At 25.8% G+C, this 72,089-nt stretch overlaps 2 protein-coding genes and 1 long non-coding RNA gene across 6 annotated transcripts in view; 2 read left to right on the forward strand and 1 right to left on the reverse strand.

Moving 5' to 3' along the window:
* Positions 1–4,004, forward strand: part of LOC111675818 (UDP-glucosyltransferase 2-like) — a 4,788-nt gene extending 784 nt beyond the window's left edge. The window contains exons 3-5 of the mRNA XM_023436659.2: positions 1–94; positions 2,814–3,667; positions 3,791–4,004. The exon at positions 1–94 is cut by the window's left edge and continues 221 nt beyond it. Coding sequence (XP_023292427.2) covers positions 1–94; positions 2,814–3,667; positions 3,791–3,953 — 1,111 coding nt within the window. The 3' untranslated portion in view covers positions 3,954–4,004. The remainder of the gene's footprint in view (positions 95–2,813; positions 3,668–3,790) is intronic.
* A 5,888-nt stretch (positions 4,005–9,892) lies between these two features.
* LOC111675765 (DNA-binding protein D-ETS-4) lies at positions 9,893–58,916 on the reverse strand. 4 transcript variants are annotated; one of them, XM_046948760.1, is made up of 6 exons: positions 58,739–58,916; positions 54,491–55,362; positions 17,266–18,310; positions 16,390–16,550; positions 13,032–13,191; positions 9,893–12,967 (listed from the first exon to the last, which is right to left on the reverse strand). In XM_046948760.1, the coding sequence occupies exons 2-6, from the start codon at positions 54,638–54,640 to the stop codon at positions 12,441–12,443; spliced, it is 2,043 nt and encodes a 680-aa protein (XP_046804716.1). In that variant the 5' UTR covers positions 54,641–55,362; positions 58,739–58,916; the 3' UTR covers positions 9,893–12,440. The 4 variants fall into 4 exon arrangements, with proteins under 4 accessions (XP_046804716.1, XP_046804717.1, XP_046804718.1 ...); XM_046948761.1 differs by having other exon boundaries at positions 58,728–58,916; XM_046948762.1 differs by lacking the exon at positions 58,739–58,916 and adding an exon at positions 57,829–58,341.
* On the forward strand, positions 20,540–22,824 carry LOC124419413. The gene is made up of 4 exons (XR_006940566.1): positions 20,540–20,786; positions 20,843–20,948; positions 22,055–22,317; positions 22,375–22,824. It is a non-coding gene; the product is annotated as an uncharacterized LOC124419413 (long non-coding RNA).
* Positions 58,917–72,089: the final 13,173 nt, after the last annotated feature.

Consider the following 72,089-nt stretch of genomic DNA (forward strand, 5'->3'; position numbering starts at 1 on the left):
GCCTCATGTCTTTACAGCATTAACACAAACAATGGATCTCTGGCAACGAGTACAAAATTATGTAACACATATATTGGCCGATTTGTTACACATGGTATGTATGTAAATATGTATATTTACCCATGTATGCTTTATAGGTACATATAAGTAGGTATATACGAACGTTTGCGTGTAAGTTTAGAAGTCTCTATACAATCTTATATACTTATGTTCTTTGATCAACAAAAGCTTGTATGACGTAATGTAAACTCTAATATATAATATAATCATATTGACATGGTCTTTAAATAGGCAGTACTTAAAGTGGACATATATATAGAATTATAGTGACATTGAAATAAGTCAACTACGTTACTTTTAAAAAGAAAATATCGAAATTCATATTGCAGTTTTTTAAAATCAGGAAAAGTGAGTATGAATTTTAGTTTAGAAGATTATCAAAACAATGATAAACCAAGAATACGAATTTAGTCTAAGCAGAGGAGTTATTAAGACGGAACATAGTGAACCGGTTTTTGAAATCGAAATATAATTTTTGATGGTCACAAATTTTAAAGTTCATATATTTTAATATTATCTCAGCAAACAGAGTGACCAATCATCAACTATTACAGCTTTTTGCTTAATATTAATTTTTCTTAGTAAATTTTGAAAAATCACATGAGTTTACAAACTAATATAAACATATATTTTTGGAAACGGCTATGCCTGGTAATTATTTAACATTTTTTTATTTGTTTTTCTATACGTCGAAATTTTGAGATAAAGTGGTTTTTATTAAGCATCCTTCTTCAGTAGTGATAGAAAAATATTTGAAAATGAGAATTAATTTTTGGGAACCTAACTCGGAAAAAATTAAATAATTCTTTATTTTTGGCCGATTTTTAGTATATTTTTAATATATATTTTTTAATTAAAAAAGATTCTAAAATATTATTGACTTACGAATACAATTTTATTCCTCATAGTTTATTTCTTGCATTTCCATTTATACTTTTTCCGAACAACTCTTGTAAGTGATAAAAATATCATCTATATATTTACCAAGATTTAAGATTATTGCAACGTAATTTTTAATATTTTTGTGACAGGAGTTGTGAAGATGATCAGTAAAATTTTTTCTATAAAAAAATATTTAAATATATAATTTATTTTCCTAATTTAACGCTTGTTTAGAATTTTCTTTCTGAATAATTTAAAACATTTATTTCCTAGATTTTTTTAAATATTTATTCTGGACTTAGACGTCTAAAATAAAGGTTTAGTATCATGAAAAAATCGTTGTAGTTAATCAATCTGGTAGTTAATCAATTGTAACTCCTAGGGAATAAAGTAGAAACAAATCATACACTGAAGTGTAGTCCAAACTTTGAAAATTTTGACATCCACATACACATTAAAAAAACGACAAAAGAGTAATAACGGGTGTGCCAAATCCTATACTAAAATTTATATATCTGGAAAACTTGAATATGAATTTTTAGACGAATGTTCCTGTATTATAAATCATTAAAAACAAATCCTCTCACAAATACAATTTAACGCAAACATTGCTGTAGTGTGACATTTATCTTTAAATACATCATAATTTGATTAGTTGTCAATTTTTTGCTGCACTAATGTTGTAAATACCCATTTTGTGAATATGACCACAAGTGTTTCACTTTTTGAAATTGTTCAACCATAATGGAGCTTAAGTCTACGATTACAAGTAGTAACTTTGTATATGTATATGTATGTATGTACCTCGTACTTGTACTTATGTATGTACAATGTAGTTTGTGGTAAACGATTTAGGATTACAAAATATTTTGAGTATTTTCGTGTGTGTATTTGTGGCTTTTAAGAAGCTATACGTATTATGCTATTGGGTAAATGTAAGTTAGTTACTTTCATTATTGGGTGTGATTGAACAGTTCTACCACTTCCACATTCTAAATAAGTACTGCCTACTACTTCTTAATAGTACAGAAGAATATAGAATCAGTAACCTTGTTGTATGTTTTGAAATGAACATTGATATACAATGAATATATTGGAAAATATGCCTATAATATGTGTATGTAGGTGTATGTGTTTTATGTGCAAGAAAACATTAAACTGAAAATAAAAAAATTGATAATTCTGTGTGTATTAGAAAATATTCAGGAAAAATCATATTCACTTTTGATAATTTCAAAAAATTAAAGATACCCCTTAGTTAATATATTTCAGTACTTCATTCACTCAATTGTTATAGATATGTGGTTGCTGCAAGGAATTATAGATGTTAATGTATGCTATTGGTAAAATATATGTCTGTAGGTTTTTAAAATTGTAATATGTAGCTTATGTATGTTATCAGTCATTAAGATAGAACAATGAAAAATTGACAAATATTTTGGATAATAAATTACATGATATATAAAAAAATTATTTGATATAAAAAATATTACTTAAATATAATCAATTTGTTATTGTTAGTGAATCGAAGAGATTTTAATTTTTAAAATAAGATCGAGCCCTATTAGATTAGGCTATAGACTATACTAAAGACTAGATTTTAAACTAAACTATACTGTAGACTAGAGTATAGATTAGACTATAGATAGACTAAACTATAGACTAGACTTTAGATTAGACTAATGACTAGAATATAGACTATGTTATAGGCTAGAATAGACTGGTCTACGAACTAGACTATAGGTTTGTAGTACGAAATATATCCACTAGATTTTGTCACTCTCTCGGCGTTTTTACTCCATAAATAATAAAAAATTTTAACATTACATATGTATATATGTGTATCTACTAAACAGTTTTTCATTTTCTAGTATTACACAAATCAAGTACATGATGTACTTATAGCACACTTTGGCTCCAGTGTGCCACATCCATTTACAATCGCACATAATGTGTCATTTATTTTACAAAACGGTCATGCCATTGTCACAAATCCACGACCACTTTATCCGAATGTAGCCGAAATAGCATGTATGCATTGTCGGCCAGCCGTTAAATTGTCACATGAACTGGAAGAGTTTTTTGAAGCAGCACCAGCGGGTGTAATATTTTTTTCAATGGGTTCATCAGTGAAACCGGCAAATATGCCCGAAAAATTTCGTAATTTGTTACTAAAAGTATTTGCACGACTGTCACAATATCACATTGTATGGAAATGGGATGAACATTCATCAACAAAAACACGAACAATAGAATCACCAACAATATTGTCAATGAGAAATACAACAAAATCAACACATATTATAACCGATATACCAAAAAACGTATATTTGAGTGGCTGGTTGCCACAACAGGACATATTAGGCCAACGGAAGCTGAAAGCTTTCATTACACATGGCGGTTTGTTAAGCATGTATGAGGCCATTTATCATGGAGTACCAATGGTTATGTTACCAGTATTTTGTGATCACGATGTAAATGCTGCCAAAGCTGAACAAGATGGTTATGCGATACGTTTATCGCTTGAAATCATAACCGCAGATAAACTATATCATGCGATATTAGCAATTATAAACAATGATAAATATAAAAGAGAAATTAACGAAAAAAGACAATTACTGTTGGATCAAATGAACACACCACTAGATACGGCTGTATTTTGGACGGAATATGTGTTAAGGCATCAGGATACAACGCACTTGCTGTCACCAGTACGGAATATGAGGTAAGACATATTTAATTTAATATTACAAATCAGTTTATGTTTAATAATTATATTAGTATTCTTAAAGTTTGCATATTATTTTTCTCCTATAATTGTGTGGGTTTTATTTATGGTTTCTTTCAGTTTCTTCATATACCATTCCCTGGATGTTATTTCATGTTTTTTACTGCTAGTACTTGGCATATTCATAATTTTGAAAAAAATCTTGCATTATGCTTTTGCTACTACTGCTAATACTCAGACAGTTTCTGAAAGACTAAAAAGGAAATTCATTAAACAATGTTGATTTATGTGTACATTAAACTCTTATAAGTTGTATTTACAGTTTAAGTGTAAATTGCGCACAATTTCTAGAAATATACATATATGAACTTATTATTATGAAAATATATATTTCTATATACAATTAATATTATATATTGAAATAATAAGTAATGTTTTAATTAATTTTATTATTTTGCAATGTAATCAATTGCAGTATAATAAATTATACATTTGTAGATTGAAGTAAAAAAGTATTTAATATTAAAATAATATAATAAGGGGTTTCATTTAAACGCTTAAGTTTTCTATGTAAGTGGGCAAGTTTATTAAAATTATTTTCAATTACAGAACGTATTTATAAAATGCACAATGAGACTGTTAAAGCTTTCCAGTCTAAATGGTCGCTTAAACTTATAAGTGTTGTGCCAATTAATTCTCATTAAATTCAAATGTGGAAATGGAAACATACACGAATTGCACAGTTTGCGAGGCTTTTGAATTTTTTAATGAAAACCCTTAATAAATCATATACAACTAAATATAAAATAAAAACAAGTATATAACATAATTTTCATAAAATTAAATGACTTATTTAGGAACAATGGTGTTAACTTAATTTAATTTTTTTATATAGAAATGAATTAAAGAATTATAATTTTGTTTGTTATATGAAGAAAAATATTGTAAAAAAATATTATTTGTAAAAAACATCCAGTTTTGTATTATTCGATTAACCGAAAAATTTTGAATTATCCAATTATTAACCGGCTAACTTAAAACCTCAAATAATTATTTGCCGAATAAACCAAATAAGGCAAAAACCTGAATAGTTGAATACCCTAATATGTAATCTTGATTACTTACCGGGGAGATAATGATTTACTTCAGAACTTCATTAAATAAAAAGATTCGAATTAACCGAATAAGGCAAAAACCTTAATAATTGAATACCCTAATATGTAATCTTCATTACTTACCGAGGAAGTAATGATTTACTGGGAAGTAATGATTTTGCTAGAATATGTTTGAACTTCATTAAAAAAAGCGCATTTCTTGCTGATTTTTAAAAGATTTTTTTTTCGTACTTTTTGCCACATAGTTTAGAGCTGTTTAGAGTTATTTTAGTTAAAATTTAATTAATATGAACAATTTTTCCTTATTGTCAAACTTTAGTGAATTTAATACGCGAAAACGAATCTAATTTTTTCTTATATTTTATTTTAAATTCCAATAATCAAATCGAGTAAAAGAATATTTGGTTGCTTTTCATATGACTGTCAGAAGTTTATATAACTTGTCAAAAGTGTTCAACAAAATAAGATGCTGCAATGTCTTCATAACATTTATGAAAATGTCACAGAGATAAAGAATATTTTAGTTTTTATATTTATATGTATGTTTACACGTATAAGAATTTATAATATTTTCATGAATATATACAAACTTACAGTCATGTGCATAATAAAAGTTAAACAAATAAAAAAATGGTCAACTGATCAATAACTGATTGAAGTCTACGATGAAAGAAAAAAAAAAAACATATATTTTTCTCAAACATTACATTTCAATATTCTCAACAAATTTTCTACACAATCAAATATACATACATATATCTATAAATTTACCATACTCTGTGTGTTTACAAATAAACATTTATCTGATGTTATAAATAAAATAAAACAATAACGGATACAAAAGTTAAAAGAAAGACAATTTTTGTTTATAAATGTCACAATGAAATGCTGCATCTTTATGGCAGTTACAGAACATAAAGTAAATAATATATAAATAAATCAAATGCATCAAATATATATACATATATTTACATATGATGAAAAATCTATTCAGTTAAAGCTTGTTTAAAATACGTACTTTAAGAACAAAACTATTAAAAATTAAAGCATAAATATATACATACATATATACAAGTTAAGTCCACATCCTTTTAACCGCCATATTGTTAAAGTCATTCGCAATATATGTGGAAAATAGTTTGTGTATACTTGTATATTCAGTAGGGTTATGACTAATAGTAATTAAAAATTCTATCAGCACGTAAATGACAATACTAAATTAAAAATAAAACGCGTTAGCAAATCATATTGCCATATGCGAATACAAAAATAAATGTCTGTCCGTCTGTGTTTTAAAATCAATTTTTGCAAGCTCCAGTTATCTTCCAAATTCAAATCTCGGATAATTTTATTATAAATGATTTAAGGAATTTTTATATTTTAAACTAGTCGGCATAAACTCATAGTACCCTTCGCTTCAACTACTTTCGAATACTTTTTATGGATAAAAAAGTATATTTGCAAAAAAAATCAAAATATGATACCCTAATGTACATAGTATCAATGTGAATTTGTACTGATAACAACAATTCAATCAAAATGACAATACAATTCATTCAAATAGACATACCAATTTACACTAAGAAAAAAATATTTTTTTCAATTTTAGTTTACTAAAATAACTAACGGAAATTTTACTATTAAATACTCATATATACTTTCAAAATAAATCTATATTAAAAAAAATATTTAGATAATACAAATTTTTGATAGTGTAAATTTACACATCCAATAATTTTATGAACATCTAGCTGTATTCGAATATCGAAAAATGTCTGACGCTCTCTAATTCTGTGGATTTCGGTATACAAAATTCATATAGAAAACAATCTTTCAAAATTTACATAGGTTCGCTAAATCGAATATAACATTCTTGCTTGTGTTGTTCATATTTGTATTCGGTTACTCCTAATGTAAGTATGTATATGTATATTTCAGTATTGATGACGGTAGTGTATTGTAAAATTTTATGTTGTGAATCAATCCAATTTTTTATGTGAGACAATAAATTTTCGTCTTTATTCACTCAATAAACTATTGCAGCAGCAATAACATCCACTGCAACAACACCAGCAGTAAAAAATGTGAATGTCTTTGTTCACACAACTTGTAAGACTTTGGTTAGGATAAAAGGTTATTTCGTATCTCAGATATTTATATTTCGTTTGTCATCGATGTTACTCAATGATTAAAGCGCACTAAACGATTTCCGTATTTTTATTATATAAAAAGTACATAGAGCTTTTAAAGAATGCTTAAAATTATAGAAATGTATAACACGTTGGCAAAATACGAGAAGATTATGTGCAGAAATTTGTTATTTTATAAAATAATTTTGATAATTAATATACTCTTCAAACTAATGTTAACTTCTCACTTATTTTCTTTTACGAACAATAGTGTCATTGGAAGCAGATACATATCATGCTCGCTTATAAATTAGTACTTAAATAAGTCATTACAAATAGGAAACTAAACAGTTTTATAATTTTATGCACATAATACGAATTTAAATCTTGTGTTTGTATTCACAACATCACAATTAATTTTGTTGTAGTAAGCATCAACTCATGCTAAAAAGCTCTTTTATAAATACAATATTTCTTGCCAGTTTTATATGAACTAGCACAGTAAGTATAAATATAAAAGTGAATATATTGCGGTGAATCCTTTTAACCAAAAGCAACCATTCAATCATATGTTTGTCTTTTAGTACATAAAAATTCTACAATATCACTATCAAATAATAAAATGACAGCAAAAACATCATCAAAATCAACAACATCATAATCGTCTTTAGAAGTATGTAAGTAATAGAGTGTGTGTTTTTAAGTTTTGTTAAAGGGAAGACCATATTTTCGTTAAATTATACGATTTCTTTCAAATCTTATGTCTTTTAAGAACTTGAATAATTTTCACACAAAAATTAATTTTTTGCTTTTCTTAAAGATACATAGTTTTATTCTAACCTTAATTTTGATTTTTTTTTCATTTTAAACTTAACAAAATCCAATAGTTTTTTAACAGGTTATTACCTGGTTATCTTAACAAATATATGTTTATTTTTTGTAATGTTGTTCATGCAATAGTGTTTGCTTTCTTTTTTATAATAAAAATTATTTTTATTTTTAAATGCATGTACCTGTCATTCATATAAGAAGTTTTTCATCATTTCCTTTTTGTAGTTGGAAAAATAAAAAGAGATTGAAATGAAATACAATAAAATAAAGTGCTGTTCATTTTATTTGAAGTATGAGTATTCTTGTAAAGGTACATAAAATTATATTGTAAAAATATTCGATATAATCAGCAAAACTCTATTTTAGTAAAAATGGCATAACTTAAAAGTTGTTTCGAGAGATATGGCTTTCAATGATTAATATAATTTTGTTATTTTTAATATAACTTTTATAAATAAATTTTTACGTTTACAAAAACAACAAGTCGACCTCACACTGTAAAAAATATTTGAAATTGTTTGATTTATGTTTTATAGCCTTAAGTTCAAACTCATTTAGTTTAAACACATTTATTTTATTATATATTTTAACAATATGAACTTATTTGACTATATGAGTATGCAATGAATCATATACAGACATAAGTATGTATGTATGTCTGAGATTGTATTATAGATATAAATGTCATTTGTGCCGCAGATGGAATTACTTTCTTTAGAAAAGAATCAATCAATATGTGCAAATGTATGCATTTCTTACTAAAAATTGTTCAATGTACATTTTCAAATACATAAGTATATAATCATGTATATACTTATAAATATATATACATAAAGGTATATATCCAAATGACACTGATAAAATGAAAACTACGTCTTGTACGTATGAATAAAAATTCCTACATTTAAAATAATTGTTTTTTGGATTTAATGTTATAAGAAATATATGATGAGATAAAATTAAGATTAAAATTAAAATATTTTATCGAAAAAAATGTAAATAAATTTTGTTTTTGTCTACATAATCTAAGTTACACAAAGCTCTTAAAGGATGTGGTTTAGCTTTCTTTTGAGTCAAAAAAAAAAAAAAACAACAAAAATGTAAATTTTTAAAAAATACCCCTATTAAGTCTGGCAACTCTTGACAGATAGATCCAAAATAGAAAAATAGACTTTTTCGTGTAATAAAGGAATGACAGATTTTCTCTATTTTAATAACTGTAGCGTGATATAATAATTACATTTATACCCTACATCACTGTAGTAAGGAAAAAATTATGCGTTTGGTCCTACACCCACCTTTAAGTATGCTAATCGGCTCAGAATCACTTTCTGAGTGGTTTTACCTATGTCCATCCGTCCGTTTATCTGTCCGCGTGTCGATGTAAACCTTGTGCGCATGCTACAGTTTGCAATTTCCCAAATAATTTAATGAAGTTTGGCACACACTGTTCTTTTGGTTCAAGAAAATGGATAAAATCTCCTAGTCCCCATCCAACCGTAGTCCTAGAATAGGGCATTTATGCTCATAATTACGTTAAATGTTCTATTACGTAAAAAATTGGGAAAACATAGTTTTTTAGAATTTTAAATTACACTACCGACTTTTTTTTATCATCAGACCTCTTTTGACACTTGCCCCCATAAAAACTAACCTTCAGAAATTGACTAGAAGGTTAAAATTCACTTATAAACACTAATAATGTGAATTCATTCTACATAAAAAACTTTGAAGTAGACATAAATTTCTATACCAACATTTATAAGGAGAGGCCCATATTTACCCCTACATCCCTCTCAGCCCTTTTTTTTTGTAAAAATATTCCGTAAAAACAAATTTAATGATTAATTTTTTTAAAATAATTGAAATTGAAAAAATAATTGAATTGAAATTGATACTTGTTTTGTTTTGAATTTATTTTTTTGTCGCATAGATGGGAAAGTAATGAACAATTTTGTTGAAAAATTAAAGAAAAAAATCTTAAGTTTGATTAACAAAATTGAAAAAAGTTTGAAACTGCTGCCTGAAGGGTTTCCCATTTATGATTATACCCCAAATACGGTTTACGCTATCTGTTTGCGTGTAGGACTAATATTTTTGATGTTATAAACATCAGCGCAAATGCACAATAAGTAAAACCAATTAAGAATGTATAGTCGGGCACGGCCGATCACTTGATATCTTTAATGTTCTTTTTTGCCTTAATTCCTAAATATTTATAATTTTTAAAAGTTTATTGACAAATACAATTTTAGTTTGATATACTTGAGTTGAATTAAATAATGCTGAAAAACTGCACTTTTGTTCAGTTATTGTCCAAAATTAAATTTTATTAAATATTGTTGTTATTACATTTTCGTTTTCGAATTTAATTTAATTAATAAATAATCAAATGAATAAATAAATAAATTAATAAATAAATATTTTATTCATTTTAATAAATAAACTTAAACTGTAAAGAAAAATTAGCACTCGCCTTTAATGATTCGGTTGAAAAAATTTCACCGAAAAAAAGGCTGCACATAAAAAAACACAATGAGTATGTCAAGTATTAAGGATCTGGTGATCAATAAATTAATTAAAGCTAAAATAAATAATATAAGCAAAATAAATGAAAACATTTAAATAAATATTTTTAAAACTAAAACTCAATAAATATGAAATAAATAAATTAATTAAATATAAAAATATTTAGGCACAAAGCAATGGTTTCATTATATTGCAAAAACTTTTTTAATAATTATACATTTTACTTATGACTTTTATAAGTTGGAAACAAAAATATTTAAAAAATATAATAAATAAAGCAATTATAAGTAATTATACTATGTATGTATAAAAACTTTTATAAAATTAAGTGGCAAATTGTTTTATAAATGCACTTATATAGTTTTACAATTATATAAATTTAATAAATAAATAAATAATTTAATAGTTTAAATAAATATGCATTAGAAAAAAATAAATACGTTTTAAAAGTAATAAATAAACATTTGAGCTTTTTTCATGTTAGCTTTTTTGATCATTACAAGCTGAAAGTAAATAAATAAATTTATAAATCCCCAATTGTTTAACATAGATTTGTTTAAATAAATAACCAACCACCTTTGTTTTGTAATAAATAAATAATTATAATAAATAATTTAATAAATAAATTAATTAATTAATATTTCAATAAATATTGTTGCTATATAAATAAATATTAATTATTAAAATATTGTTTTCATGGCAGAATTTTAAATCGCACAGAATATATTCTGTAAAAATATATATAAATCGTTTAATAAATAGTTTATTTTAGTTTCTTTTAACACTTTTTATGTTTCTTTCGTTAAATAAATAATTAATTTAATTTGTTCATAGAACTTTTACTTTTTTAATATTATAAAAAATATGTTTGTTTTAAAACGGTCATATATCATAGATATATTTCATTAATAGTTTTTTATTAATTCAACATTTGTTTATTTAAATATTGTTTTGTTTCTTTTTAATTTTGCATATTATATGGAAACACATGTTAACCTGTTTGTGCTATAAAAGGATTTTGCTTAATATTGTTATTTTAAGTTCGTAAATCATAAGATAAAAATGTGATATATATTTGTCAATAATTAATTACAATAAAAAAACAATTATAGTTTTTATTATAAGTGATTTTTAACAATTAAATGATAATAATTGTTCATTCAATGAACAATTATTCACAAATGAAAAATTCTTCACCAAGATTTATAAACAAAACAAAAAATACGACAACAATTTTTTTGAAAACTCAATCAATGATCTTAGTTTACAGGAACTAGTTTTTCTCTCCTTAAAAAAAAAAACGTTTTCAAAAAAATGACTTCTTATTAAAATTGATAACATAATAATTTATCAAAAATTTTGAAAATATTAAAATTATTTTATACAGATTATTAAATTTACAAATTTTGTACTTTTCATAGTATTAAGAATTTTGTCCTGGAAAAAATCGTTATATTGATAAATTCTTATGATTTATAAAACCTTTTTCTATAAAAATTTAGACATTGTATCTTAGAACACAATTATAGCACAAATGAATATACAAATTTGATCTATTCTAGTACTAGTACAAAATTTTTGTTTTGTTCAAAATTTAAAATATATTTCTTTAACTCTTTCATTAATTGGAATTGCTTTTAATTTTGACTAGTACCATAGTAGAACTTTAACCCCCATATTCATAAACCAATTTTTATTTTATAAACGATTTCGTATGGAAATTTTGATTTATAAACTTTTTATAAAATAAAATGCTGTTTATGAATAAGGGGGTAAGTTTATAAATAATATACAATCTTTAACCCTTTAAATAATTGATTTTCAATAAATAAATAGCAATAAATAAATAAATAAAACTTAATGCTAATATTCGCACATTTGTCAAACTTTTGGATTAAATATTAATAAATAAATAAATATTTGTATAAATTATTAAATAAATAATTAAACACTAAAAAATATATTTTTCACAAAATTATTTTAAAATAAATTTCAATAAATAAATAGTTATTAAGAAAAAAATAGTTTAATAAATTATATAGATTAAAGAAATAAATAAATAAATTAAATAAGTTAAATTAAATAAATAATTTCTTTTTGTTTTTAAAAAACGTTATTGTTAAATCATTTCATAAGCCCCTGTTTAATATTTCATACAATTTCAGCTCACATATGATATGGTTGACAGAATTGATATACCAATCTTTGTGATCTTTCTGTCTTTTTCATAATGCCCTTCTTGTAGTATTGACGTATGGAACGTGATAGTTTATCATAATTCATGGCTGGACGATTTTTGCGTTTACCCCACAATTTGGCAACTCTCACTGAATCCTCTATTTTAAAAATGCCTTTGCTGCGATCAATCCAACGTATAGCTGTGCCATTAATATGGGGTGCCGCTAAAAGTTCTTTCAGAAATTGCCATAAATGTATGTGAGATCCACCATTGCGGGTGCCAGCACGTTTAACTGGCGTTATGGTATTGATTTCATTAGTAGTATTGTTGGTATTATTATTGTTGTTGTCGCTGATATTATTATTTGTGTTATTGCTACTGTTGTTATTTATACCATTGGAATTTGTATTGATCACCTCTTCGTTAGTATTAAAGTGGCCGTTGATTTGTTGGTGTGCGTTCGTCAGAGAGTTGTTAGTGGTAGTATTGTTGTTGGTAAGAAAATCATCTTCATCTGTAATTAGTTTTTTTATTGTTTCATTTAATAATTTAAATTTGTTATAAAAGTTTATAATTACCTTCGGTATCTTCTTCCATGCTGTTATTGTATGCAAGCAATATATTGCTTGTCCACATATTATGTGTTTGTTGCATTTGATTTATAGTTGTACTTTTTGGATATTCAGGTGAACATGTTAGTTTCCATAATTCCAATTGAGCATGCAAAGTACTACCACCCTGTAATAGACAAAGGAATTAAGTGTTAAAATTTGTTTGTGCAATAATCCGAAAATTATAAATATAGTGGTGTTATTATTAAACTACCTTAAACAATTGTATTTCCAATTCACAGTAGACTGTTTTACCTTGTATGTAATATTTTTTTTATATGTTTGATTTAGAAGCGATAACAAAATAATAATGAAAGAACCAATACAACGTTATGACGCCAATTGTGAATTTTTTGTAACACATCGTAATATTCGTGTTATATTTATATATATGTATATATATATATTATATATATATATATATATATATATATATATATATATATATATATATATATATAATATATATATATATATATATATTATATAATATATATATATATATATATATAATATATATATATATATATATATATATATATATATATATATATATATATATATATATATATATAATATATATATATATATACAAAGTATGTATATTTTGAGTATTTAAGAAATTACATTACGAATTAGGGATAAATGTCCGTCTGTTTGTTAAAATCACAATAGGGACAATACGGGATAAGCTAAGCAGTTGAAACTTTGCATAAGTATTCTCTATTCTATCATTTAGTTTCATGCATATAAGGCAGCGAAACGCACTGAGCTCTCAAATGAGCTCTCTTGTACTCTTTTTTTTACACGTACGTTTGCTCACATATATATAAAAACCAACAAAATCGGTCAGACAACAATTTTGTACTTTCATTTTATATAAAATTTGTAAAAATGGCCCAAAACTTTTTTTTTTTTTTTCAAAAAATTAAAAAGGACTCTCTTTACATCGTTTCATTAAATACTGATTACCTATAATTAAAACATAATAAATTCTTTTGTTTCTCAAAACTGCTTGAATTGCTACATATATATATATTTTCATATGAAAAAAAAAAAACAAGAAAAACTTCCTCCTACACAATAAAATTCTCATAGAATAGCTAGCTCATCACAAGACACTAGAAAATTAAAACAATGAAACTATTTTAACTTGATAAAACATTAAGCAAAAAAAGAATAATCAGGTTTTAAAATTCATTAAGTCATTAAAATAAAGTAAACTTAAATAAGTTGAAACTAAAAATAATAATAATAAAAAATGCAAACAAACAAAATCATAAATTTAAAAATGATCATAAACTGTAAAAAATGCAATGCTCTGATATACAATTTTGTGTATTTTCATACAAGTACAAGTGGATTTCTGGTCTGACACAAGTTATTTTTAGTCTCGGTTACTGTTTTTTATTATAGATGTAAAACTATCATCATAATGATGATGATCATCATCATCATTATTAATGTATAGTTGAATGATCATTATTACAATTTGATCATAATGACGACTCACTTTCACCTTGCAATGTCGTTGCTGGTCGTTGCCTTACATTATATTCAATTACAATAACAAATTTATTAATATTTTTGTTGTTGTTTTGTTTGTACTTTGTTTTGTTATACTTTTGTTGTTGTTTCTAATAAGTCTAGTCTAGCCATTGGTACTTAAAGGTTTCTTTACCTGTATGTAAAAATGTTTTAAAAGTGGCCAAACAGTAACCTTCTACTTGTTTGTACTTTTTGTAATGCGTCATGCAATTTAAACACAATCACTTGCACTTTACAATAACAGATACATTCAGTTTGTAGTTTTTTGGTTTTATTGTTGTTGTTTTTTAATTTTTTTGGTTTCTTTGTTTATTGAATGAGTTTTATAGTGCTGCACTGTTGGTAGTGTTTGTGAGAATAGTGGTAAATATTTATTTAAAAACATGACAAAAGACAGTTTAAATTAACATTTAATTTTAAAAAATATCGAAAATTAAATAAAATGATTTCTAAGTTTTTTTGTGTATTTTAGGTACACGTAAGGGTAAAATTAGAAGGTATTTGCCTTCTAAAACAATAAGGGAATTATCATAACTAATAATCCTTTATACACTTTTATAAAATTTGAATATTAACATATTAATACATATTGACTATGTTTAAATATATGTCGATGTTTCAATATTTTTAATATAAGTATATACATACGTATAGGCTTTGTATATTTATTTAATTTAAAACCATAGTGCAATTCTAACTACCGTTTCTTCAAGTCGTTCATATATATTTATATGTGATATGTGTAGTATTCGTGTCTTTGCTGTCGCTTACATACAGCAGTTTCACTAAACAACCTTCACACATTCTTTTCTTTACCTTCAGCCATGACCACGGTTACTAAATTTTTGTGTTTTTTTTCTCTTTTTATTTTTGTTATAATTTTATTTTCACATTTACTTTTCTTACTTTTTCCCCAAAAATAAAAAGAAAAAAAACTACGAACATGCTCCAATAAGATGAGTTTGAAATGATGTGCTTGTTTCTTAAGTCTTTTGAATATGAGAGTAAATGAGTGAATATAAGGTTTGTGTCTTCAGTCATTCAGATAAAAATATTGAGTGAGAGTTATTTTTATAATTTTGATATTTTGTTTAGTTTGTTTTGATTTTGATATTTGTGTAAGAATAAATATTACTCATTTTACTCTGGCTGCTCTCTTTTTTCGTTTTAGTAGATATTTAAAATGAAAGCTTTTATTTACTTTCATTTTTAATACTCTTCATTTAGTTGTTTCTTTTATAATATAACATTTATTTTTAAAACATTTATAACTGTTTTAGTTATTAAATGCAGCTTTTAAGTATATTTGTGATTTTATAAAATTTTGCTTGTTTAACGACTTGAATATTTACTCATATTATTTGTAAATGACGTCAACATCAAGATGTCGTAACTTGTTATTTAAACTTTTAATATTGTTTTGGTTTTGTTATCTTTATCTCTTTTACTCTTTCTTAATATTTTGTGATCTTTTTGGGTAAATTGTCTAACATAGAGAAAAAAACGAATTTCTTTCTTGCCCTCCCATTCTAAGCCCGCGCAGCTGACATAAGCTAATGAAAAAACATGTGTAAAACGAAACAAAAACAATATCTTACATTGTTTCTAAAAGCTTAGATTGGTAACCATTAAAAGCTGGTACGACCTTGTCTTATTTAAAATTCACATTTAATTTAATCAATTTGAATCGTTTAGCATATTAAAAAGCCACAAACATACTAGTATTATGTTTCTTTAAGCATAAAAAATTAAATAATAGATTCTTGGTATTACTTACCTCTGGTATTCTTTTGACAAATTCATTTTCAGTTAGTTGCAATAACTCAGCACCATTTTCAAGAAATTTATTTTCAATATCATCAATTATTGGTAATTCGAATTGTTGTAGGGTGGATCGTAACCATGCGTGTACTTGATTTGCTGACCAAGCCGAGGGATCTAAAAAATAAATATTAAATTAAATCTAATTTAAAAATTGTATACAATGTTTTTGTTGAGTCATTTGACCATTGGAAAAACTAGTTTATAGTTAAAGGTTAAATTGGTTCATTTGTGATTATGGTTATTATGGTGAAAAAAATTATAATTGATTTTTTGTATGTTTAAAAAATTGCTGAACTATGAATCATTATTGATAATATTTTAGACATGCTACTGGTTAAGAGGTATTTAAATAAGTTATAATTATAATTTTTAAACAATCCTATAGCTTTTTGTTTTTTTTTATTTTTTTAACGATATAATAATATAATAATTTCCAGTTGATATTGGTTTAACAATTTGCAAAAAAAAAAAAGATTTTTGCAGAAAGCCTTTCCATGAGAACTAGGAATTGTCAAAATTTATTTGAATGATTTGTTTTTAATAACTAATTATAAATATTTAATATACTAGCTTTATGTATCCAGCATTTGAGTGAATTCCTAAAGCTCCAACATAAAATTGAGCAATAATAATCTATGAAAAAACAAAATTCGCTCTTTATTAATTGAATTAATGGTTCTACATGAAATTTCATAAAATTTTCTAATATGACTAAGATCCTCATAAAATGTTTGTCTCCAATGCATATCAAAATGTAAGAAAATTTCATAAATGTAGAACTATTTAATATACAATAAGTATTGGTACGTTTAATTTGAATTTCACTTACCCTGTGATATTTGCAATTTAGCACAAGTATCATCAGCATCACGTTTCGCTTGTTCTAATGCTAATGAAATAACTGGTTCGATATTATCACGAACCTCTTCTAGGCCACCAATAAACGACTCCAGAGCCAAAGGTTTCAGATTGTGTCTTTTTTGGAAAGTAGTATCTTCCAAATATTCACGCAATAATTGATGATCGGCCGATGATACTGCTGCCACGGTGGCACTACACTGTGATTTGTTCAAATCATTAAACGTTTCAACATCGGAATCGAAAGGTTCTGATTTGAAATCGAAACCACTGCTACAGCTGCTATAGCTAGACTGTGGTGTGGGTGTATCACAGTTGGATTCGGGTGGTGAAGGTGGCAATATGTGTAATTGCTCTTGCTTAATCGTTTGAGCGTCAATGGAGGGACACGGTGAGGAGGCAATATTATATAGAGAATTGCGAGATGAACTCAAAGATTCAAAACAGGCCGAGGAGGGCGATGATGAGTATTGGGTCTGGGAAAAATTGTATTCTGATTGAGCAGGGCTAGATTGCGGCGACGGATAGATTTGTACTGGGTAAGCGGGTGGTGGTGGTACAAGTTGATTTTGTTTCGTATTTAAAGGAAAATAGCTTTGATAAATTTGCTCTTGTTTAATTGTGTTGAGAGAAGGACACGAGGACCAGGTTTGTTCGATTTTTATATCGGGTACAGCAAGTGAGTTGGCTTTATCTTGTTGTATATGTTGTTGATTTGTTGTCGTTGTATCGAAATTGTAAACTGTTGTTGGTATATTATCTATAAGATTCGTTTGTGTTATATTTGTCGTTATTGTTGTTGTTTGTGTACTGTTATTATTATTATGATTGTAATCCTGAGGTAGTAGTGATAGATCAAAATTATCTGTATACGTTGCATATGGATCGTTTATAGTTCCACTAGCACTTGTTGTTGTGACTGCAAATTGTGTCGATTGATGTGTTTGTGAAAATTCGTATGAAATTTCTGGTATTTGAGGGGGTAAAGTTACCAAACAGTCACCTGTTTGAGGCATCTGAAATTGGGAGAAACAAACAAAATTATTATTAATTAAAATTCAAGATATAGATTGTTTAAATATAAAATTATTTTTTTTTTTATTTTAAAGTTCATTGATCTATTTGGTTTGAAAAAATTAACAAAAATATCATGTGGTACCAGTAACAAACAAATTTTGAACTTGTTTAACATATAGTAAGTAAGATCTATTGATAAGTAAACAAATTGAGAATAAAATCAAAAATAAATTATAATATTAATTTACAAAACAAATCCTAGTCATTTCTGTTATATTTACATATATCAAGTTTAGACATGATTTTATAATACTTGGACCATAAATTAGTTTTCTCTTTGATTTTCATTCTTTTTATGCAATGATTTTCTAATATCAAGGCATCTTTGTGGATAAATAAAAATTTATATTGTGGGATCTATTTAAAATGTTACCATTAGATTGTAGTCAAATCATTAAGGTATGAATATGCCTAAGTTATATGTATGTACATATGTATAATTTGTTTTAATAAATTTTTTAAATAAATGTTTTTAGTTTTATTAATTCGAATAAATATTTCCAATTAGTGTTTAAAATTTTTAAAATACTTAGTGTTTAAAAATTTTATTTAAGTGTTTTTTTTTCAATAAAATTTATACTATAACATATTTCTATTAAAACACATTCCATGTTTAAAGATAAGAAAGGTCTTAATCGTGCCATTTAGTAAAATTATTTTTTAGTCTGTGTACCGTTTTGAAATTAATGTGTTTTGTCGGGTCGACTTATAATTCTTAACTAATCGAGGCGTTTGAAATTTTTTGTGTGTTTGCTTTGAGATGAATATTTATTGTTCTTATCACTAATGGAAACTATTTATTTTTTTATGTTAAATAATTGTCTTGCCTTTATTTTTATTTGTAAAATAATGTATATATGTTTCGATTTTTTTCACTATTTGAAATTTGAAACACACAATATGGTTGAAAAAATATTTTAATATTTGAAAGCAAATATTTTATGAAAATATTTTTATTTAAATAATTTGTTTTTGAATTTAATTTCAGTTATATCTTGTATAGTTATTTTAAAAACATAAGAAACTCACAACAGGCGCGATAGTGGCCTATGTGCGTTTTTTCGGATTTGAAGAAACCTATTCTAAAAAAAAGAAAAATAAATAAATACAATAACTTATATATGACAATAAAGCTGCATGTTACTGATGTTTACATTGAGTATCGTTATCTAAATGCAAATAATCGTGCATGTCTCCCTTACATATATACCAATTTTGCTGATTTATATAAAGCATGTTTGACGGAATTAATGAATGTTTGGACTCAGAGAATATATGGTGTCTTTATGAAATTGTTTTCAATAGACAGACGGACATTTTGCTATTTATATATGTTTATATGAAATTACAACAAGAATGAAAAACCCATCACAAGTGTAAAAAACTTGCACTTCTTTATTATAAATATATAATTGTGTTAAAAAAACTCTTTATTAATCTAATTTAATGGCATTAAAAAACAAAACTAACTTAAACTTACCAACTTTAAACAAAACAAAAATACTGATTTAGTTAATTCGAAATATTTTATAGATTCATATAATAAAAATCATCAATTGTTTAGTGAGATCATTATGTGTGTAATACAAACAACTTTTTTTTTAATATAAATATAAACAAAAACAATATTAAAATTCACACCTTTTTATAATTGCTTTTGAAGATGTAAAGATTTAAAAAATTTTAAACACTTAAAATTATTGAGATTTTACGCTTGTATGTAGCTTAATTATTATTACTTTTTTCATTCAATTAAAATATATACAAAAATATACATATGTATGTTTTAAACATACAAAACTAAAGATAGACACAAAAATACACAAACTGAATATAGACGAACGAATAAAGCGCGAATTACATTTTTTAATCAAAACTTAAAACGTTCTTAACGATGTTAACAAGCCGTTATGCCGGTAAAAAGCCAACTAAATATAAAAAAATATTTGCTAACATTTATCAAGCTTTTACTACCAATCTAATAACCATACCGCCAAACACCCAGACAAATAACCAGTCTACAACTAAAACCTTTCCAACGAGCTTGTAGTTGAAACAATAAAAAAAACGCAAAAAACCCTAATAAAAATACAATAAACAAAATAAATTAATGACGTTTTTGAAAAAAGTAACTAACATGACGTTATAGTTCTATAGTCATTTAATTCTAACTGAGAATAAGAAGAAAAAACCCAAAAGCAAATTGATCGTGGAGAATTCATTGTTATTGTGTTTTACCTATTTCTCCCAAATCCCCTTTAGTGTCGATGGACAAAATCTGCTCTAGAGATGAGAAAAAATACAACAACGCGGGAAAGCTTTTATATTTTAAAGTTTTTGAAATGTTTTATTGTTTGAATTGCGATTTTGCAAAAAGGTTTATTACATTTTAGTGGCGCATGCTTATACATATATGTTTGTATCTATATGTTGTGTGTTTGTAAAAATGTGTGAATTTGTTGTAATTGCAGTGATTGACTGGTTTTTGTAAATTACGTTAAATGACAACTCAGATGCTTGGTAATACCATAAAATTAATGACGATTTACAATGGAGTACTCTACTAATTATTGTAAGGTATTGTGGAATTTTTAAATCATTATTTTAATATTAATTAGAAAAATGTTGATCCAAGAAGTATTTTTGTATGTGAGATATTGTTTTGTAATCTTTAAAAATGCAAAAATGTTGATCAAAGAAGTATTTTTGAATTTATGATCCTTAATGGTTTTTTAATTTTTCAAAATACTTCTAATTTATTTGTAAATATAACAACAGGAGTTTATACATCTATTTAATTAATGATTCTCAATTCCTTACCAGCAATTGAAAATCCTGACCTCAGTATAATTTTATTTTAAACTGAGGTATAAAATTTGTATTGTATCGCGTTGCCTTAGAAAAATGTGTATCTTTTCGGATTCGTTAGATAATGTAATTAATATGTATTTTTAAAAGTAACCGAATTTTTAATGCGTTTTCGTGCAACTCAAAAAAAAAAATCCAAATGGATCTTTTTGGAAAACAATTTTTATTTTGAAATATTCTTTCCACTTTATGTACAGATTTAAAGATATTGTTAGGATTCATTAGCTAATGTAACCGAATTTTTAACACGTTTTCGGGCAATTCAAAAAAAAACTCCACATAGGAATTTTTAGAAAACAATTTTTATATTAAATTATTCTTTCCACTTTATGTACAGATTTTAAGATATCTTTCGAAATTTGGGTTTAGAGACTTTAAGGGGTATATTTGACCAATTATAATACCATGCAGCAAATGTTAGCATTACATTCATAACATTGGCGATATTTATCTTTGCAAAATTAGCGGACAAATTGACAAAAATGAAAAATTTAAGGCAATAATATAAAAACAGGTATACAGCATCTTCTAAACAATCTAAATAAAGATCTAAAAGTTACGGTCCTAATGAGGTATTGGAAGTCAGAGGACATAAGTATCAAATCTTTGCATATATCTCTATGATTGTTCGTCGTACGACTTATGCTGTTATTACAACTTTTGTAAAGAATACAATTTCCTATATTATTCATTTTTTTGGCAGTGCTACTTAAAAATATCAATTAGATTAAAATTAATAAATATATTGTAATTACTATTCTTGCATAAATTATCACAAAATACTAATTTTATTCTTATTAAATCATTTATCTTAGAATTTCAACTTATTTGCACAGCACCTGTCTATGCAAAATTTCAAATATGTTTAGAAGTTGCACTTAAACTTTCAATTTTGAATTTTATTTGGTGGAATTAATCTACCAAATACGAAGACTGAAAATCGGAATGCGAAATACAGCCTACTTTATGTTTACAAGTACTTTAAATAAAAAGTTTCATAAAAATATTAACGGAAGGATGGATGAGATTGAATCGACCCATAAAAAGATTTTAGGTTGAAGAGTGCACCAAAAAGCAGGTGATAATCCATTAAACAAGGCATTATAAGAATTGGTTTAAGAAAATTTTATTTTAGCGGATTTATGATTTAAATCAATATAATTTGAAACACATGGCACTTTTTGTTGGAGCAATGAATATATGGAAATCGCTAAAACCCAAACCACTTAAGATATCGATAAATGATTTTGTACACATAAGAATAACCAATAGAGTTAGAAATTGCAACAATTAAAAAAATCGCAAATCCACATAGTATTAAAATACAAAACAGGTACGATTTATTTTTAGGAACATATAAGCATTTGTTGTAAGATAGTAATAATAGAAGATATCATCATAATAATATAAGATATCCCGTTAATTTAACACTTAGAGTAAGTAGAATTCCTACTTATCCTTTATGTTTGGCTGCTAATAAGCCAGTTCGCCACACTTACTCTACACCACCGCTTAGATGTGGTACAAATATTATTTTCTTTACAGTTTGTCTAAAAATATATATTTGTTTGTCTAAAAATATAGATTTTACCTACAAGTTAAGTCATTTTCTGGTATATTGCTGATCTTAAAATGTATTAAAAAAGTCTGTAGTTACCCTGTAATTCGAATTTAACATATAAAATCTCACATTTTGAATAAATTTAAAATTCCAAATAATGACCTCACAACAGTTTGCAGTAGTATTATTAAAAAGCGCATTAAGTACCCTCTTGCTTATCATGCCCTACTCTAAACTAACTCGTTTTATATTTGATTTTAATATAAATATATTTTAATATAAATTAAAACTTATTAATCTCTCTATATTAAAACTAAAAAACTCTCTTTAAATAAAAACATTGCTACAAACGTTTTTTGTCATTTTTTTTTTACAAAAAAGTACTTTTTATAAATGAATTTTATTAAAAAGGGTTTTTTCCCTCGTGTTCATTGTTTTACTCATATATAGTTAGTTGCCTATAATTTATACTTGTTTTATAATTAATTGTTTTATTTATAAATATTAGTAGGTATTTTTTACTATAATTGTCTATTAATAGTTTACTACTGATATGTGTATTTTTTGATGAAAATTTAAAAAAATTCTCATTTTCATTCACATTTCATGTCAAGTCATTGGTTTTTCCACAATTTAGAAAATACTTATACGTCAGTAATTAATTTTGTAATAATTTGTGCATTTTTTTAATATAATAATTTTTATTATTTATATATTTTCAATTTAGTTTTATTGACTTGATTATTGTTGTTAGGAGTGACTGAATGCAGAATGTTCTGTTCATAAAATAATTTAGTTGAATTTAAGTGCAGTTTTTTTTGTAATTAACTAAAAGCTATGTGGTTTACATTGTACACTGAGAGAAATAAATAAAAAATTTTGGTTGAATGTAAAAATAATTGTATTAATTAGAAAAAAAATAAATTTATATAAAATATATTTTTTTTACAAATTAAAGAGGCCACATAAATAAAGATTTTTTTCTACGCTAAAAAGTATTAAATTATTAATTCTTAAACTACCCATCAAAGACTTGGTAATGACTTGCATTTGTAGCCACTTACCTATTAAAATACAATTCTGATGTACTTTAATAAGGTATTATATATATGTATTATATGTAATATAATAGATCTTCCTATTGGATCTATTGCTTTATGATGCATTTTTATGTAATATATAATTAGTTAATATTTAAGATTTTTAACAAATTTTTATATTTGTACTTTCGTTTGAACTTTATCGCGTTTTAGAAACCGTAAAATATTTATTTCAAAATTTCATCAGTAAAATCTACAAACTTTACAAAAGTCTGATTTTAAATTCTCCATTAAATAAAATTAAATTAAATATTTTTGCGATTGACAATTCAGAAAACTATTCCATGATAAGATGTGCCATAAATAATTGTACCACATTTTATGGTATCATATGGCCGTCTATGAGCGATGTTATTAACTTACTTGTTTTTATTTTCTACTTTATTTGAATAAGCTATAAAAATATTTTAATTGATAACTCATCAATTAAAATATTTTAAGTGTACTGATATTATAAATTAAAAAAAAAAATTAAACTACTTACACTAATGATATGCTGCCAAAGTGTGGCTAATTTTTTAAATGCAATTTTATTGTTTTCTAATGCGATTTTTATGTATACAGTTAATTTAAAATTTTTATTTAAATATTTTATAGGCTATAAATTATTTTATCATGTCTTTAATAACATAATTTTAATGTTCATCGTAGTAACTGTAAAAAATTATGTTTTAAAATGGTACTAAATATATAAAAGGACAGAATGTTTTAACTTGATTTATACATACAAAGGTAATATAATGCTGTTTCGATAAAGGTTAAATATATTTTTGAAGACGATTCAAGATTTAATTTAAATCAATTCATAACTCTTTTTTGTGTATAATATATTTTTTTTTAAATGGAGACAAAAAACCCTTATATTAACCCGTATATTAAATAAAACTATAAATCAAAATGACGTTAAAAGTACTTTATATCTTTTAAATATAGAATAATTTGAAATTCTAAAACATGTTTTAATATAATTAATGTATTTTTCAATACCTCGTTAAAAAAAACTCTAATTATAATATATTCTATGGAGAGATCGAGCGAAAAAATACTTCCTAGTTTGTATTTTCAAAAGAAAACTCATAAGATTTTCTTAGAAATTCAACCAAGTTGTTGGACAATCAATACTACAACTAATTAGGATATTGTTTATACCAAGTTAACAGCAGCATCGTTTATCGTTATTTATATGAGCTTTTCCCATACATGCTACATAGCTAACCAAAATAATAAAGGAAAAATTATTCCATTTATTTTGTCTGGTTATAAAAATAGAATGAATAACATGTCAAGTGCAATGCTTATTTTCGTATTCATACATTTCATTATACTTAATACAGGTTTTAGTAAAGTAAAATTAAATATATTTATAGAATAGAGTTTTTTGTTTTATTGTCTAACGATCATAAATGATTTAATCAAGACAAACATAAGTGTAACGAATTACCGATACATTGTTGTACCTACAATCAAAAATGATATTGATTTTGTTATTTCGTTGGTAACACATTAAAATATTGGTAATAGATCCGGAAAAGTATATATATTCTGAGTTGTTCTTACATTCGATGTAGCCTTGTCCGTCCGTCAGTTCTCGAACTGTTAAAACAGATATGAAATTCGACATAAATAAAGTCCAATTTAGAAAATTACTTAAACGCTCCTTACGGGAGTAAAAATACGATTATAGTAAAGAAATATAACATAATCAAGTTTCTTATGATCCAAAACTTTTCTACAAAGATTTATGTGGATCAGTCCATAATTTATCATATCCCCATATAGCAATGAAATTCGATACAAGTTTCACACGATTCAAAATCTTTCTACTTCAGAAATTACTTTAACGATTATTACTGGCTTTAAAATACGAGTATAACATTAAAATTTCACATAAATCTGAGTTTACGCGAGCCAAAACCTCTCTACCAAATTTTGTATGGATCGGTTCATAATTGACCCTACCTCCATACAAAGTCTCGTTCAAAGAATTACTTTATCGCTTATTACTGGCTTAAAAATACGAGTATAGCGAAATCTTAACCAAATTGTATGTAGATCTGACCATAATTGACGTTACCCGCATATATGTTTCCCTTAAGAAAATTATTTAAACTATATTTGCTAGATTAGAAATACATGTACGGAAAAGGGTTTTGCTTATTCGAGTTTTTCTTATTAAAAAAACTAATATAGCGATGAAATTCGACATAACAAATTCTATACAAAACAAAATCTATGTACAAATTGGATGAGTTCGATTAATATAAGGTCCTCTTTAAAAATTACTCTAACACCCATGACTGAATTAAAAATACGAGTAGAGCTATGAAATTCGAAACGAATATATATTATACGAACCAAAACTTTCGACAATGGGTCCATAAATAATTTATCAACATATTTCACGGTTTAAAAATTGAACAACAAATTATAATTTTAAAAATAAATATTTTGTTAATTCAAAAGAGCTCGGTCAATAATTGACTTAAGATACATAATATATTTCAAATATCCCTTCATGGCATAATGTTTGATAGTGGGTGTATGAGATTCGGCATAGCCGAATATAACACTCTTACTAACATGAAATATATAATATTAATAAACCGTTGATATTCATCAATGGTTTATTCAAAACCTACACAAATAAGTATAATCTGCAAACAAAATGACAAAAAATGTACATCTATATAAGAAAAGAAAGTCATTACTAAAGTACTTCTAAGTAATGTTTGTGCAAATTATTAAAAGATTTTTGCTGCAATGATTAGGCATTGCAAATATTTTATAAATACAATTATTATTTATCAGAAGCATGAAAGGGATATTTAACATCCAAAAAAATAGAGTATTCTGTATTCGGTCTATTTTTTAATTTTTTTTCATTAAAATTGTTAATATTAATTTTATTTTGCAATTCATACATATTTAATGGTAATAACATATAAAAACAACAAAAATATACATAAAAATTCCAGCATGCCCATTTAGCCGTCTGCTATATTTTACAAGCAACCGCAGACAGACAGACAGACAGACAGACAGACAAAAAACAGGTTCAAATTATTTAAGGATTGTTATTACATATATACATATGTACATGTACATATTTATAAAAAGACTAAATAAATTGTGTGTTTTTAATGATTTCTTAACTAATTCAAAAATAATAAAACAAAAATAACAACAAAAGCTAAAAGTGACATATTGCTGTCGTGATTCAATTGGTTTTTACCCAACAATTGTATCGTTATAGATTTTTGTTAGAATTTTTTTCTGCATTTATTTCTATTGTATAAATGTCTAAGATAAAACAAAAAAAAAAAAACAAATGCAACAACAACGAAATGAAATTTAATATGTTCTCTTAATGATCAAGGAAGCTTATGGAATTTCCATAGTGATCTAATTTATCAAATACTTCTGTCATGATTTTTTTCTTCATATAAATATTGCAAAAATAAATATTAAACTTATTTTGGGTTTTTAGAGTTTTAACTTTGTTGTTGCCGTTGTAGAGTAGCTGTAAATTTAACACCTTTTTTATAGCCGGAACGATTGGCTAGTTGGTAGGTTGGAAATTTGTAAACATTTTTAGATCACTTTAATGAAAATAAATTTATGATTTTATTGCATTTAAAAATACTTCAGTTTAGTTTGTGAAATAACGGGTTTTTAATAAAAAAAGTTTTACTGTTGTTGAAAATATATAAAATTTTCCTAGAGGTAATGTATGCCTCCTAATTAAGTATTTAATAATAATTTTAATTATTTCCTGTATTGAAACCCTTACACCATTTTAGTGGTGAGGGTATATTGGGTTCGAGCTAATGTTTGTAACGCACAATAATATTGGACCTATACCCACCTTAAAGTATTCCAATCGGCTCAGAATCATTTGCTGAGTCGATTTAGCTATGTCCGTCCATGTAAACCTTGTAATCGAATTACAGGTCGCAATTTTGGAGATAATTCAATGAAATTTTGCACATGATCGTCTATGATACCCTAGACGAAAATGGTTTAAATCGGTTCATTATTTCACGTAGCCCCCATTCAACTTAACCCGCCAAACAGAGCTTTTAAGTTCATAATTATGTTTATTATACTCATATCTCATATCGACAAAAAGCTTCAAAAACCAAGTTCTATACTAGACTTGATAACCCTCACGAATTCTATAATAATAGGTCCTCATATGACCCTAGCCCCTATGAAAAGGCCCCATCAAAATTTCACGATTTTATTCAACAATAAACGGCTTAAGTATGTGTATCAGTTAAATGCTTTATTATGGCAACTAAAACGCATTATATTTTTGTAAAAGGTGTAAGGAATTACATGTTTTTCTTTGAATTATAACCATAATACTTGTTTATTATTGTATTGTTACAAGTCTGCACCTAGAAAAAGATTCATATAAATATATGCAGGACACAGTATTAAATAGTAAATCTATTGTTATAATTAAATATCATATTTGGCTTAATTGATAGCATTGTTTTCAGTTTTAATTTAGTTGTTAGTAGATTTTATTGTTATGCATTTATCAAAGAAATGCCAGTTAAATTGAAAATTACTTAATCCAAGTTCTTCAAGAATATTTGAATGGCAAATGTTATATATGTTGGGTTTCCTTTTTCAAAATTTCCATGATATTTTTATTGCTTCTTACTAAGTTTCACAATTTAGATTTATGTCAAAATACAGAGTGTGATTAGTATCTTAAAATATTGAGAGATTTATTAACAACAAACTATTTTTTTTTTAAGACACATATAAAAAATTATATATTGCTTAATTTTAGAATTTTAATCACTTTTATATCCCCAATCAATAAAGATTGTGGCTTATATTGCACATAAGGTTTGTTTGGTATTAAATACTTATGTTTAATAATCGATTTAAAAGTTCATAAAAGAAGAATTTCTGAAATTTAACTTGTAATTTTTGTATTTCTAGTTATATTCACTACAGAGGTATAGCGTAGAAATATGTTATATTCCATGCGAAAACAAATATATTTAATTTGTAAAGTAGAGTGTTATTAATCGATTTTATTAAAAATTATTGGTATAAAATATAGAATTATTGATATCTCCCTGAACAAAATTCATAACGATCCTAGCTGCTCATAAATAATACCTAATTGAGAAAACTCTAATACTGTACAATAAAAATTTAAACAAATACAGATATCCTATAAAATAGATATACATGTATGAAGTTAAGCATTTCAGTATATCATGTAAAGCTTTCCATTAAATACATTTTCCTTTAATTTATTATATTAAAATTAAGTTAAGTTCATAAAAACTTTATAGCATTTTAGACAATCTAACGTAAGAAAGCCATTAAAATAAACTAAACCTTAACTATATCGTACTTTATCTTGATCTATATGTCATTAACTTTTTATTCTTTCATTTGTGTTTGGTTGGTTTGTTTGTTTCTATTTTGTGAACTTCTCTTTAATCACGTGATTAAAATATCTACTAAAAATAATTAGAAATAAAAAATTAAAGTTTATTTTATGTTAGTTTTTGTTTTTTCATTGACATCTTAACGCATACGAAAGAAATCCAAACTCTATTATACAAACAACACTTAACGTATGAAAAACAAAACAAATAAACAATTAAAAATTATCATAAATCGCATACAAATGCAAACGTTGAAAACGAAGAAGATTGGTATGGACTTTTATTTAAATCATAAATGCATAGTGGTTGATCTAGAGTAGGAAGTGGGTTCGATAAGTTTGTTATGCAATGAAACTAAGAGTTCTAAAGTAGTTGTTGCCAAAAGACAATTGAATAAAAACACAAATATGGAAAAAGAACACATTTTGTATTGAATAAAAACAAAATATTTGTATAATTTTTCATTAAAATATTGCCAAGAGAAATATAAGAAATTAACATCTGGTCTTTAATACTTTCTTTGTATCAATAATTTAGTGATTTCATCTTTATAATAATTTTAAAATATTTTTTTTTGAGTTAGTTCTTTAAATGACTTTTTGAATCAACCTCGCAATGCAGTACAATCAAATATTTCTAATTCTAAACACACATCGTTAAAAGCATGCGTGCCTTGCCTTTTTTCACGCTGCAAATTTTATTTTTATTTTATTCTACCAATATTGTTCATTTACATAAAATTTACTGCATAATAGATTTTGTCTTGCCCCTTTTTTTAAGCCCTACAATGGTTGATGGTTTGCATATAATAACGATATAAATATTGGTTCTACTTATGAATTTATGCCTAGAAGTTCGGCGATTAGAACTAAGTATTCAACATCTTACTTAGAGTTACTTCTATTAAACGTACATCTTGGTGTATTGCTATCCAGAGGTAAATAGGTGTTACTCACACCTCTAGTCTGTCGGGACTTTAAATTGTTTATAATCTAATGTCCATCCAATCATTGGCCTTTCCTTGAAATTATTTAACAGTGAGAGCCTCAGAAAATATCGTACTTCTATTGCAAGAAATAGCTCAAGTATTTTAGAAAAGTGCTTGTACACAGACCGAAAGAACCTTGTACAAAAATTGTCAACTACGTGTAAGAAACATAAAGGGCGGTGATGAGTCGTCAAAATAGCTCACCCACCCTTAAATAAGGCCGTCTAGGCAGTTCGACATTTTGTCCTAAAAGGAAGTTAATTGTCAGTCCATAGATTAAACATATTTAGTCAGAATGCTTGTCTAAACGAGGCAAGTTTTCGCATATTTTTTGTCTATCTCTATGCTATTTGAATTGATATTAGGGTATTATTTAGTCGTTGAAATCATACTATACTTAATTCTTTGTATTATTGTATTCTACATGGTTCGCTTTAATTCTTTTAGTCATAAATTTAATGCAGATTCAAAAGCGTATTTTTTATGCAGGTAAGTTTTATATTTGTCATTACTCATCATATTTAATTAAAAGCTAATTTTATGATCACATGAATTAAAAAAAGCAATCATTAAAGATAAGTATCTCTGTGTTAAAAATAGTGGTAAATCCACTATGTTTGTAGCATATATTTTAAAGTAAAATTTGTATAATAAGAAACAGAACTTTGTTTTAATAAATGCCCTAATCCATTTTATTTTTATATTGTTAAATTTTTTAATAAATTTAATGAATAACTAATTTAAGTATATTATTCTCAAAATGATTTAAATTTACACCATTTCATATTTTATAAATTAAAAAATAAGACATAAGCTTTTGTATTGCACCATTCTCTTAATTAAAATAAATTGTCAAAGTTTAATTAATAACAAAATTATTGTTTGCATTATACAAGCGACGTATGGAGTATAAATTGAATTGTGTTAATTATTTTTTTCATCATATATTATTTTGAACAATCTTGAGTTTTAATATCGATAAATTTTATTTGTAATAGTTAAGTATTTGATGATTTTTTATCGAAACACTATATTCGAATAGTCTTAACGCAATATAAATATGAAGAGAGTTAGCAATTTTTAATACATTTTAGGAATTCATTAAAGATCAACTTACTTTCTGAAAAAGAATCGAATATGGACCTAGTCTAACAAACTTTAGTTGGGGTATGTAGATAATCCCGAAGAAAAGATTTTTTAAGATTCTTCTTGGAAGAAATGATTACATAAAGTAAATAATTACATTGTCAATTAAAATTCAATAAAATTAAATAATAAACTATTACTAATAAAATTTATATAATGTAATTTTAATTTATGTTTTTATACTTGTTATTGTGATTTATGTTTTAGTAATTTCAATTACATATAATTATAAGACAAAAGACAATTAAGACAAGTTCTTAGATTACAATTACAAGTAAGATTACTTAGATTAATATTACAAGTAACAAGTAATTGTACTCTAAAATTACATAATTTATAACATATTAAAATTTTTATCGAAATAGATGTAAAATTCTTGTTTGTCTTTTGGTTTGGTTCTATTAAGATTTTTGTACTCTGCACCACTATTGTAGAAAGAGTAATATGCGTTTGTAATGATTTTTGTAACACCCAAAAATATTAGTCCTTCTGTCCCTTCGTGGTCTATGTAAAGCTAATGATGGTCCGAAATCGGCCAATATAAGCATCGACTTTGGATTAAAGCTAATATCTATAACAAATTTGATCTAAATTACTTCAAAGTTTATATAAACAAACTAACAGAATGATAGAAACTCAGATGGAAAGACGGACAGACAGAACGACTTAATCGATGCCGAGCGTTCCAATAATATTGCGTAGGGTATAATTTCTGACAATAACATCAATAAAACTGAAACCATATGAAACAAAATGTTATTTTATTATTTGTAGTAAACAAATCTTTTATTATTTCTGGTAAAAATGAAAAAAAAAAAACAATTACTTAAAAGAAACTAATTCTTTGATACATATTTAAAAACATGCCTATATTAAAAGTAAACAGAATATTTCTAACTATTTACATTCAAGTGATGGTGGAATGTGTAAATAGTATCTCATGGTTTTTCCAAGAACTTGTCACGATTCATTTCATCGTCTTTTTGCTTAGCGTGGCCATAATTAAGAAGCATGACTTGTACTGACTGTTGACTGTTTTGTATTGTCTTGAGTTGACTAGTTTGTTATTTTGTATCTCTCCTAGTCAATGATGATGGATTTCAATGTATAGAATATTTTATTGTTGTTGTCATTAAAATAAGCAAATCCAAAATAAATGAACAAAAAATAACCAACAACCTACGCATTAATAATGTTCTTTGCATAAACATTGTATAACTACGTACGCGTATGTAGTAGTATGTAAGAAAACAAATATTTGAGTGTATTTGAATTAGAATAATAATAAAAAATCTGTAAAAAAATATGTACACAATTCTTTTAAGTTGTATATGTAGAAAAAATATATATTTGACTAATGTTATTACAACATTAATACTATACGAGTTACAGTGGGATCGAAAGACATTTTATAGTTGTTATAATATTCGTTTTGAGTTTTTTTTACCACACTTGTATATATTATAGTAAATTACTATAGAAACCTAATTACTTGATTCTAGAAGCAAATTCACAATGAAACCTTGTTCAAATTTCAATAACTTTTCAAAAGTTAAGTATGTATACATATCATCATTATCAGTTGGAATGACTTTCCGTTATACATGTAACATGTCTGAATTTGTAGTGGTAACAAAACCTAATTTATAATAGAAAATAATCGGAATACAACTATAATTACCTTAAATTATTTCTGGTTACAATGGAATAAAGTTTAATTAAATTATTTATAAAAATATATTTTTATAATATTATTATTAATTACCCTAAAAATTTAATAATTTACAAACTTTGCCATCATTTTAAATGTAGGGTTAGTTTCAAAAAAGAACATTAAATACAAATATCAAGTAAGATACAAATTAAAAAGATTAATAAAAAATTAACCAGATATTTAATTATACATATCAAAATGTTATTATTATAATTCTTTTATTTCATTATTATTGTTACCATTTGATGATTGTCGTGCCTGTAGCCGTTTTTATGTGATTTTTTCATTAACTGAGTTAATTTTTTTAACGCGATTATTGTGGATTATGTCTAAATCGTGTTTCTGTGGTTATGAATTCTAAAAATACTTAAGTATTTGACAGTCAACATATATCTTTGTACATATATATTTATGTTTAAATATAAAAATAGACACTTTTAATCTATGTTCAATCACGTTATGTTTTATTTAAATGTTTATGCACACCTGCAGGGTTAAGTAATCGCATGTTTGCCCTCTTAAGTCTGATTTTGTTGTTCTAGCTTGGTCTGGTAGTGCCCGATATGTTTCAATTTCTGTTGCAATTGTTCTAGTAGTACGTGCACTAACTCTATATAGATTTTAATTTTTATTTTGTAAATTTATTTAGCGAAAAGTTTCATTTATTGTTTTATTATATTGTTGTAGTTGTTTCAGTTTGGTTCATTAATTTATATTATAAATAATATAAGTTTTTTTTTTGCAGTTGCCGTTGCAGGTATTGTTGTCTTTTATTTAATTTTTAATTTATTATAAAAATTAATTTTTTTATTTTAAAGTTTTTTTTTTTTGCATTTAAGTGCGCATTATTTTCTGTCTTGCTAGTGTTCATAATAATTTTACGTGAGTTTAGCAATATAAGCAAAAGTTACTTATGCCATTGCTATATGTAGTTGTAGCTTTAGCAGTTACTAATATTGCTGGTTTGTTTGTTTAAATGCATGTTAATGCATATATTTATTTTATGCAGCAACAGTAACAAGTAACAACAACAGCAGTAGCTAAGACAACAACAACTGTTTCACTCAAGGTTGACCAGGTAGGAGTGCAAATTCTTTTAAATATTATTATTCTTTACAATTTACTCCAGCCATATATTAAGTGCATGCATAAATTGCATATAAACTTTTTTGTTTAATATAAATATTATAATAAATAGTTTTAATATACCAAATCAAAAAAAAAGAACAGAGAAAAGCTTTTTGCTAAAACCTTGTTCTTAATTTCAAATAGTTTTAAGTTCATCGAGAAGCTAATTGATTTTACATAAAGTAAACAATGATAGAAAGGAAAATGAGGAGATTACGAGCATAACGTTAAAAAGATGAAAATGTTTATTTAAAAATTAAAATAGTTAAAATATGATAAAATAGCTAAATTGCGCAAATTTTAAAATTGTCTAAGATACACCATATGGAAAGATGTGTTTGTCCTGATGTTTATATCGCGTATAAATATTGTTTTTATAACACATTTAAGCATACCAATTGGATCAGAAAATTTATATAAATAAACAATTTGATTTTTATAAAAGAAGGCTCGTATATGATCTTAGCATAACATAAAATTTCTTTCAGAAAGCCAGTTTTTTTTTTCGATAAATTGTTTCAATATATTGGAAATAATGCAAAAATTACTTAAGATATACGCGTAGTAAGTGTTGGGTTTTATTGGGTCGACATACTATAATACGCTGTTCTGTTTTAATATCCTACACCACTATAGTCTTAAAAATATTAATTCTTGATTCACCTTAATGTATACTAGAAAGTGATTTTGAGCCGAAAGTGGTATACTTTGTGAGTACAGGTGGTACATACTTTTTTGATGGAATTTGGTACATACTTTTCATAACTTGACTCAAGCACTCCGCTTTTTCCCCTACCCCCGAAAAGGACTTTTTTGTTGTATCTCTCCATAAATCGACAAAACGTATTTTTATACAAGTCTAAAGATTTGTAATGATCGGGATTCATTTTACGAAAGCTACCATACAAAGTATCCTTCAGAAAAGGACTTGAAGATCAAAATTCATATATACATTTTAATACCACGAGTAAATTCTGCAGTCATTGATCTATGTATAATTGTCTCTTTGACTGTTATAATAAATTTTCAAATGACCATCGATATTTTTGGTATACAAATATTTAGTAATGAAAAAATTATGAAAGTTGTTTTTTATACCCTACACCACTATAGTGGGGAATCATTTTTTTGCCACAGGGAAGCCTATTAAAAATTGTAGAAATCGGTCCATTACCTAGACCCCACACAACCGTACCTCCCGTTTTGGGATTTTTATATCATAATTTTATATAAGTATAAATGATTCTGCAGATTTTCGTAATAATTCGCTCTTATGGGACCCCCCATACAAACCCCCATTCAAAAAATGTCTTAAACGTCTAAAATTGACTTGTTACCATTTGTATCGCATTGAAATTCAACAAAAGAAACTGTTATTTAAAATTACACCCTTTTCTCAAATTTAATGAGGGTCGGTCCATGTTTGACCTATATTCTATATATAGCCTCATTTATAAAATTTTGTTTTTTATCAATAAATTGCATAACTACTTTGGAATTAAGGTAAAATTCAACATAAAAGTTTCTTTATGAAATATAAAAATATATAAAAATATACTAATGGTGTAGGGTATTATATGGCCGACCATGCCAGACTATACTTTCCTAATTGTTTTTTTCTTTTTTTTAAGACAAGGAATTTCATTTTAATCCCAAATATTTTTCAACAATGACTAAACTTTTAGTTTATAATAATTAATTTAATGGTTATATTGTTGACAGCCCTTGGCCAAATAATTCGGGTCATTCTGGTACGTAGAACTGGCTGTTTGGGAATGAATGGTTATATATACTATGTTTGTTAAACCTTAGATAAATGGTTAGAAATAAGTCCCTTAATAGATATTCTTACACTTCACCTACTGAACGCTGTTTTTTTGTAACAACCCTACTTAAACATACACTTGTCACCTTTCGACACTATAATTGAACTTTAAATTATTAACATACCACAAGAAAATCAATCACAACAAAATTAATATATATTAAAAAAGTCACACAATGGGGCATGAACAATTCGTCACTGCCCCCTATGACACTCTAATGTAATTTGTTTATTTTTTTATACGAAACATTCCTTTCCATTTCAATTCTTAGTTAAAATATTTACATAAGAATTTATTTATTATGCTTAAACCAAAAAAAAAAAAGTATAAAAATAAAACAATAATAAAAAAACATAGTACACCATTCTTTTTTCTATACATTGTAAAAAAATAAAAATAATTCTAGCTCACTCAGCTATTATCTACTAAATAGTTGGCCCATGTGTGTGCCTGTCTCATAATTCTTATTCGATACACGCGCCTACAATTATATTTTCAGGAAAAAATAAACAAATAAGAAGTCTTTCTTAACTTGTCACTTAAAGTTGACAGCTTGTTTGATTTTTTATGTTTGTTTTTATTTTTGCTTTTTTACTTATTTAAATTTTCCTTAGTATTTTTTTTTTACTTTTTGCCTTTATGTAATTTATTAATGTTGGTAAAAAATGGTGTAAAATATAATTTATGTATAAGAATCTATCAATAACCACTGTAATTCCCTCTCCTATTTAAAAAGGGCCGCACCCTTTATTTATGGTTCTGCATAAAGACATTTGTATAATAATTTTCGTTATCAATCTAATATTTATTATACACAGAAATTTACCAAGTTCTTTGTGCTTTTCTAATGACAACAGTATAGAAACGATTATATGAATGACAATAAATGATTTCTTTTGTTTTGGTCATTCATTTCTTGTTTTAAGATTTAACCAACTGGTTTATGATTTTGAATAGAAATATTATTGCGAATTGGAATTCTTTTATTGATTATTGAACAAACAAAAATATTACATAAGGGTGGGGATTCTTGTAAGCTAATATATAAAATTGATATTTTTGGTTTTTCTTTGCTTCGATAAGAATATAAATAAATTATTTAATAAAAAATCTGTTGAGGTTTTTAAATTGGAATTTAAAGTGCATATGTACTTTGTTGCAAAGTGGTAAAATAAACCAGTAGTATTTTATTAAGTTAAAGAAGTTATTAAATATAAATAATTTTGAATATTTCTATCAACTGGAATAAAATAATTTTCTACAAGACTGCGTGCAAAAGTTATAGCGTTTTAAAATGATAAAATTTAAAAAATAGTTTAAATCCTGGTCAAATTATTTTCAAATAAAAAGTACCAATTGGTAAACATATATAAGGACTATTAGTATATTTTAAAATTTCATATTTCAGAAAATACTCTGGTAATTAAAAGAATAGTACAATATTAATATTTTTTTTATTTTAGCAATATTATTCTTCTTTCGCAATATCTATTTAATGCATCAATATAATTTACTGCATAAAATTTACAAAATTTTTGCATCACGTCATAAGTTAAAAATACTAACAAAAAAAAAAAAAAAAAAAATTTTGCAAAGATTTTAAAATTATTATAAAAACTTTTCATTATCAAATTTCTTGATGTGCATTTGACCCGGAGGAATTAATTATAAATTTACAGTTTATTACAACTGTATTCGTAAATAGCTATTCATGTCAAATTTTTAAAAAATTGACGCCTAGTCTTGGAAAGTTTGTTTTGATCTCTGACATCAATAAGATATACCTTAAATTACATGAAATTACTAGAATTATTAAAAACCGTTTCTTAAATTTAAAAAATGTACTAATCAGAAAACTAAAAAATAAAAAACGCAAAATTTTTAAATGTCATAAGCCTTGTGACTCTTGTTTATAAAGGATGGCTCTGTAAGTTATGAACTAAGAGTTATGAACTTATACCAACTAAATTTTACTAACCCTGGAAATATAATGCTATTAGACCTTTGCTGCTACATTGGTCCCTCTTTAGGAAATATTTTCTCCGTTAATTACTTACTAAAAATAGAAGAAAATTCATCCCATTTTATACGATGATCGGGCCACATTTGACCCTGAACTCTATTAAAGATACCCTACAGAAATTTACATAATCTTTCATAATTTTCATAACAATTAAATTTTACATAAGTAAATTTTATAAGAATCAAAGTTTTATGAAAAATGGTTCATAAAAAATAAAGTTAAATAAAATAATAATACTGATTAAAAATTTTTAGGTGTGGTCGATTAATTTCGTTAAATTTAATACAAATGATATAGCGAAAGCAAACATTTTTTTAAACAAACTCTTGAACTGTTTTACCCTTCTTTAAATTATAAAAATAAATATTTCACTTACATTAATTATAAAATTTAATAACAAAAATAATATTTTTTTTAATTAGATCTTTTTATTTTTTTCCATTCCATTTAAATTAACAGAAACATTTTTAATCTTTCTAAAATAATAAAACAATAAATAGCAACAACTCTTTAAAATTCATAGAACTAATGGTACAACAATATAAAAATATATACATGTGTATATATTTCTATATAGACATACAAATAAAATCAAGAATAACAACAATATTTTCATAAGAAGAAAAAAAATTAAATAAATAAGAATATTTAATAAAGTGTTAAAAATTCATTAGAACAATTTGCGTACGCCAACTAAACAATGACCAACAATAATAAACCACACAATGAAATCAGCGATTCTCAATATTTTATACAGTGTATATACAGATACACTATATCAAGATTTTATTAAAACCTTGGTGAGAAAAAATGTACACAAGCCCAATTAAAATAAGGTTAGTTGAGAATCGCTGCATACTAATACATATACAACTTTTACAAATCATACCAATAATCAAACATGATTTGGCTAGTTTTTTATTCTAAGTAGTCTTGTTATTTAATACGCCTCACCTTCTTGAGAAGAGTATATACATTTAAGTTTGTCAATACGTTTGTTATCTATATAATATAACTTCGTAATATAGTATAAAAACATGTATACAGATATGTTGTGTGTTCTTGAAATTACGTTCCAGAAGTCCCCAGATATATTCGGTATTAAATCACAAATTGATTTATAAATCGATAGGGAATTCCGTAGGTATACAAAAGTAATTAATATTTGTATCAAAAGAAAGATATATACATACATATATACCTATGCATATGAAAGACTTATAATTTCTAGGCATATTGGAAAAAATGGTAAAATTATAGGCGTTTGGTTATTTTATTCATTTTATTTATAAGATGAATATATAAAATATTATTATTACAAAATTAAAAAAAAATATATTTTTATTTAAAAATTACTTTATTTATATGGATAATGGTAAAGGGTAATAAAATTCGTCCAAGCCGAATTAAGTACTGTTACTTTTTTTCTTTATTGAGTGTGTGTTTTTTTTATAAGTGGTTTGGTAAGAATTTATTCATGAAATGTTAAATTTTTGTTTTTTAGTTTTCTGAATATTTTTTTTCTATAAATCACAATAAATGTGAGTGTCTGGGTAACTGAGATTTTATAGCTCCATTTATGCATATGTAAATTAAAATGATTAAACATACATACAAAATAGTATGTACCTATGTACATATTGTATGTATCTATAGAATAATAATAACAATAATAATAAAACTAACTATTGATCAGATAAATAAATCTTATGCAAGAAAATTAAACAACAACTGACAAATAAAACAAAATGAAAAAGCAACAATATTTTAAGTTGTTTGGTGTTTAGCTTGAGGCAGAATATTTGATACAAATAAAAACATGGCATTACCAAAACGAATTAATATAAAATAAAGTTTATGTAGATTATTGTATGTATATTTATTAAAAAAATAGTAAGTTTTGTTGAAATAGTCTAATAGTCGCACGTTTACTATTTACGTAAAATCTGATAATCTGGATTTTTGAAAGTGTGCTGACAATTCTCGAACAGCATGTTATAGAAGTAAAGCTGGTTTCTATAATAATCATCAAAGAATTTATAAACTTTGAACATATTTCCAAAAATTGGTTATGTTATCAAAACCTAATAAGCTTTATATTAATATTGTATAATGTACATACATATATAAAATTATGCCTAATAGTACAAATATTAAAATAATAATACATTTACCTATAATATATGCATTTATTAATGCACATATAATGACATACAAATGTAGATCAATACTAGAATATTTAACAAATTATAGAAATAAGGAATTAACATTAACTGTTTAGCACTCATACAATTAAGCAATGCCCAACCCAATTTATCTCAACACATCATTACTCAAGCCACTATAACCAAAAACAAGAACTGTACATAAAATACATAATAACCTTGACTTGATAGTCAAATTATATACGAATGCGTACATGAATTCAGTACATACTTACAAAATATTCAATATGTATGTCATAGAATTCATAACTATTAGTTTTAAATTTACACTATGGTTTAAGAGACCACTTTGTGTGCTAACTTTTATTTAGTTTTACGTCTTGTTACTGCATTATAATAGGCCATACTTCGGTGCAACAGAAAAGTTATTTTTCTTCCATCAATATTAAGTAATTTACGTTTTAATGACAAGTCTTGAAAGTTGTTGTTTATATTTTAATATATGTAATTCCAAATACAGATTTTTTAACTAAAAACTAAGATAATATTTAAAATGACTATTTTGAAAAGCCCCTATGAAACATTAGATGTGGTACATGTGGTACGTGATATTCTATTTTATTAGGAACGAAGTCCATTGAAAATGTTTAAGATTGGATTTCACCTTGCCCCCATACAAATTAACCCCCGAATAGGGCTTGACCCTAGCCTCTATAAAAAGTCTTAAGTATATCTGACGCAAGGTAAAATTCAACTTAAACGCTTTATTATAAAAACTAAATCACATTTTATATTTGTTACAGCTGTATGGTATTTTCGGCCTTATCCGACTATAATTTCATTCTTGCATTTATTTTTAATTTTTCAAACTGTTTTTATAAGAAATAAACCTTACTTGTATTTTTTGTAAATTTAAACCCTCTAGTTTTTCATTCGAAATTAATGAAACATATGAAACACCTTTTGTTAATTTTACATCACCTAATCGGTAATTTTCCACAAAATTTTCCCAAGAATATATTTCTATCACTTTCATATTATAGACATTGGTCATCTCAACCATAGTGGTTTGTAACGAAAAACTTACGTACATTCATGTAAATTACCAAAATACAGAAACAATGATTTACTTATTTATATTCAGGCCTTTGGCAATTATGACTAAATGTGAGAGCAAAATCATTTGAGGCTGGATGCAGGCTAAATCATTCAATGCCATTTGAGATAAAATTAATATAAATCGATTCTTAGGGGAGGTGTCATTTATTGCATATTATAATATGATGTGTTTTAATAATACCTAAGGTAAGCTGGGTATTAAATTCTAAAGTAGTTTCTTGAGGCTATTGCAAGTAATAGCTAAAATATTATAATAATATGATGTAATTTTATTCGAAAAAAAAACATGAATAATATTTAACTTTTTTTTATGTACCCACTTTTAAATTATGTTATCAAAAAATAAGTATAAATGCAAACATTAAAGTTTTTGGGTTAATACTTCTAAAAATTTTATTAGGAGAAGTCTACATTAGACATAAATCCCATACGAAACTTATTAATAAAATAAGACTCATCTGAGCAAAATCATATAAACATATAAAAGGCTTCTTTGTTTATTTTATACTAGCTATACCCAGTGTGCTTCGCTACCCTCATCGTAATGGAATAAAATAAATATCATTATTGTAAATGTATATATATCTGCAATATCAAAAATTCCCCTTTTAGAGAACTCTTTAAGTTTGATTTTATGATTCTAGTCTAAATATTACAGAAAATTAGAAAAAACAGTTGAAGAACGAAAAAGTACCAGACAGTGCCTTTTTATATATTTTCATTAAATCAGGATGACGCATGTTTAATTTTCAACCAGTAACCAAAAAAATCGCATAAAGATTTTTATACAATCAGGAAGCTACATGTCCAATTTAAAGTTTTTAGGTTCAATATTACAGAAAATTCGAAAAGTATTATTAAAAGAACAAAAAAGTACCAGAGTATGCTTTTACAATTTTCGTTCAATTGGGATACTGCGTGTTTAATTTTATGTTTATATATTCAATGTTTTAGAAAGCTCTAAAAGTACCAGTACCAGTGAAGTACGAAAAAGTACCAAAGGACCTATTTTATTTAATTTAATGTTCCTAAGTTCAATATTATTGAAAATTCAAAAAGTACCAGAAAATATTCCAGTTTAAATTTTCATTTACTCAAGTCCCTGATTGCTTTTAAAGATTCTAATTAACTCCGGGCTCCACATGCTTAATTTCATGTTTCTAGGATCAATATTATAAAAAACACAAAAAGTACCTTTTGAAGAACGAAAAAGTACCCTTTTAGGTTCTCACTTAATCCAGGCTCTAAACGCTTAATTTCATGTTTCTAGGTTCAATATTATAGAAAATTCAAAATGTACCTTTTAAAGAATATTATACAAAAATCCAAAAAGTACCTTTTGAAGAACGAAAAGGTTTCAAAAAGTCCCCTTTTATATGTTCTCACTTAATCCATACTCTATATACTTAATTTCATGTTTCTAGGTTCAATATTATAAAAAATTCAAAAAGTACCTTTTGATGAACGAAAAGTCCTCTTTTATCGATTCTCATTTACTCCAGGCTCTACATGCTTAATTCCATGTTTCTAGGTTAAATTTTATAGAAAACTCAAAAAGTACCTTTTGTAGAACGAAACAGTACCAAAAAGTCTCCTTTTATAGATTATCATTTACTCCGGGCTCTACATGCTTAATTTCATATTTCTAGGTTCAATATTATACAAAAATCCAAAAAGTACCTACTGAAGAACGAAAAAGTACCAAAAGTCCCCTTTTATAGGTTCTCACTTAATCCATTCTCTACATACTTAATTTCATGTTTCTATGTTCAATATTATAGGAAATTAAAAAAGTACCTTTTGAAGAACGAAAAAGTAACAAAAAGTCCCCTTTTATAGATTCTCATTTACTCCGGGCTCTACATACTTAATTTCATGTTTCTAGGTTCAATATTATAGGAAATTTAAAAATTACCTTTTGAAGAACGAAAAAGTACCAAAAAGTCCCCTTTTATAGATTCTCATTTACTCCGGGCTCTACATGCTTAATTTCATGTTTCTAGGTTAAATTTTATAGAAAACTCAAAAAGTACCTTTTGTAGAACGAAACAGTACCAAAAAGTCTCCTTTTATAGATTCTCATTTACTCCGGGCTCTGCATGCTTAATTTCATGTTTCTAGGTTCAATATTATACAAAAATCCAAAAAGTACCTTTTGAAGAACGAAAAAGTACCAAAAGTCCCCTTTTATAGGTTCTCACTTAATCCATCCTCTACATACTTAATTTCATGTTTCTAGGTTCAATATTACACGAAATTCAAAAAGTACCTTTTGAAGAACGAAAAAATACCAAAAAGTCCCCTTTTATAGATTCTCATTTACTCCGGGCTCTACATTCTTAATTTCATGTTTCTAGGTTCAATATTATAGGAAATTCAAAAAGTACCTTTTGAAGAACGAAAAAGTACCAAAAAGTCCCCTTTATAGATTCTCATTTACTCCGGGGTCTACATGCTTAATTTCATTAACGAAATAAAAATTCTATTCCAAAATGTTGCAACATCGTAGTGGGAGCCCGTTATTACGTATTTATATGTATAAGTTAATAAACCAAAATCAATGTTTTATGAAAAAAGTACCAAAAATAGGTACAATTTTCACCCCTTAAACATCCGAATAACCAAAAAGTACTAAATTTATATTTTTACTTTTTCGTCGAGTTATGAAGGAGTCAAAAATATTGTTTGAATGTTCACAGGTTTAAAAGATACATGGGGTGCAAAAAAAGTACCAAAATACAGTTTTTACCCGTTTATTCCCTAAAGGGGCCGAAATTGAAAAAAGTACCAGACACCTGTCCGCTTATTTTTTAAATGAACGACGATAAGCTTTAAACTATTTTTGTATCTTTTCTAGTTTAGGAGATATGAGGTTACCGATTTTACCCGTTTTTACCCTTTTTTACCCCCTAAACATTCGAATTTCCAAAAATCCCGTCTTGGTGGATCTATTTGGTGGGAGACCAACCCCCTGTCCAAATTTCAGCTCTTTAGCTTTAACCGTTTAGGCTGTTCGATGATGAATCAGTCAATCAGTCAGTCAGTCAGTCAGTCAGTCAGTAACGTTAGAATTTTATATATATAGATACATATGTAGTCATTTTCACAGATTTAATATTTTTAATCATTGACGCTTCTGAATTGAATATTTATAGCTAGAAAAGTTTTTAATAAGAAAGTAATTGAATCACAATGTTATTATAAAGAAATTTTGCTAAAAATCGTGCTCTTATTTAAATTAATTTATAAATGCATTAGATATATCCCAATAAACCAAACGATATTATAATGATATCGAAATGATATCACCTAGGTAAAAAAAATCACCAGCAATATCGTTCTCGTATCGGAAAAGATAGTATTTACAGACTAAATTAAATTGTATCTTTCTTTATAATATTGTTTTTCCGTAAAATTTTAGTATCGTTTTCGCCATCATAATTTCCAAAAATAACGATATATAAGTTTTATTTTCAATATGAAATTTATATGTTGTCCTGTTGTAAGGTATAGGTAAAAAATATTTCAAATAGAATGACAAAACACATTTGTTTGGGGTTTAAACTGAATATTCAGATTAAAATTTGAGATAAATTTGCGTTTCGATTCTTGTTGGATTTAAGAAATTTCATTGGCATTGTTCAATAGAGGTTTCGATGGGCACTTTATGTAACAGGCGTAAACCTTTTATATAAGCTGATGATTGTGGCACCTTTTTATAAAGATTATTGGATATGCTGCAATGTCCTTGTCAATTTGGCATGATAGATATAACTTTATATTATGTAAATAGTTTGAATTTTATATATGATATATTCGATAAATGAAAGTTAATTTATAAGCAAAATTTATTTATGTCTTGCAATCGAACATTAGAAAGAACTTGTTAAGTAACAAAATTACAAATGAAATTATTTTTCAGCAGTAACATGATAAGCCACTTTAATTTCAGAAAATTATATCTCTTGAGATTTCAACCAAAATATATTTTTTTGTTTTATCACAACAACAAAAAAAATATCAATTCCGCTTTTATATTCATCACTACAAAGGACTTTCTTAAAAAGTGTAAAAATATATGTGGTATATCGAGTTTATGAAATAAAAATTCTTACAAATAGTTTAAAATGAACAAGAGGTATGAACCTAAAATCGTCAATTTACCATAATACGCTAAAAAATCACATAAATCATATAAAAATGAACTGTGGTGGTGGGTTACTGCAATAAGACCTTCAATTGAAAATATGATATCATAATCGCCCTAAAAAAATAATACGACAAATATTGCAAAATAAACAAAATGTCAAAAAATTTATTTTTATTTTATTAAAAAATATAGTTATTTCAATATCCCAATAAACCAAAGAACGATAGGTTTATTGGGATATTGAAATAACTATATTTTCTAATAAAATAAAAATAAATTTTTTGACATTTTGTTTATTTTGCAATATATGTCGTTTGAACATTGCACTACAAGTGCAAATCATACTGCACGTGTCCATTATACCTATATACATTGGACCGGCTTATTCCGTATAGAAAGCAAAATCGTGTTTTTGTTTCTCATTGCAAAATGTAACTTGCTCTGTTTTATAATGTTTTTCAAAATATGTAAAGTGTACCTATGAACGTTCATGAAAAAAGGTATTTTCTAAATAAGTTTTAAAATGTTAGTATTTTTTAATCAATATCATTTGAAATGATTTTTAAAAACACAATATTTTTGGAAACATCATATAACAAAATAATATATATTTTAAAAAGTTTAACTAAAGCACCATGATTTTTTAGTCGGTCTAATGTACATGAAAATTTATGTTTTTGATTTTTTATTAAATTTTGTGTTTAAATAACAATTTACTAATAGTGGTTAATATTACATTTGCTACATAGTTATTATTATTTAATAAAATTAAGAAAAAAATTTACATATATATATAAAAATATTTATATAAATGTATAATATTGTTCAACAATTAAGTCTGATTATTATTAGTTAAATGAACATATCGCCAATTAGATTTAAAAAAGACGTAACTAAGATCGGTTTTCAAAACATTTTTTTTATATTTATGGCGAAAATTTCCGTATTTTATAGTGTGTTTAAAATAAGGCTAATAAAAACGGTTATTTAAAATTTCCAACTCTACGATTAATTTAGCAATAACGCAATAACGCAACAAAAAGCAACTTACGCCAAACAAAAAAATCCCTTTTAGCTCTATTATTAATGAGAACTTCTCGTATGTATGTAAGTCTGACAAATTTAATGAAAATTTGGATTTCGCAAAATATTTCTGTCAAGTTTTGTGAGGATCGGGAGCCAAAATCTATCTTTCAACTTCTATGTCGATCGGTCAATAATTGATCTTACTGCTAAAATTTCTTTACATAATTTTTTGAGGTTCTTTCCAAAAAATTACTTTACGCTCATTACTACTTTAAAATTAGAGTATAGCGATAAAATGTAACACAAGTAAGTTCCTTACGCGCCAAAATCTCTCTATCAAATTGTATGTGGATCGGTCCATAATTGACCTTACAATGTATCTATACCCGTGTAGTTACTTAAACGATTATTACTTGCTTAAATATACGGTTATGCAATTCGACATAAGAAACTTTTACACGAATGAACCAAATTTCATACGGAGTATGTTAGTAACTCACCCTACCCCCATATAAGCTTTTTATAAAAACAAGTAAAAAATTATAGTCGGGCGAGGCGGACCCTACACCTGTTACAAAAATAATATGTGATTAAGTTTTTATAAAAAAGCATTTAAGTTGAATTGTACCTTGCCTCATATATACATAAGCCATTAATTCTTGAAAAAATGTGAACATTTGAGTCAAGTTTTGAAGGGGGCTTTTTATAGGGGCTGGGGTCCAATGATGTCCTATAATTATAAAGTTCATGAGGGTTATCAAGGCTAGTATAGAACTTGGTATTATTATGAACTTTAATATGAGCACTATTCGGCGGGTTCAGTTGTATTGGGGGTAGTTACAATAATGGATCGAACTTAACCATCAAATTTCCCAATTTCATTAAATTATCTTCAAAATTGCGAGCTTAGGCTTGATTGCAAGGTTTACGTGGACGGACAGGCGGACGGACGGTCAGACGGATGGACAGGCGCACGGACAGACAGACGGACCGACATAGCTAAATAGACTCAGAAAATGATTCTAAGTACAGCAATGAATATCGACTGATTCTAGCCCCTATAAAAGGTTTCCTTTAGCAAATATGTAGTTTTGGTTTTCCCTATTTAAAAATACGAATATAGCGATAAAATTTGAGATAAACAAGTTCTATACTAAACAAAATCTATGTACAAAACTTTATAAAAAACTGACGCATATACATAAGGTAAGAAGACCTTATGAAAATTACTCATACGCTCACGGTTTAAAAATTGGAGAAAAATGTACTTAAGCCATATTCCAAATATCACAATGATGTTTATATGGGAACATTCCTTTTATGGCATACGGTTTGATGCTGGATATATGAAATTCGGCAAAACCGAATATAACATTATCACTTGCTAGAGTATAAAATATATTCAGAAAAGATACTTAGCCTATTTGTATACATTTGTAGTTATACACATCAAAACAAATTCTCCCCTTTATATTGGTGTAGGACATAACAAATCACTAAATAAGTGATGTAAAAATATAATTTATTTCATTTTTATTGCAATCAATATTCATCAAATATAATTTACGCTTTTCTAAATTAAGGTGACGATATACATATATTTTCTAACCATAAAATGTAAAAATTAAATTAAAATTCATATTCTGGTAAAACAATAGATTTTTATTAAATAAATACATGCATATAGAGGATTGTAAAAAATGAATAACTAATTTTGTCATAAAACTATTACAAATGTTGATAAATATTTATGTGTAATTGTTTGATTTTGCCTGTAGAAATTTATATGCTGTTTTTTTGTGTTAAGTTATTTTATATTATTCTCTTTCTATTTCATTTATTAAAATTAAATTGTTTTTATTTCGCCTAGTTATTGTTTTAAGGAGAAAACCGTAAATTTTTCCATGAGTGTATAATTTTGCAATTCAAATGCATAATTTCTAATAAAATATATTCATACATTGATTGTAAATTGTTATTAGATTTTGCTATAAAAAATGTTAAAATTAAAAAAAATATATACATATATAAATTTCAATTGGTAATTAACAGGGTTAAAATATATTATTATTTTATCAGGTTTTAGTTTATTTTGTATCTGAAATGGGTTTTTCCTTAAGATTAAAATTAATCATGATTTTTTTTAACAAAAAAAGTTCTGTTGAATATTTTGTAATTGTAACATATTAAAATAGGTTTTTAATTATTGAACTTTTCTGTTAATGTACGTTGTGTATTAAGATTTATTTAGTGATAGAATACTATATTCAATAAGAGGAGTGTTATATTTGGCTATACGGAATGTAAAACCAACCACCAAATTATATGCAGTAATAATCAATTTACACATTTATGTTTATGTTTTAAGTAATTAATATGAACAAATGAGTGAAATTTGGAATAAGGCTTTCTACGGCGGTTTACGTCTATTATGGACGGATTTTTAGGAATTAAAAATAAACATTTTTAAAAACAAATTATTTTGTTTATTTTTCTTATAAGTTAGAAGTGTTCTATGTAGATAGATTTAATTATAGATTATTTTTAAGTCAGTCAAAGTAATTACCAAAAGGGAACATTAAGGACCATGTCGTGCTTTGAACAGACGAACTTTTGTGGATCAATGACTAATATTTCGAAGTCATTAATGCGAAATGAAACTAATATTCCTCCCATTTTTTCATGATGGCTGTAATTAAATTTATGGCGATGGATATAAATATTTACCTAAAGAGCTGAAATAAATATAAAAACTATGTAGTTGAAAATTTTTATTTTTCTATATCTTTTTTTTTGTAATTATAATGCTGGGGTATAATTAAAAAATACTATAACATTCTAGCTGTGAAACTGCTTTTGTTGGAAAAAAGTTTTCTATTTATTAGCATTTATCATCTTTTTTAATTTAATAATTTTACAACCATTTAAAATTGTACTAGTATTTTTCTTAACTAAAGCTATTTAAGAAAATCCAAAAAGAAAAAAAAAACAATTTTCTCCTCTAAAAACTACTTTTTCTTTACTTTTTTCTTTTTTCGACGTTCAGAACTTTCTTCATTACAATTCATTAGCACTGAAATTGTTAAGTATATATTAGTTTTTTTCGCCTTTTAATACAAATAATTATACAAACAACTTTTTCTTTAACACAAGGCCAGTCATATGATGAATGCTACAATAGTTTTTATATTTTTCGTTTACTTTTGCCAATTCTAAACATACAATAGCTGCGAATGAAGAAACACAATACAAAAGAAACTATTTATGTCATTTGAAAATCATTTCCTTTTAAACTCAAATTATGGGGCATTTAAAAAAATCTAATGTGGACAAATGAAAAGTGTACGTACGCACATACGTGAACGCATTTATAGAATTGTTGTAAGTGGCAGTATTTATTTTATTATGACCATATTGCAAGGATTTCAAAACAAAATAGCCAGACCAGAGCAGAGTAGAGTAGATAAACAGGCAGACAGACATATAAACGGATGGACAGACTTAAATGAGGCAGTTAAGTAGGCAAGAAAAACAAAACTGGTAAAAGTGCAACGAAGATGTGCAAGGTTGTCAACTTAATAGAAGATGCTGCAGCTTACACATTGTATTTGCGTTAACAAAAAAACACATGCTTGCAGTGGGTTAGTAGAGTTGCACGTTGTATGTGTTTGCATTTTTGTCAGTTTAGAAACGTATGAAGAGGTAAAGTTAAAAAAACGTCATGTTTTGTAAACATAAGATCTTGTGCTAGCATTTAAAGGAATCCAATCTTGTAGATTGTTTTTCTCATTTTTGAAACAATTCGTAATATCGAATAATCTGAAATACTGAAATAAAGTTGATGTGCAACTAATTAACATTCAATGTTATGCTAATACTAATGCAAATATGAAGCTTCTAAAACTTTGAAAGAAATTTTTAAAAGACCATTTATAGGGTCTTCGGTTAGTTTTGGACCAAATATTATTGAATTTGTATTACTTGTTATAGGCTGTCAGTGCGGAGGTGGTGTATTCGTTGTACGTGTTCGAACCTATTTTAACAGCGTTTAAATTAATAACATTTTTTGGAAGTAATAAATAAATGATAAATAAATTTTCTGCAATAGAATTTGAGTAAAGTATTAATAGTCGTATTTCTTATATGTCTTTTTGGAACGATAAACAAACGCTACTTAGAAAGTTATAATCAATAAAGTTTTATAGAGTTTAATCTTTCATTTTGAATTCATTCTTTTAATTTTTTTAAGGAACTCAACAACAATGTTAGAATAAAAAAGAAAATACATACAAGTGTCGCCGTTCTTTAAAATGCATCTGTATCTTAAAACTACTAAAATATAATCATTCATCTAAATCAAATTCATGTGTACACAGTAACTTTTTCATCATCGTATCAATCACATATCAGTTGGAAAATATTATTAAGTAAATATTTTAGTCGAGCTATAAACTAATGGACACTATTATCGGTTTGTTTAAATATACGACATCGTTAATTTATGCCCACCAAAAACAATATTAAGACGTCAAATCTCAAAACTAAGAATTAAATAATTTAGGAAATATTTTTAAATCCTGATGCAAAAATGAGATATTTAATTTTTTTTTTAAATCGCATTTTTTACCAATTTACATATTGAAGATTTTATGACAAGTGACTCAACTTTTAAAACCAATATCTGATAGGACAAATTCTAGCACTTGAATAGAGAGATTTATTTAAAAACACTTTAAAGTTTATATAATAAACAATTATAAAATAAAGTTGCAAAAAATATATTTTATTAATCTAATTCATAATAATTGTAGCGCCCTCGTTAAGCACTTTACACTACTTATTACTTTAAAATTTTAAACTATTTTCATTTCTATTTATATTGTAACTTTTTGTGTGATATGTGCTAAACACGACACACGTCTTTACATATTTTCTTCTGTTATCTGTTGTTGTTGTTCTTGTACTCAAGTTAAGTATTACTGTTGTTATTGTATTTTTTTTTTTTTTTTATTATTCTTGTCATGACATTCAGCATACAATTGAAAATTTATTATTAGAAATACTTGTGATAATGTGGTACTTATGCGAATGATAATAATGATTGCAATCATGATGCAGACGGCTACGACAATGATGATGTTGATGACAGTAGTTTGTGGCAGGAAAGTCGAATCTAATATACCCAACATCAGATTCATATGTCATTACGAATAATTTCGATATTAATATGTACTTGTGTTAGCATTACGGCGATTCTTAGAAGAAGTTGTATCAGGTTTAAAGGAATCAAGTTAGAGGCTGTACCTCAAAAAAATTCAAAAAATTTTGAGAGGATTTTGATTGTTATGAATCTTTCTTATGTCGAATTTACTTGTATTTTATTAGCCAGTAATGATGAGCATAATCGCTTTTTAAAGGGGACCTTGGATCTAATATGTGCCGATGTCCGCTTTGTTTTACAATATAAATTTTGCATCATTAATGTAAAAATTACAATTTATCGTTGTATTATTTATAACATAGTTATATAGGTATAATAGTAGACCCATTATAAATATAAAATATAAGAAGTTACTTTTTATTTAAGTTTGCAATCACCTATTTACTTCCGAGGGAATTCTATGCTATGCTTTTAAGAATCTAAAAAGAAATAAAGTAGGTCTACGACAAATGAGTTACAAACGAAATGACAATCTTAATAGACCCAAACAACTTTATGATGGTGGGTATAAAAAAGTAGCAGCAGTAGAAAGAAACGTAAGTAGGTCTCTTGTAAAGTGTCGTCTTAGCATGCATTTAAAGACCATCTTAAGAGTCATTGAATGGATGATGGCAGCAGCAGCTATTGGCTTCATAGTTTCTAACATTCAGTGTAATAGAATTAAAAGAATTTTATTTTTCTAAAACAATGTCTTGTTTTGTTGGTCATCGTTAAAATGGTCATAAGCTTTTTCTATTTCATATACGCACATACATACGTACTTGCTCTTATATTTGCTGCAAATGTGTCTGTCCATCTGTCCAATTGTCTATTCATCCATCTAACTATTTCTTAGTCTCTCCCGTCTGTTTGTCTATTAGTTGTATTTTTGTTTGTGTGTGTGTATTTTTGTTTCTAGTTAAAGCATTTGCTAAAGTGAAAATGTCATTTCGAAGAATTTCTTAATTGTTAGAATCTTATTTCTTTTCTTTTTTCGTAATATTTTGCTTTCTTTCTTTTTTTTTTATTTGTATTTCTAAACAAAATGAAAAACTCTTGTTGAATAATAAAAAATATTAACAAAACAAATAACTAAATGGTATTTAGCAGATTGAAAGTTGTTATAATTAAAAATAGTTTTCTATTCTATCAAACAATGAGTTCAAGTTATGAATAATATCACTATTTTACATTATTTTTTTAGTAAAAAATACACTATATAAGGTATATTTTACAATAGCTAATTAAAAGTATTCTAATAAGCAAAAACTAAGATTTCCACTTTGCAGTTAAAAGCAATCAACTTGAGATGTTTACAAATAATATTTTAATATACATAATACAATTTTTAGAGATTTACTTAAGTTGAACTTTTAGGATATTAGTTTTAATAATTCAAGGAATATTGTCTACTTTTGCAGACAAAACTAGTTGAAATCAATATATTAACTATTCCAGCTATTTTTATGAAAAATTTCATATTCAAAATAAATATTTAAATTTTAATTAATAATTTGTATTTAAAAAATGTAGCAACGAACTAAATCTGTAAAGTCACGCATATGTTTAATTTTTAGGAAGATTTTAATATATAAACAAGTAAATGTTAATTTGTAATAAGTACAATATGTACATACATATATAACAATTTATGTATATATTAATAATAAACAAGTGAATAATTTTCATAGAAATCTAATAGAGAAAAAAGTTTCTATACAAAAATGATAAGAATATATTGTATGTAGAATGTAGAGTAGGGGTTATCGTTTAAGCACACAATTTTGATTTTTTTAGCTAAAAATATAAACAATTTAGTATTATACACACACATGGATGCAAATATACATTAAAATTTAGATTAAATACCAAAATAAAAGTAAAAAAACTTAAATAAAATAGAAACATAACTAAATGAAATTAATTGCGTTTAAAGAATTAGAAAAAATATAAGACAACAACTAAAAAGCGAAAGAAATAATTAGAACAAACTCTAATTATGGTCATACATTTAAAAAAACATATATATGTATATATGTATTACTATCACTATTTTAGACATAGTTACAAACAATATGTATGACTGGCTGGGATGAACAACTTGTTACAATAGATCTTTCCGTTGGTGCAATTGAAAGAGCATTTACTTGGTACTTTAAAATACTAAGTATTTTATCTTTTCAAATACAAGACATTAGTACGATATTTGATCATTTCGTAACATTTGAATCCAATGTAAGGCACAATTTGTTTTCTCATAGAAAATATATAAATGGGCCACAAATTCTATGTATAAAAATCAAGATTTTCTTTATAGAAATAATGTTGGAGAAATAGAAAAACATTTTGTTATATTACATGTAATAATTTTTTCAATAAAAAACATAAAACAATATTGTAGGCGATAATTTCAAAAATTAAGTAGGCGATAAGTTTTTTCTTAAGAAAAAGTTTGCTCTTAATATCGTTTTTACTTAAAGTACTTTTCGGGTAGTTTTTTAGTACCAAAGCAAAATATACGCAGGAAAACAGAAAATGCATGTTGAAAATATAAATTATCTTTAAAAATTTAGTCTTGATTTGAAATAAAATATTAAATAAATAGTACTGGTACAATTATACAAAAAAAAGTACCAATATAAAAATCTACTTTGCTAATATTTTGATATTTTTCATCATTCTTACCTTTAAAGCATTTGCTACTGTTTTCGTTAATTGTGATGGTGGCGGTGCTGCTGGTGTTGCTGTTGTTGCTGCCTCTGATGATGTTGCTAGTGTTGTTGTTGATGTCGTTGTAGAAAAAGAGAACATTTTTTCTTTGTTGCAGTTTTCCATGGATTATTTATTTTGTAAACAACAAAAAAGGGAATTTGAAAAATCTGCACAAAAACAATTTGAGCCTCAATACAAGTGATGTTTTTCAGGTTCTGCTTTTATCTTCTTCACTTTGTTTGGTATTTGTATTGCACTAGTTTTATTGTTGGTGTTGTTGTTCTGGTTGTCTATTTCTAATGCTAATGTTGTTTTTGTAATTCGTTTTCTTTTTAATTCATGATCATCATCATTATCGTTGTCAGCCGCGTTGAAAGAATAAGAGAGTGAGAGACACAAGCAAAAAATTGAAATAAAACCAACAGACTGATTAAGTGGCTGACTGGTTTTTATAGAAAAAGAAAATTAAAACTAGATTTTTCCTAGACTTATAGACGTGTTGTTGTAGTTTCAGTTCTTTTTTTATTTGTTTGCAAATTTTTGGAAAATTTATCTGTTGTTTTGAAATGAATCTTGAATCGCAAACATTTAGTTAGAAAAATAAGTCCTCTTAGTTTTTGTTTTTGTGTCTGCGAAATTTATAAATTAGATAGCTGTTTGTTGGTTGGTGGTGTTTAGATTTGAGATCAGACAGTGGGAATTCTTTTCTATAGAAATTCAAAGTGAGGAGGTGGCGTTGCTGTAGATTTTAGTGCAGTTTCGTTGAGTTGTTTACTAGAATGTTTATTCATTATCTTTTTGTTTTATTTTACTTTTCACTTTAACATTACGATCGTTTTATGCATCTAAAAATATACATATATTTTTAAGTAATGTGTTCAATATTGCACAGTGGGTTCCAAGTAGTTTTAGTAATATTTATTCAGGTAATTTTCAATAAGTATTTAATATGTAGTTCATAAAAGATAAGAGTTAAACCAATATTTTAATACATTATGAATATAATCACAAGTACATTTTTAGTAGTATATTTTGTTTATAATAAACACCTAAACTTTAAATCATTTGCCGCGGAAAATGTTTTAAAGATAGGGAAAAGGTTACAATCTTACTAAGTTTCTTCTTTGTATAGATCCAATTTGAAATTAAATAATAGTTATAGCTTTAATAACTGCATATGGGCAGTTTCGTGTCATGTGAACCAAATTAAAAAATCTATTTGAATAAAATTGCACTATGGCACTAAAAAAATGTTTTTGAAAAGATTGAAGAAAAAGCTATCTATATTCCTTTAAAACAATTTTTCGTGCTCAGCTCAAAAATACTTGAAAAAAAATCTTTTAACATATTGTACTGAGATTCTTTCAAAAATATATACTGTATTTTTCTCGTATTCTTACATGAAATTCTTTAAAGCGCTGTTCCTCGGAACGCTCTAATGTACATACTTTAGAATTTGACTATTTTAGGTCGAAAAATCATAAGGCTACCAATAACATATTTTCTGTAATACATTTTGATTTCGATTTTGTCGATCTGGTGTATATACTATATATAACACAGAAATCGCTTACAAATTTATTACAAATTCCTCAGTTTATTTAGTGTCAATAAACATTCAAATGATAATTATTTCAAAACATTTTACATATTTTGTAAGATATACTAATAAACCATACGAAAAATAGCTAATAGACAATTTTTCTTCGACCAATAGGTGAAAAGTTTTACTAATTTGAATAACACCCTGTATGGCTGACCTGCCATCCATTAGTACTAACCTTTGTACAAATTTCGTTACAATCGATTTTTTAGTTTATTATACCCTACACCACTTTAGTGGGGAGGGTATATTGGATTTGTGCTGATGTTTGTAACGCACAATATTATTGGTCCTATACCCAGCTTAAAATATACCAATCGGCTCAGAATCATTTTCTGAGTTGATTTAGCTATGTCTGTCCGTCCGTCCGTCCGTCCATGTAAACCTTATAATCAAACTACAGGTCGCAATTTTGAAGATAATTCAATGAAATTTGGTACAAGATCTTCTATTGTCCCAGAGACGAAGCCTATTGAAAATGGTTAAGATCGGTCCATCATTTCACCTAGCCCCCATACAACTGAACCCCCCAATAGGGCTTGTAACCTTGTAATCAAACTACTGGTCGCAATTTTGGAGATAATTCAATGAAATTTGGCACATGATCTTTCATGGTACCGTAGACGAAGCTTATTGAAAATGGTTACCATCGGTCCATTATTTCACCTAGCCCCCATACAACTGAACCCGCCGAATAGGGCTTTTAAGTTCATAATTATGTTTAATATACTCATATCTCGACAAAAAGCTGCAATAACCATGTTGTATACAAGATTTGATGACCCCCACGAATTCCATAATAATAGGTTCTTATATGACCCTAGCCCCTATGAAAAGCCCCCATCACAATTTCACTTAAATGTCCACAATTTTATTCAACAATAAACGGCTTAAGTATGTATATCTAAGGCAAGGTAAAATACAACTTAAATGCTTTATTATGGCAACTAAATCTCATCATATTTTTGTCAAAGGTGTAGGGTATTATATGGTCGGCCTCGCCCGACTATAATTTCTTACTTGTTTTTATGTATTTTTGAAATATGTATATGTATGTATATAATGATAACAAAAAAATATAAATTAAAAATATAAATTAAGGAACTTGAAACTTTTGTAACATGGCTGTAAAGGTAATATTACAAAATTGTATGAGTATTGTACAAAATGCATATGTATTTCACTCATTTAGAAAAAGTAATATTTACACAACCCTTTATTGCGCTAGTGAGGGAACTTTTTCACGATCATGAAAAAATAATATATTTCGCTACATCTATTATAAAAAGTTGTAATATAATGGTAATCAACCACTATATTGTGTGAGTTACTTTTATTTAGGATAAGCTATGATTTGGTTTAAATGTGACTTCTTTAGCTAAGTTTTTTCAAGATAAGGTAATAAATAAAAACCGTTCTAAATTATGTTTAAATATTTCGGATATTGCGTCTTATATATATACTTTTAGACGTACGAGGAGCAATCGAATAATAATATTAAAGGTCTTATTCAAAAACATTTTCATAAAAAAGGGATTCCATTATATTTTTATTGAATTTTATGAATAATTATCTTATAGTTGAAGAGTCTCTAGTCTTCATTAAGTTTTATAAATAGCGTTTCTCAAAAATGTTCGTATATTTACAGACATCTGATATCAATACAAAAATATTTCCAAATTTTCATACGACTTATATAAAAAATTACCATTTTGTTTGGCCAACTATTTTTAGAGCCCACTGTGCAATGTAATATTAGCAGTGATTATGATAAATGCATCGACATGATAATCATCATTAGCATGACTAGACGCATGCGCTGTGTTGTTATTTTTTTACTCTATCTTCCTCTAAACTTGATAGAATATACTTGTTAATGTGTTTACAGAATCTTGTTTTAACAATTTGGTTGTCGTCTGTTTGTTTATTAGTTTGCATGTGGCTGGCTTTTTGTTTATGGCTTACAAGGCAGCTTCACTTTTCTTTAAACATTTATTTTGCATTTTTGATTTTATTTGTATTGAACACATTCTCTTTCTGCATGTTCTGTTTTTGCATTAGAAAAGGAAATTCGTTTTCTATTGATTTATTGTTGTTATCAGACTTTTTTTATTTGTATTTACAATTATTAATAACTACATACAAATGTTTGTATTTAAATTTCAGTTTGCTTCGTTGTTATTTTTAACACATTTCTTAGTTTAATTTCTTATTTGGATTTTTAGTTTAAACAATTTTTTGCTGTTGTTTATATTTTGTTGTTTTTATTGTTTTTTTACATAATTTTGGTTTATATTGTATATGTTATTATTTCATAATCGCCAAAAGACAAGACAAACAAACAAAACAGAAACACTCTCCCCTTAAAAAACACTCAAAATTTTGAACTCAAAGTTTGTGAATGAAGACAACCATGTTCATAATGAGGTTTTTGATAAAAAATAAAACACAAACACATAGCGCATGCGCCATAAACTCTGTTTTTAAATATGTGATAATGATCTCTGATTTAAAAGTTTTGTTTTTATTTTAGTATTTTGAAACAATAAACAATATTCTTAATTATCTTGCAAAAAATTTCCATTAATTTAAATAAAAAATTTTAACCTTTTATTTACATTTTTTTTTAAATTTTTTAGTTCGTTTTTTTCTCTCGTTTTAAGTTTTTACAATTAGCAAATAAATTAAATGCTAAATTTTAAAAGTACTAAACAAATAAAATCAATTAATTTTTCAATTCTCCGCTTTATCTAACCGTTCGCTTAGTAATTTCGCTCAATTGTGTTGATTGAGATTTTGCAGTTAATGTTTGTTACCGCTTGAAAATTTGATTTTGTTTTGTATGCGAAAAAGCTTTTCTTTTCTTTCATCAAGCTTCTCTTGTTGCTTACTCCCCATGGATCTTGTTTGTTTTGCTAAAAAGATTTCTTGTCATATATAAGTATGTATTATTATATGAGTACATACTACATACATACATACATACATACATACATACATACATACATACATACATACATACATACATACATACATACTTTTTTATATACAATTTTATTATTTTGTTAAACCGGTTTCTTTAATTAAGTATTTTTGTCTAAGCTTTGCTTGTGCCTCGTGTTTTTTATTTTGTTGTTTATTTGCACCCGCCTCTTTTTGTCCGATCGATCGATCCATACATCCATTCATTAAACGCGTGTTAAAGCTTTTCTTATGCTGGGCTAAAGACCAGTAGCTTTGTGCTTAAGTTTAAGACAAGTTTTGTTGCTGTTTACCTGTTTCTTTTTAGCTCTAGTTAGTTGTTGTATGTATGACATTTTGCAAAAAGTTTCTTGTTTTACAAAAGCTGCAATTTACACTCGAAATAAAATGTTCAATTTTATTTAAGTTGAACTGTAGCTTTTGATTAAAACATGTGAACAATTACGATATGCTGGATTATTATAGTTATATTGGAAAGTAAACTCTGTATAGAGATCTATTATATATAATAAAAATTAAGTAATAATTAATAGTAAAATAGGAAGTAGAGACTGCAATTAAATTATGTGCCATATATTTCAAGAGAACTTCAGAAAGTGGTCCTATATTATATTAATCGATCCTTTTATTTTCTGTTACCATATTTTAGTCATTTATTCAAAATTTTTATATCCTATACTTTACTAGTCTAAAAGTAATGACTTTTTATATAAAACTAAATTATTTTTTATTTTTTCAAATTGACACAATTTAAATGGGATATTTTAAATAAATGTATGTTATTTTTAAGCGTGTAATGGTCGTTGAAATCATTTTCTGATGGGATATTTATATTATTGACTATCCCTTATAAAATCTTATAAAAATATTTTAGATTCATTAAAATTATTTTTTTAATTGCTATTCATGCTTTCTTAACATTTTTTTATCTGCGTAATAGACATTATATTAAGAAGACTTTATATGATTTATGAAATCGTAGACCGATTTTGTTTATTTAATATCAAACTAACTGCATTAACAAAAAATATATTTATGCTAAATTTCAGTTCATTTTATATGAAATGCTTTTCTATGTAAAAAATTCCTGTTTTTTTAAATTTTTCAACGAGTTTCACAATTCTAAAGAACTTATTAGAAATACTTAAGAACACAATAATTTCTAAGAACTGATTTTAGAAAAAGAGACGATATAATTATTTCCATGATTTCTTTTCAAGAATTAGAAGTACTGAAATAAAAATGATCAAATAAATTTTCTTTACTATAGGAAAACTATTTAGAAATTAGAAAAGGAGGAACATTTATTATTAAAATATTGAATTTTGTAGAAAATATATAGTAATTTGAAATTTGACAATTTTCATTTATTCGAACGATTAATTGTCAAAAACTAAGCGATTAACCGATCGACAATTAATTATTTGAATATTCTAGTAAACACGATTGTCTAAATATAAATTATATTAAATATTTATAAGCAATACCATTGTTTTATAAATAATTAAATTAAAAATCATTTTAATGTAACATATTTTTTTGTTTTAATAATATCTTTGTGTTGCATAAGCAAATTCGTAGTAATTGTACATTTATCTGCATTAACGCCTAACAACAAATATTGAATAAAAGAAGTAAAAGTGCTATATTTGGCTGGGCCGAATCTTATATACCCTTCAACATAGAGTATTTAAAAATATTTATTTAAATATATTCATTATTTTCCCAAGCAATTTGGTATTGAAAATCAGTAAAAAAGGTTCATAACAAAAAAATTATGAGTAAAAGTTTCTGAGTTTTTCCAAAGATATCTATAGCTGTGTTCAATATCCAACATTTTCCATAGCCCCCATACAAAGGTACATATTATGAGAAATTCCATCAAAAATAGTTGTATTACCATAAAATTTTACACATATGTTTATAATATAAACTAAAATCATATTACCATGGTAGATGTACACATATCGGTTCATAATTGATCATAGCTCCTATATAAGGGTCACTAAAAAAATATTTAAACACACATAATTAATTAAGAAGAAATGAAGTAGGAATAATATTAAACTTTAATATGTTTTGAATTAACACATATAATTATGTAAATCGATATTCATACAAAATTTATTATGAATGTGTTTAAAGAACATATAAACTACCATGCCAAAATTCGGGATAGGTCTGTAATTGGCCTTGTCTTCCATACTTCCAATTAATGAGGGTGCTCATTACGATAGCAAAATTTAAACTTTCACAACTTATATAATACCTTTCAAAAAACATTTAGTTACGTTTTCGTAAAATCAAGCTTACAGGTGTATGGTATTTATGATTCGGCATAGCTGAAAATAGTCCCCTAACTTCTCATATTATAATTCCAGTAGTTATAAATATGAATTTTATTTTCTTCACCATATTCAGTTTAGTAAGTTTAAATAAGTTTGTAAACTGGGTTGTCTGTCAGTTAAAAAAATGAAGATCTCAGATATTTTCCAGATACAAAATTTTAATAAAATAACCTAAAAAATACAAATAATAAAATTACAAAATTATATAAGATTTAGTTTGTTTAGTTTGTTTCTACTTCATACGAATATTATATTTAATAAGAATTTAAAGTAGTTATCTAAGTATTCGTACATTCAACTAAAGAATAAAATCATAATGAAATTAAAATCTTTCGAAATATAACCAGGCAACCGTATTGTATTTTGATAGTTGTCATAAAGAAGATTACAGTGGGTTAGCATACAACTTTTTATTTTCTGTGTTAAAAATATTTTGGATTCTGAAAATTAAAAACACATTTGAGTTGTTATATTCTTCAAAAATAAATTATAAGTTTATGAAAAAAAAGTCAATCTATGTACCGATGTTTATGATATATTACAATTATATTCATATTTGTAAGACTGATTTACATACTACTGTTCTTCGGGAAAGAATGCATTCTTTATTTCTAAAGGATGTTTAAAAATATTTGAATTAAAATAACAAGAATCATAAGAAAAATACATACATATATACGAAAATATGAAAGATTTTCTATGGTTTATTCTAACGTTTGTTGATTGTTTAAAATACAATAAATGAATATAAAAAATATAAAAAATATATAAGAATGAAGGATATAATAACAACGACTTTATAAATATTATAGATAAATGTATTCATGTTTGTAGGTAAATTTCTAGATGTGTATGTTTTCATGTAATATGCTTCAGGTGCCTGTCGATTTATTTTTCTTACAGCACCGGTAAACGTAAATTAATTTAAAATTCAAATTACTATGTTACAGCTGTGACACAAAATACATACAATTATTATTTTCATTATAACTACGTGTAATATTTTCTTTCTTTTTTGTAAACATTTCCTTATACATACTCTTGGAATTTTACTTGCAAGTCTGTTGCTTAAGATATACTTATGTATTAGAGTTATAAATGCCGCCACCTACTTTTTTACTTTAACAGCCACCGGTGGGATTGATGCTGTCACCATACTCGAACTCGTGTCAGTGATGTTAAAGTAATTAGAGTGTGAATAATTTTTCACCTCCCCTTTGTATAAAATTTTATTTAAGATTTTCATGCTGTCGCCAAAATTCAGCCATTCCTTTTTATATTGTAACTCTTTTGTATAAATTCTCATTGTTTGGTGTCTTTTGGTTTTTGTTTTAGTTTTTTTTTCTTTCGATTAAAACATTCATTTGTTCATTCATTCGCCTAACGTCATATTTCCTTCCGTTTGTGTTATTGTTATGATATGCTAATTTGTCTTTAAATAGTATTTTGAGTGTGTGTATGTTTGTTCTTCGTCGTTGGTATTTTTGCTTATACTACTGCTACTACCTCTAGTAATTATTAAAGGCTTTAAACCTCCCAAAAATGGTAGCAATCTTTTGAAAGCATCGTTTATTTTCAGTAAGAGCCCTATAATAAAAACCGTTTGTTGCTTTGTATTGAGTCTGAGTTATATTAGATTTTCCAAAAATAAACAAACAGATAGACATATTCGATTTAAATAACTATTTGTGTGAGTCTGTAATCATGTTTTATAAACAGAAATACAAAACTCGTAGAAAATATGTAGACACTTTTTGAACTGTCGGACATTTGAATTTGACATTTATAGAACAAAATTAAATCATTATATAGCGTACATAACAAGCCATTTATGCCATATTTTTTATCATGTAAATTTAAACTAATATAAGATTTAGGTAAACGTCTTTTTTATCTTTTATATTATGTTGCCTAGAAATTTATTTGTGTGTGAATATTTTAACATTGATAAAAATGCTTCACTTGTCACTGTCATTATCACCACTGTTCTATTATAATTTTAAATTTATTTTTTCCAACATGTTTCTTTTCCTAATTCGTTGCCTTTGTTTTAACAGCCAATTAAAAATAACATTTTACTCTCTTTGTATTTAAAGGATAAAAGGCTAATAAGTTGGTTCTTTATATATTCGTTTTTTATTCCTTTTTTATGTCAACTAATTAGTTTAATTATTGACAACTCAATTGAAAAAATGGAATTAAATCCACTGACTTGTTATTGGTAGAAATTGATTTTGGGGATAAAATAAGGATATTCAATTTACTGCTAAAGGTTTGTGGTGATTATGGTACGATTACTAAATAGTTTGTAATTTTGGAAAACTATTAACAAAACTTTAAAGTAAAGTTATTTTTGTTTTTTTATTTAACAATATAAAACACTTAATTACAGGCTTAATATTTAAAATAATTAATTAAGTTTTTTTTTTTAATTTTTTATTGTAGGATATATACAATGCATCATATATTATTGAATTTGTATGTACACTTTTTACTATTCAAAACTCTTTACTTTATGGTCAATATGTCATTTTTCAATATTAATTTATATCTATTTATATATTAAATTTTTAAATAGAAATCAACATCAATGTACAACTTTAGTCTGATAGCTCTCAAAAAAAAATTAAGTTTGTTTTTAGTAAAATGTATTTATAAAGAAATACAAATAAAATGTCAAAATCATTTCGTATATTAAAGGTAACAAATCTCGTAAAAGGAAAAAAGAAAAAAAAACTTTTTATGCAAAAATAAAAATATCATAAAATAGACATGTACATATATTTGAAAAAGCAACCCTCTTCTAAAAGCATTATATCCGCACTAGAAATCCATATAAATGATTCTTGTAAGATTCAATTGAAAGACTTAACAACTGCTGTAGAGATTGTTATACAAATGCCCAGGAAAAACTTCCTTTACCAGATATTTGTTTGAAATTCAAAAAATTATTTAAAAATGTATTTATATAACACGTTTAATAAGACGTTATTAAAGTTCTTTTATGTAATCAAAACAATATGTAGTAGACATTGAAAAGTATGTTAATAGGCAAATGGTTACAATTGCAAGTCATTTTCAAGTTTGTGCTGGGTATTATTTTTGAAAAGCTTACTCTATACCACCACAAAAGTATTATGCATTACATTATGTAAAGATGTTTTAAAGAAACAAATTTATTAATAAGATTTTTAAGATTATATTTCAAAAGAAATTATATTTAGAGTATAACTATTGCTTATATAAGACAAAATAAAACTCTCAAAGTGCAAAAGAATCGGACCAGCTCACTATCATTAGTATAAAAATAAATGTAAATTCTGATTCAGTTGTTTGTTCGGAATTAAAAACATATGTACGAATATAACTTACATTAATCCATTGGCAATTTTTTTGCTTACTGCCTAAAATTAGGCTTTAAAATTTTTCAATCAAAAGTGAAATAATTAAAGCATTTTTCTTTTTTCTGAAAATGTTGAAAATATTTACTTATTCGATAGTCGATGGAATTTGTTCAGTAAAATATAGAAAAAATAAGTTTGATAAAAACGAATAAATTGTTACAATAAAAGATTTGACAAGACAATCAAAAACATGTACATACTTTCATACATTTACGTATATGTACGTGAATACAATAGACTTGAATAAAAATAAATGCTACATTTTATAGACATGTAGATTAAAGCAAATTGTATTGACGTATATTTGAAAACTTGTCAAAAATACACCCCGCAAAACTGTCTTATATAAAAAAATGTTAAACAACCTAGCAAAAATTATTAGAGTACACGAAAACATGGTCTATAATACTGCACTATATAGGACCATGTTAGGGACCAGTTTTAGCAAGGGTGTAGTTTTGGGATTACTGTGATGTAATGCATTGAAGTATTACGTGATCCCGACCTAAGACATAACAATGTTAATAATAATTTTGGACCAGTTATAGTTCTTTGAACAGTCGTCTTTACACACGCTTACGAAATTTTATACTTTAGCTTAATTTCTTACCATGGGTGAAATTATGGATAAATTTTCATAATACTTAGTTGAGAGATTTGGGTTTGCACAAAATTTTTTTTTTGACTGCTTATCCATACTTTTCACAAAGTCACTATTGACTAGTTAATAAACTAGTTTATAGATTATTCAATGGACTAGTTTATAGACTAAATGTTGGTATAAATTAGTCAACAAACTCTATTTTAGTCAGTTATAGCAAAGTGTATAAATATTTATCATACGTATGGAGTTAAAGTAAGCATTGGCAAAAAATTTGGTTTGCAACTCAATTTACTATTGTTCAAGTAATACTAAGACAATTTAGGTAAACAAATGATATTAAATAACTAAAAATTTGCTTCTTTTAAAAAATAAAGGATTAAAAAAATTAAACGTCATTAGAAACGTTTTCATATTAAATTCATTTTCTTACTGTCGTACGAAAAGAAATATAAAAAGTAATAAAAATTATATTGTCATATCCTATTATTTGTAAAAATCTATGAAAATAACTCAGTATACTACTTAACAAGTATTTTATTTTTTTTTATTTTTTTGCTAAATTAAAACAAGATGTTTGTATGTATGTTACTATTTTAACACTTAATTATGTATATATGTATAACAGTTACGACTTTAATTTGTTTTTCACTTTAATTGCCACATATTATTTTACAAATTGTTGTAAAAAAAACATTTTTTATAAAAGGGCTAAAAAGGCTCTTCTTTGGTAGATCTCGGTAAATAAATTTGCATCTACGTTAAAGTTATTTATGCAGAATTTCATCGTTTTTGTAAATTTTGACCTACAAGTGATTTAAAAGTGAGATGGATGTTTGTATGAAACTATTCTTGGGGCTAAGCGCAATAATAGACCGATCGATCTTTTTTTATGTGGATGATGAAATAATTTATATTTATAAATAGTTAAACGTATATACATAATATTGAAAAATTCTACGAAGTTTATAAAAAGTATCTATTAGAAAAATATGTATAAAATAATTTAATTTTTAAAATTTTTTGGAATTTGATTATATTGTACATATATTTTCTGAAAGAGATTAATTTCAAAACAAAACTGATTGTTTTTTCATTCTTTCTCATCTCCTACCGATTTCAATCATTTTTGTTATATTCATCATAATTTTATTGTTTTCTTTACTATATTCTTTTTATCTTCTGCACTGTTCTGATGTCAAAATAAGCTTAACTACTATTGTGCAGTTTTGTGTGTATATTCAGTCAGTTTATATTTTATTTATACAAAATCGTCTTAAAATCTTTCAAGTGTAAAATTCTTACCAAAAAGGCAATAAATTTATCTAATGTTTTTTTCTTTGTTTTCCGTTTGCTCTTGATGATGATGCTAGCTGGCTGGTTGTCTGACTAGTATATCATATAGAAATTTCTAGTTAACTTTTGGTTGTATGCGAATAGGTTTTCTTTCTTGTTTCGTTCATATTAAAAATGATAGGTAGTATATAGAGTCTGCCAATAATGCTGAGCGACAAAATGTCTACCAACTGTTTATTGTTGTATGTTTTATTAATTTAAAGTAGAAACATTTTTAGATTTTTTTGCATTTCTTCTTTGCGAAATATTAACAGATTTTATTACTGTTCGTCTTTTTGAGTTTACATTACACCGTGGAGCATTTTTGGACTTTTTTTGAAAATAAATCTATCATTTTTAAACACCTAGTTCTATCAGAATACTTTTCAGAATATTTTTCTACCTCACTGTGCATTGGAAAAATTCTTTGCTAAAAAGACAAAGTATATTTAATAATATTATCCAATTTTTCTTTGGAATATTTAGAGCATTCAAATTGCAATATGTATATGCTGAATATATCATTCATACTTCATACAAATTATTTTTAAGGAATTTAAATTTTATCGCTTGCATAAACACAATTTTGATTGTATAAGAACTTAAGTATAATTATTCAAAAGTGAGTATGAAATATGAAACTTGAAACAAGTAATCGTTCAATAGACAACAAATTATGTCGATTAATATTTTGCAATTTACACTGATCCGCTGAGTCAATTTTAATATGTTCTATAAATATCAACTATTATACTTATGAACATTTTTTTAAGTAGTTCGGTACATTTTCTATTTAATAATAGCATTTGAAAATCCCATATGCTATACTATGGATAAAGTTAAAGTTGTATATACATTTTTAATGCGAATACAGAAAACCTCAACAGCAAAGTTCAATTGACCAGGTAATATTGTGGTTGAGTATGTTTTTAGGCTTCATTTGTTTTTCATGGTTAAAACCATAAAAAATGTAATTTCATTACAATAGACTGACAATTTAAAATTGTAAAATATACACATACACACATAGAAACAAAAACAAAGTAAAGAAAAATTAACAATGAAGGCAAAAGAAAATTGTCGAAAGTATTAAACTCAACCTAAAACAAAAAAATTAAAATGTAAGCAATCTTAGTGCAACTTGTAGATACAAGAGCCTAAAAGCAATTGATAGAAAGAAGTGAAAAAAGTTTAACTAAAATTTGCGTCTTAAAAGCAAAAACCTTCCATCTAACGTGATCTTTTGCAGTGTGTATAAGGATTTTTTTAAATTTCCGCTTTAGTTTTCTTCGGTCTTTGTTTTTTTGTTATCAATTTTCCAAATTGTAAATTTTTTGTCGATGTTTTTTCTCAAGTGTTTCATTGTTTTTTTAGACTGTTTTTTGTAACTTCCCATCAGTTCGGTAGGACAGTCCCGAACTATGAAATCAATCGTCACTCCATAGACTACGTTTGTTTTTGTTTTTTTAAGTGTCCCCTTTCCCACTTACATAGGGGGCACTAAAGTAACGATTATCTTTATCCTCTAATTCGAAAGACGAATTAGAGCCTACCAGGTAGTTAAGCGTTTGTAGAGATCATAATATTTTTCGGATACATTGACTCTTTGTCGAACTACTGGGGTGTTTAACAAAAAAGGTAAAATATTTTAGCATTGTAAATTTTTGATTGTGCTTTATGTTGGTGTGTGTACGTAAAAATGTTTATGTGTTTATCTTTTTTTGTATACATGTGTGTCTGTGCAAAAATATTTGTGAATTCCTTTTTGTTTCCTTTTATAAGTATTTTTTCAGACTTTTTTTTGGAAGGGGACAACCTGATATTTTACATTCGATTCAAATACCATTTAATAGAGATTTTTTCGTGTTCGCAGACACTTTGACTCGATTTTTGCGGTTTTTTCTAACATCAATTTAAATTGAATTTTTCACTTTTTTTACCTTTCAATTCATTTTGAGTATGTCGAGAGAGCTTGATTGAAATAATGATTGCCAAGAACTTTTATTTTACAGGCTATTATAAATTAGGAATTTAAAAAAGTTTTCCATATTTAAGATAATTTTGCATCTGAAAAGTTAATATTTATTGATTTCCAAAGAAACCAAAACAAAACTGATATATCTTTTAGTACTGATTTTTTGGTTTAAAAAATGTATTTTATGGGTTTTACTTCTTCAGGCCATTTTTAGTATTTTCATGGAGTAAATTCTACTTCTTTTTCACTTCCTTGGAAGTTATTTTTTAGTGGATTATTATTAGAAATTTATTAGTATATAATAGATCTTATGTATATAAACATCTAATGTAGATATCAACTGTAATCTGTGAGTATTAAAAAGACACGCTAATTTACTATTTCATCCTCTACACTAATGGCAACTCTATATTCGTCACAAAATGGAATACTCAGCGTTTTTTTGCGCTCTAAATGATTTTTTTATGAAAGCAGCGAAAAATTCAGTTAACGTTCTAGAGCTTTATTTTTAGATGATAGCAGAATATGTAAGTTGATTTTTTCATTTTGTTTGCAGTAAATTGCTGCTTTTTGGTTATGGGTATTTTACCATGTCGGTAAACAATTTATAGTTTATATTAGCTTAATATAAAATTCACTTTACTTGGGCTGATTTAAAAATACTTCTTACTGTTTTCACCTAGTCAATGCCGGTGATAAGTATGTATGTGTTTGCAGTATTCAAACCATGCACAATCAATGCCATATGTATATAAGAGTGTCCCCAGGAACAACATTTTTAAGGATCTCAAGTAGGAATACTTCTCGTGACAAGTATTAATATCATTTATGCTCTGTTCCTAATCTGCGATTTAAAATCATTACTGTGGTGCAATTTGTAAGAAAATTATCAAATTAAATTTTTAAAATTTCTTTACTTCTTATAAGAAATAATTTTACATTAATACGTATCAAAAAAGTGGTCTTTGTGACACCCTAATGCATATGCAAGAACTAGAATGATTTGGAAGTTTTAGGATTCTGCGATTAAATAATTGAAGTAATATGATAATATAACGAGTAACTTAAATTAGACTTTACGAAATATCTTAAGCACTCCATTATCTTATTCATTTCATTAAAATATTCATATTTAATTTAAAACGTTACACTTTCGGCTTTGTTGGTCAAAAACTTAAAATATTTGTTTTAAAACTTATCAGATGTACTGTGTTATTGATGATATCTCGCTCTTAAATACACTCACACACAGTCTGTTTGAGTGTGCGTATGTATGTGTCTCTTCTATGTTTCAATATCCTTGTTTGTAATAATGTTTGTAGTATATTAAATGAGCATATAAACTTTTGTGCATTCAAGTGTATTTTGTTCATTGCCCATAATTTTTCGATTTTCTACGCTGTGGTTCTTTTTTGTTTTGCTACAGTAGCTATACATGTGTATGTGTCTATGTAATTTTCTTGTTCATTCTTTTTATTAGTTACCAAGGTGTTTTTTTTCGGAAATTTAGCGGAAATTATAAAGGTTTTTACTTTTCTTTTTTATTCCGTTTGTGGTTTGAATGTAAATTTGAAAATTTTCTTATTTCCAAAATTTTTTTCTATAGTTGCTGTCGGCAGTATCATGTAAAACAAGCCTATTTTTCTATTTTTTTCATACTCTTGTTTTTTCTGTCAAATGTTTTATTTTATAAGTGTAATAATAATGCAATAAATTTAAAAACGTCTTGTATTTAAAGGATGTTTATTAATTTTTAAATTTTATGATATGTTTATTGTTGATGTAAATAAATACATTTTTGATAAAATTTTTAAATTGTATGTAATGTAGTTGTTAGAAAAATACTTTATTAGAAATATAATAACATTGAAAATTGATTGAGCTTAAAAATAAAAGCTTTTCAGAAAGTAAAGAAAAATTTAAAATACATTTTAAGTCAAACTTAAAAACTCGAAACCATGTTATTTACATACATATGTATGTTTTAAATTCATTACGGATTTAGAATTTGTCGTAGTTCAAAGTTCATATTTTTTAAGATTTTAATACCCATCATCAAAAAAGATGGGAATATTGGTAAAGACCTGAAAAATAATATATATATTATAGGTCCTTATTAGATTCTAAGACTATCTAGCCATGTTCGCCCGTTTGTCTGTTGAAAACACGACAAAGTCCATCAACCATTTATACAAATAGCATACCACTATCACCATGACGTTTATACTATTTATATACGATATTAAAATTTATAATAAAAATAAATGCAATGGGATCGCTTCATATAGCGTTGAAACACATCCTCACATTTACTTGAAATATATTGCACATGCACTAATAATGGGCATATAAGATTTGGCAGAGACTAATACACTTACACTAAAAACTCCAATCTAATGCTTGTTGAAAATAATGGTAAAAATATGAATTTTGAACCTAGATTAAAACTAAACCGTGACTTATTTCGAAATTTTGGAGAACTTTAAATTATGTATGCATGTAAAAAATATATGTACCGAATTCGAAATACGATAGAGCCATGTTCAAAATCCATTTTTGATTAAAAAAATTTTAACTTTACACTCAATTTAATTTATGAAAACTGTTTAACGAAACTATTTTATATTTTAGTTGTTATCTTCTAAGAAGTTTATTAATAATATTTTTTTTGAAACATCAAATGTTTAAGAGGTTTCTAAAAATTATCGTTTATTTTATTTTTTTTCATAAAAACATGTTAAAAATAGAACTTGTATAAGACTTTTTAATTCTTCACCATCCTCTACTACAATATTTATGCGCAATTTCAATTAAGCTTTTATAACCCGCCGATAAATAACAGGCCGGCAATCTAGTATACAAAAAAGGTCTTCCAAGGTAAAAACCAAAAATGCTCGTACAATCAAATTACAGTAGCCGCATATTTTTTCATTTCCATTTTCTGCACAACTAAGGGCATTTTAGTGAAAAATATTGAACTGAAATTATAGTGAATAGTTTTTTTTTTAAAATGCTTGCATATGTGTTTGTATTTCATTTTATAAAGTGAGTTGAGCACTTAAAAATAAATTGCTCTTTCTTTAGAGTTTTGTAAAATTAAATGTAAAAATAAAAAAACCAAACATTTTAGCTGGGTAATAAAAATTAATAAATAATTTTATTTTATGTATAATTTAAAAACATCTATTCTATTGGACGTTATGAGTAAGTACATAAGTATATAATCCAATAGGTATTGTGTAAGAATCGGCCTATAATTGACATTATCCGCCAGAAAATGACTTTAACGCCCATAACTGGTTAAAATAAGCATATAAAATGGTG

The sequence above is a fragment of the Lucilia cuprina genome, chromosome 4 (assembly GCF_022045245.1).
Source record: "Lucilia cuprina isolate Lc7/37 chromosome 4, ASM2204524v1, whole genome shotgun sequence".
Lineage (NCBI taxonomy): Eukaryota > Metazoa > Arthropoda > Insecta > Diptera > Calliphoridae > Lucilia > Lucilia cuprina.

What these genes read in the sequence shown, in the direction of transcription:
- LOC111675765 (XM_046948760.1), bottom strand. Translation starts at nt 54,640, where the DNA reads ATGGAAAACTGCAACAAAGAAAAAATGTTCTCTTTTTCTACAACGACA. An exon ending in TAAATTGCAAATATCACAGG is followed by an intron (nt 16,551 to 17,265) that starts GTAAGTGAAATT and finishes TTTATTTTTTAG; the next exon opens with ATCCCTCGGCTTGGTCAGCA. An exon ending in CATGGAAGAAGATACCGAAG is followed by an intron (nt 12,968 to 13,031) that starts GTAATTATAAAC and finishes AACTAATTACAG; the next exon opens with ATGAAGATGATTTTCTTACC.